We start from the raw sequence: 72089 nt of genomic DNA, 5'->3' as shown, positions 1-72089 counted from the left end.
TTCTTTTTCCTTATTCTTTAAGCTAAAAGGTACGTAACAAAATGCAAAGTTTTTACGTTACCAACTTTTCTAATGTCATTGTCACGCACAAAGAACAGAGGGACAATAAGGTCTCTTTATTAGTAAATGATTAGTCACTAATAAAATCATTAGTGTTGTGGTAATTGCATGATTATGGCAGACATAGAATCTGGTCTCTATGTACTACTAAAAATTGTGTAGACAGTTAGACAAAGTAAGCTTATTGAAATCATTAATTACCGTGAGGCAGAATGAACTTGCATAATGATATTTACTCAAAAGCCTGCCGACACAAAATTAGTACAGTGTACTAAAATGCTTCCTAGCAACCAGCTGTATGTTACTCCAGAAATTTGCAAATTTTTCTACGTAGTACTTTTTATTACATTTACATCACAATTTCTCATCAAGTACTTCGATGCTTGTTTGGTTAATTATATTTGTTGTACATGTTACACTATATGAAAACTACCATAATTATTCCTAAATGATGGAAATTCATATGTTGAAGAGCCATAATTATTTGTGGATAAAAATGTAATCATAAATTTCTACGAATTATATTTTTAACATGTTTTTATTATTTATAGTTTTCAAATAACCTCTTACATCAATTGAAAGATCACTTTAATGTAAAGAGTATCGCAAATTTTTATGTTTGTATAATAATATGGTGAGATATGGGGAGAGGGAAAATGAAGGGACTAACCATCCCTCCAACTCATAGATCCTCGTTGGTATAATAATAAATATAATCACAAAGATACCACCCTACAAAATATTTGACTAGTTAGGCCCTAATCCTTTGGACTTATTTATTAAAATTCGATCAATTTAATATACCTTTATTATTATTTAATTCACTGCAGTTCTATTCAGCTCCATTATGTCCAATAAGTCTATTTAATTAAGTTTTACTCTATTATATTTTGTTCAATTTAACAGAGTGCATTTAAACCTTTATTCATTATGTTATTTAATGGAAAATTACAAAAAGGAGGGTAATAATAAGGTGGCCTGGGAATTCTATGGCTTAACGACTTGGATTACATGATCGTTCGCGCATCCAATGGGCCAATGGCTCCTTTAAAACCCTAAATTATTCTCCAAGAATAATCTTATTAGTTTGTCATAAACACAAAATCTAAAACTAGGAACATAATCAAGTCGTGCCACACAAACTCGTAAAACCACAATACAAGTATGCAAGAAATAGAAAAACGCAAGCTATGAAGTTGCATGCAGCTCTATCTGCACGTAAACTCAAATGCTGCCAGATCTTCCCAAGCTATTTCTCTACTACTATGTTTGTAGTGTTCGGACGTACACCCATACCGATGTCATGCGCGCTAACGAGTCATACCAACAAATGGAATAATTGCCAAAAAAAAAAAAAAAAAAAAAAAAAAAAAAGGATAGCAAAAGGGGGAGAAAAAAATTGGTACAGTTTAGAAGAAATGAGATTCTCCCTCTTTTAACTAAGTGCTTCATTAGCATTTTTTGCACTATTCACTTTATTAAGTTTAACTATGTTAATGTTTGTAATTTTTATACGTGAGAAAATTTTGGATCTTCTAGTTATTTGTTGAAATCGTCTCAACGAATAGATTGTTAATTTTCAATTATTATAATTATACTTATAAATAGTTAAAGATACAATATGTATCCAAGAATAATGGAACACTTAGGCCTTGTTTAATTTTTTTGAGCTTCTGGACAAGCAGAGCAGAGCAGATTTCAGTTGAGTAAAGAAAATCAGAGCAGGTGTCAGCAGAGCAGAGCAAAGCAGAGCAAATTGAGTCAACAGAGCAGAGCAAATTTCATCAGTTAGAGCAGAGCAGCTCAAAAGAACAAGACATTACTGTCTCCGTTTAATAATAATCGCAACTATTTCCTTTTATATCTGTTTTATAATAATAATTGCAATACTTTCTTATTTGGTAAGGACTCACTCTTATTTTATTAATTATCTCTCCTATTAAACTCATTTTCACAAATATTTTATTATTTCTCTCTCATACCAACTCCACTTATATTACTTTTATTATTATTTCTCTCATACTAACTATACTTTTTATTATAAAAAGTTTGTCCACTTGCATTATTTTATTAAAGCCTACAAGCCTACCTTATATTTTTCTTAAATTATGTATACTCTCTTCTGTTGCGATTATTATGAAATGAAATGAGAAATCTTTTCACTAAATGACAAAGTATCAAATGGAATTTAGGTTATTGGGGTTGATGATAACTTGGTCAAAAAAAGACATTTATGACTTATGATAAAGCAATTGACTTGTAAATGTAATAGTTCAGTGTTATACTAATTCAGAAAGACTTTAAACTTTAAAATTATTTAGGGGGGAAAGTAGTGAATCTTAAGATACAGTAAAAGAAGAGAGGAAACAATAAAGACAAAAGTAAATCTTTGGGAAAGAAGCGAGCATATATATTGACGAGGTAGACTAGTCAGTGCCTTGATTGCCTTTAAACACCAAGAAAGAGGTGGATTCTCCTACATAAGTTAAAAGTTGTGGTGCCTATTTTATTTCATTCATGCTTTAAAAGGTTCATTTTGAGGTACCTATGCTACTATGTTCCAACACGTCAACGACAATTCTAGTTATTGGTTTTTCAACTTTTGACCATTTTATATACAAAAATTACGGTATTTGGTATTTGATTAATTTATTGGAGGCAATACAAAATATAGGGCTAACTATATTTTGCAACCTATAAAGTACAAACGCTAGTATTATTAGGTCTTGTTCTTTTGAGCTTCTCGATAAGCAGAGCAGGTGTCAACAGAACAGAACATAGTAGCTTAAAATAGCAAAATCTTACTGTATTTATTTAAGATTTTATTTTGAAAAATCCTTGATACGGAGAAGAAATCATGTATGTAATAGCGCTTTATAGTATTATTTCACTATTTCCTTGATCATTACTCCGTAGGAAGCACCCCTCATAAGGAAAACTCCTAAATTTTACGTACCCTATATTATACGAAGTACCTACACTTTCTTCCAATACGAAGTAGTCACATATCTTGCTTAATCTTAGCTTTAATGTGGTTTTTACAAAAATCTTGGATGGCCACAATGTTCCTCAAAAGGTGAACGAAATGTTCAATAATACAATGGTTGTTCATCCAACTAATGTACAAGTAGTAATATCGGGCTTTACGAAAATTAATGTTCGGATAATAATCTTCTAATATATAATCTTATTTAAATACTGCGTAACATGTAATGCTGTCATGCATTTTAAAACCAATAATGTGTAGATTATTAAGAAATATACTATATACTTTTTACCGTATATGGTTAAATCTAGGTATTGCAAAAGGTTGGTTTGATTTTTTTTGGTTGATGTAACGTAGCCCACAGGACAAAGAATGCAAGAAAATTCAACAGATTACTCTTGTTCATGAATACATGGTTGTTAGTTAATCAACTCAACAACCTTAAACCTCCGAGAATCTCGCTCCTATGATTACGCTGAGTGCAAGAAAAATCTAACAAAATCTTTATTAGAATTAGAAAAATTTAATTAAAGATCAAATCACTAGTTAATGTGTAAGCACTACTTAACAAAGATGATTAGCTGACTAGCATAAGAACGAGTGCATACAGCTGTGAAATCGTTAATAACAGTAGAATATAAATTATAAATACAACATGATTAGAAGGAGGGACAATAAATATGGTTGGTAGTTACTAGTTAGCCTAAGGGCTAAGGTACTAACGTTACATGAGTTTGTCTATTGATTAATAGATGGAAGTGTCAGTTTCTTAATCTTTACTTGCATGATTAAATATATTCTTAAACTAAATCATCATATCTAATTATCTATTAAGTTATTAAACTTAATCATTGCCATAATGGCTAATAAAGAGGACAATATAATAGGCCTTGTTTTGTATGGAGTAGTAACTTGGTTTTTTTTTTTTTTTTTTTTTTTTTTTTTTATAAAATTGGTCTCAACACTCTGAATTATACATTGGGTGCACCCAACACCTCGAACTTTGAATAGTAGCAAAAACACCACCAACTATTGATTGAGGTGCAACGTGTGTTATTAAGATTCAAGGTTCATTATTATCATGATTTTTTAAGATGATGGTCTCCAAACTGTTTGATTTTCTTCGTATGTTTTCATTCACACCTAATATCAAGCCACCTTTAGGTGGTACTGGAAAACACGTGTTTGGGGGATGAAATTATGTGTCTATGATAACTATGGATATTATAAACATGTTTGCTGGTTTCATACTAAATTACACATAAAAGTCATTTTTATTTCCATAATCTACCAATTCAAATAGGCCTTAAGTTTGGCGAATTATAATAATTGATGGCTATGGATATTTAAGACTTATTTTCATACTAATTTACACTTAAAATTTATTTTTATTTCCACAATCTATTACGGAGTATCAACTAAGTTCATCGAGTTTGTAATAAACGAGGGTAGGGTTTTTTTTTTTTTTTTTTTTTTCTTCTTCTTCTTGAAAGTAAAAGGAATTAATGGGGGTAGATTGAGAGTTGTGAAATCAGAATAATAATATGAGTCAAATTCCGTTAGTTCAATTAAATTCATCACCAAAGAAGAAAGTGCATTAATTTCTTCCTCAGGTTTTAGTCGTATTATGCGGCTACATTCTCACACAGGCAGAAAATACGGCTACGAAATTATACTTGTCAGATACAAGTATATTACTCTACGGTGGCTTCAGTCAACGATATCAACAGAATTAAAAACAATAGTAAATGTTCCAGATTAACTTGTACGGAGTACTAATTTATTAAACTAAAACAATAGTAAATGTTCCAACAATACTATTGTAAGTTAAGCTAAAACAATAGTAAATGTTCCAACAATACTATTGTAAGTTAAGCTAAAATAAATAGTTCTCGTACTTTAGTTGTAATTTGAATTTAGGTAACTCTTATTAAAATTTATATTTTATACTTATTTTAATCTAACTACTTAACTAAATTTATTAAACCTGAAATTAATGAAAATAAAGTGAATTGAACGAATTCTTATTTTATTTTTATTTATTTATTTATTTTTTGAATAAACCCTTGTTAGTATTATGTCCGGCTTTAATTCTAATATATTATCGACTTAAAACCAATTAATTAATTAATTTCATGTCACAGACAAATTTGAATGATACAACAATATAAATGATACATTAAATGTAGGGAACGAAAGCAGTGAACCGATGGTTGAAGCTCAAGATCTATTTATATACTCCATCATACCCCCTCATGAGAGTCTTTTAGGCTGAAGTACGAATGCAGATATGTTGAAAGACCAACTCAACTAAAAACTTAAGTTTATTGATGGTTGAAGTTGGTTTATATACTCTATTAATTACATATAATAATTTGCTCCGTATAAATTCGACGACTAACATGTGTAATGTTATACTAGTCAAGTTAGGAAAATTAATAATAACATTTGAAAAATGTACCGACTACCGTAACACAATAATTTTGATATACGTGTTTATACGGATACCAAAGTACACAAAATATAAAATGTTGCACGTACTCCGTAGAGTATTAAATAAGAAACGTATAGTAGAGACGAAGGTAGAGAGCATAAAGGAAAGAGACGAAAGGCGGGAAAAAGGTAAAGAAGAGCAAATGGTCGTTAGCCCCTGCCTCTGCATGTGCGCTTGGCAGTTTTTATTTTGGATCCTTATACACCCAACCACATCTCTTCTCATTCTACCCTGCTACTGCTCTTCTAAACCACAAACCCGCTTCATTTCTCAGTCTTTTTTTTTATTTATTTTATTTTATTTTTGTAAAAATTTTGGGAGGAGGAGATTGAACTTTGAAAATGAACTTCATTAAACAAGAAATGATTAAACATGAAATGAAAAGGAACTTAAAAATATATACTACTCCTTTCGTTTCATAATGATGTTCTTATTTACGTAAATCAATGTACGTTTTATCCATCTTTAACCGCAAATATTTTTAATCTTACACTAGGGGATTATAAAAGTTAGATATTAATAATCTACTCATCAAAACGAATAAAAGTAGATTTCACATGACTATATTTGTTCTTATAGATTGAGAAAAATTTAGAAGATCCTCTCTTATTTTTTAAAAGTCAAAAATTCCAAACAAGAACATCATTGTGGAACGGAGGAAGTACCTCAGTTTCATATTATTTGTAACAAAGGATTTGACACAGATTTTTAGGCAAAATTTGTTTGTAAGTGTTAAATAAAGGGAGAAAGATAGAAATGTATGTGATGTGAGAGAGATAAAGAGAAATGAAAATTTATAATGGAAATAAAACATTTGTTGCACATAATGTGTAACATCCATTTGTAATAAATGTTGTACAGTACATATTATGAAACAGAGGTAGTAGCTAAACTTGGGTGGATATGTGCATGTCTTTATTTATGCAAACGTTCAATCTGTATACCAATAACTTTGAGCTTCACATTAAGCTTGATTCGAAAAAGGAGAGAAACTTTTAAGCTCATAATAAATGAATTGGTAATAAAGAGCGTGAGTTGTTTTATCACCTTGTTTTCATGTGTTTCAACTAAATTATATTCATTACAATTAATTATGGCTATCCAAGTTCAATAATGTATAAAAATCAAACTTGGGATATAAAGATCTCAATTTTTACCCAAAACCAACTCAGCTTTAATATAATCAACATAATCTTATGCCAACATTTAATAGATAATAACCAAAATCAAGAGGGAGGCCAAAGCCCATACACCCTAACCCCCCTTGGTTCCGCCCCTGTAATATATCATCTTTCATCCACTATTTATGGCGGAGTAACACATTTTATTTTGCGCATCACTAATGAATATCGATACTTCCAATACTTTAACAAAATTCAATAATCTCCAGCAGAGCATACTAAAGTGTACGCTAGATTATTAGTGTTCTAGAGAGTGAGAATGTTGCCTTTGCTAGATATATGTCTTGCATAATTTGATTATGATGATAGATAGATGTCTTATTGAATAAAGCAAAGTCGGGTAAAAAAAAAAGGAATTAAAGTAGAAAATTCGTAGAAATAAAAAGTGAGAATAGAGAAAGTACGACAATGATTATTAATGTTACTAATTTTAAAATTCAAGACAAAAACAGATGTATATCGATATTATAATGCTTTTGGTGTGATAAATTCACATTTTTTAATGATTTAATTAATATAGAACAACATAGAGAAAATTGTTTTTTATAATAAGGCGGTTGGGGAGGGGGACTCCCTGCTTCATGAGCAAACATAAGTGTTATGGAGAAATAGACATATTTGCATGAATACGAATCAAACGATATCAAGGTATAATCAGTGGCGGATCCAGGATTTGAGTAATAGGTTGTCCCATCATCGTCTATTGACCGTATATAATATTAAAAAATAGTCAAAGCTTGTATGATTAGCAAAAAAAATACATAAAAAAAGCAAGTTACTTGACACGTGTCTGCATGTGAATGGTCTATTTTTTTCTAAAAAAATTAATTAAACAATTCCCCACCCAGCCCAACACCACTTCCCAGCCCAGCCCCAACAACCACCCCCTCCTCCTACACCACCACCAAAACCACCCTCCTGCATGTGAATGGTCAGCAAGAAACCCTTGAAGAGCACTAGCCCTTGAGTATATCGAACTAGGATCTCCTTTCCAGATAATTTTAACCATAGCTAACTATGTCAAGTGCCGCACCGGCCTCCGCCCACCCAAAACCAGCAGCGAAAACAATGCATCTTCACATTTTCTTTGCCATAACATAAATACATAATAGGTTCCTAATTCAATCCATATCAAGCCCATTCATAGTTTAAGCAAGAATTCCCAATCAAAACTTAATAATTCTCTAAAACAATCCAAATGCCAGTATAATTTGCAACTAGAATTCTCAAAATTCAACTTAAACAACCTAAAAATAATTAAATTGATTGCAATACAAACTTAAACATGCAGAAATTCCATGATTTTGAACAATTAGCAGCAACATAGATCTAATCAAGTAGAAAAAAGATAAAAAGGAGAAAAAAAATTAAGAAATGGAACCTTAGGTTCGTCATTAATGGCGGAAATGAGATCGGAGAGAAGATCAAAACAGAGAAGAAGATCGGGAAATTTGTGAGCAGCAGAAGCGACAATGGATTGTAATTGAGCAACATACATCAAAGTATTGATTTTCCACAAAGTATGAGCCACAGATTGACATTGACGGACGAACCATATATTGGCGACGGTGAGAAAATGGAGTGACGGAGTACGGAGCTTAAACTGGCCGGTGAACGGTGACGGTGCTACGGGCCTGCGGGTGGGGTCTGGGGATTTCGATTTAGGGGAGTTAGAGACTTAGGGTTTTACAATTTGGGGGAAATGTTCTGAATCCCAAGTTTTAATTTCTAAATGTTGAAAATTGGGTGTGAGGTTATAAAGCAAAAAAAAGAAAAAAAATGTCAGTAATGGGGTTTGAACCCACATCTCGCGTGTGATGGGTGGTAAAAAAACCACTAGGCTGCAAGCTGAACTTCTTGACATTTAGTGTTTAATTTTTTTATAAAATAATAGGTTGTCCTGTGACACACTATGACTACACGTGGGTCCGCCCCTGGGTATAATAACAAGGAAATCTTCACGTAGCCCTACTTAATAACTCTATTGATTAGTTGGTTGTATTCTTGTATGAACTTACAATTTATGGATTATAATGAGAGTTTATTTAGAAGTGTTTGGGACTTGGGAGATAGTACTATTGATGTGTTTTGCACTTGTGCCTTAGCTTTATTACTGTGTACTTTATGTACTTCTAAACATTTCTATTGAGAATTCGAGATTCAATTAATAACCCATATGAACATCTTAAACTGGTGATTATTGGTTTAAAATCATATTTTTTATTTTGTTTACTTTCTGGATAATAGCTATTTAAAAATTTAAGTTTTATTGCTGTATTAAATTACAACGCTCTATAAAATTTTGTAATAGTTTTATGCGGAAATGTTTCACTATTGTGCTGATAGCCTAATGTTATTATGGTACTTTTAAAAGTCTACCTCTATAACTCGTACCAAACTAAATACTTTAAAGTGATGGTTGAATTCTCAAATTAATTTTATGATCTATGCTTGTATGAAACCTCTCTACATGAAAGCCCTTTGGCCTTGCTTAAGTGTGTAGACAAGATCAGTGTCTTGTCAGGCAATGACTCATTATATTACAGAATATGAAAAAATCAACTTAACCAAAAAATTAATCTAATAGTTGGAGACTTGGAGTATACTTGTATTTAAATTTAAGAATATTTATAACTATACTTCTATCTATACCCTATAATAAAAAATGAGAATGTCAATTCATTATTTAATATGAAAATGATAAATTATTTTATCACTTTATTTATTTATTTTTATCGATCATCTTTCTTTGAGTTTCAATTTTAAGTAGCAATTATTAATTGATTTGCAACTCATGTCATGAATGAGTATTTTTTGACACTCAAATTAAATTGAGATATCTTTGGTAAAAATAAAAGGAACCATAAATGACATTATGACAATGCTCATCATATTAAATAGTGATATACTATACCTAACTAGAAAAATTTATTTCTAAAGTAAGAATACAACGACTTTACTAAACAGTAATTAATTAAATAACCAATGTTTTTCTTCAAGTAGAGCACAGTTCCCCTATTTTTGGACCCAACAAATCTCCATTACTTTGTCAGTAATAGTATGAGAGAAAAGTGAGAGAAACTCTTCTCTGTGACTATGCCTAGCTTAGCAGTCCCTACACCCCTCTCTTCCTAAACCCTCTATTTATTCCCCTCTTTTTTCCTCAACTCAACTCAATTCAATTCCCCTTCTTTCTCTCTCCTCTAAACCCTCCATTTCTCCCTCTTCAACATGTAATTTTCTCCTCTCTTTCTCTCTCTCAAAATTATAAAATTTAGTGTTATAAACAAGAAATTATGCTTACATTTTGGCTTGAATTTTGCAGGAAAATGGCATTTGGTACTATTTTCTTAGTGGGGTTGCTCTTATTTTTCTCAATTGCTGATGCTTATCGTGGCGGAGGTGGTTGGATTAACGCTCATGCCACTTTTTACGGTGGCGGTGACGCTTCCGGCACCATGGGTATGATTCTTTCCACCCATAGCTTCATACAAGCCAAGAAGCGCACGCAATGCATACATTAATTAATTTATTAAATGTGTTGCTACAAATATATTTAATGCGACTTTATGTTATACTTGTATAATTTTTAATATATGATTAATTAATTTATTTAGGTGGAGCGTGTGGGTATGGAAATTTATACAGTCAAGGGTATGGAACTAATACAGCAGCACTAAGCACAGCATTATTCAACAATGGATTAGCGTGTGGTTCGTGTTACCAAATTATGTGTGTTAATGACCCTAAATGGTGTCTAAGAGGCTCAATTACCGTTACTGCTACTAATTTCTGCCCTCCTGGTGGATGGTGTGACCCTCCTAATCACCACTTTGATCTCTCTCAGCCTATTTTCCAACACATTGCTCAATATCGAGCCGGTATCGTCCCTGTTGCGTATCGCAGGTATATATTTCTTAATTGTCACGTTAATAGTATAATTTGAGTTGGTAAGCGAACATATTTTAAGTCATTGTTGGTCAAGTTGGGTTATGATGTGTATTCCATATAGTGTGAACTAAAAATCTAAAAGGAGGTTGCCTATTTTAGAAAACTTGAACAAATTGGGTTGAGATTTTTGTATACGTATTTGTTTATAATAAAAAAATTAATAAAAGTGGTGAGAAAGTTTAGTTAGTTAGGAAGTTGTTTGAAAAGTTGTATGTTGCGATTTACTCTTTTGGTCTATTCAAATAAAAAAAGAAAAGTATAATCGTGAAAGAAAATGGTCCTACATTTTTTAAGAGTCACATGGAACTACATTACTTTTTCTTTGTTACCTACGTCTAAAGGTATAATTTCAACCGTAGATAAAGACATAAAAATTATGGATTTATATCTTAAAAATTGGTTTTATATTGAATCACTTTTTTTTTTGTAAAAAAAAAATCTTCTTAAAGGGATAAAGAGATGGCGTTAGAAAAAAGTACCACTTATATTTATTGCCCTTATTTGACAAAATTGCACATTTTAACATCAACAAAGAAAAACATTAAAGGCTAGCGCAATTGTTGCAACGTGTCACGTCTATTGTATAGTGCACATTCAAAAGTCGAGAATACTAAAAAAAAAATGTGTACTCAGGTGTATATAAGAATTAAACTGTGCGCTAATTTTGCGTGTGTTGTTTTGTATAGGGTGCCTTGCCGGAGAAGGGGAGGTATAAGGTTCACAATCAACGGGCACTCGTACTTCAACTTGGTGTTAGTAACCAATGTCGGTGGTGCCGGGGATGTACATGCAGTTGCAATTAAAGGGTCAAGAACACGTTGGCAACCAATGTCAAGAAATTGGGGGCAGAATTGGCAAAGCAACAATTATCTCAACGGGCAGGCTCTCTCATTCAAGGTCACCACCAGTGATGGTCGTAGTGTTGTTTCCTTTAACGTTGCCCCTCCTAATTGGTCTTTCGGGCAGACCTATTCGGGTGCCCAATTCCGCTGAGGGCCGAAAATTTTACGTAAAATGACATTTATGTCCTTTTGCGTGTGGTCTTGATTGAACCTTAAGTATATATACGGACTACGGAGTACTTTTTATATAGTTTTAATTAGGGTTTATTTACTAAGGTCAGTATTTTAATTTTAACTGACCTAAATATTTTCTACAGTACTTTTTTTAATGGGGTTAAAATGGGAAATTGAAGCTTATTTTATGAGGCTTCTTTCTTAAACTACCCCTGTTTTTTTAGGGTACCCCTTTATTTTGAGAGTGACTTTTGTAACTGTTAAGATTTGTGGAATATTTCCTCCACAGGCTGTGGTGGATTTTTACCGCCCGCCTTCTAGTATTTTGTCTTTTTTTTCTTCTTCTAAGTAAGAAGTAGGGTTTATTGTCCTTTGAAAATTGATGTGTGTATGAAGTGTGATTATTGGAGTTCTAAATGTTATTTATGCGATTGTTGGACTCTATAAGTGTAAATTTAAGCTATTTTCAGTTCTAATGAGAATTGTGTTACTACGACCTGTATAACAAATTAAACTTTGTTTTATTATTGCCTTGAATTTTCTCTTGTTTCATTGTTGTCAACAAACATAGAGCGTGTCATATATAAAAGAATCGTGTGATTACCGTATTTTTTCCCGGTATTGAATTATTGATGTCATCGTTGTTTGTATCTACTGAGATTGTTACATTACTCAAAATCCGCATTTGATTTTCATGTACTTGTATATTTTTAGCTCATGCTGTGACACCCTATGAAGTAATGATATTATTTTCCTATACTGTATGAGACTTTTGTTTGATACAAATATGGGTACTTAAAAATGTTAGTTGGTACAATTTACAATAATTGTAGATGTTCTCTTCAGCTAATTCTTTCGGTTAGTTTAGTCTAAAGATATTAAGATAGGTCTTCTTGTAAAAAAAAAAATATTAAAATAGGTCTTCTTGTAAAAAAAAAAATAATAATAAAATATTAAGATAGGTCTACTGCAGTTCAAGCAATAGACCACATAAATTAAGTCAAAGCCCGCCAGCCCACACAAACGTAGCAAACCATTCCTCCAATGTTTGTTGTTTTAAGAGCTTTGATATCAAATTTGTCACTTGTACAAGCCTGCCAGCTTACAAAGCCACTTCCCAAAAAAAAACTGTTTATTTTGTTCATCATTCTACTTTGGATGGTGAGTGAGTTTGAATTAAGTTGGTTGAAATCGGATTGTATCGTTTCGATCATACAAAATTGTAAAATATGTGTTCTAAAAAAGTTACTAAATAACCAGATTTAAGCAATGAGAATGATAATAGCATATAGTGTTGCTATTCTTGCTAACATAAAAGTACACGCACATAGTTCAAATAGGTAGTACACAAAAAGGTCATAAATTTTCATTGTTTGAGTGGGTTGTTATATTTTTTGGCTTTGAAATTAGGTTGATAGCTTTTGTGGTTCATTTTATTAAAAAAAAAAAAAAAAAAAAGAGCTTGTCCCAATTTCTCAAGATGAGCAAATACGTAAATAATGGCAAATTTTTAATATTTTATTATTTTTTCTTGCTGAGTCATCTTCTTTCTTCTCCTTCCATTTTCATCCTTTCTTCTTCAACCTTTCAAATCATCCATGGAAGATGAACCCCATCACCATAACCAACTCCATTCTCGACACCACCAATACCACAACAAACCCCAACCACAACATCACCATGAATTTAACGAAAAACCCTAAGAAAAATATATAAATTAAGGGTATGGTTAACCTCAAATGGTAGGATTTTGCCATTGTTTGAAATTGTTCCCTCCATTGTTGAAGAAATATTCGATATCCATTGTTAAAAACTGCTCAAAGTTCATTGTTGAGGAGAGAGAAGTTGAGAGCAGTGGGTATTTTTTTTTTTTTTACCAAAAAGACCAAAATGCTCTTTTGAAAAACATATAATATTTCTCATGTTGAGAAACTTGTATTTTAGGATTGTATGTTTCTAACCGATTCCATATGATTATGTACTATCTTATTACAATTATATGGAATTCTTTTGTATTATCGTATGATAGATGTGTAATTGCTATGATTTTGTGATTTTATTACTAGTACTAATTTACGATTTTAGTGACTCCGTGATTTTATCTTTAATCTGAATTGGGGGTTGTAGAATTGTGTGACCCTACAATTTGGGTTTCGATTTTAACTTTGATTACATGTAATGGTGTATTAGAATTTATTTAGAAATTTTAAAATATATGTACGACAAGTCATAATAAATTACCATTTAAATTATTATACAAAGTATAAACTTTATGAGATTTAGTCTTAGTATTGTTGGTAAAGTATTTAAGGTGGACATCAATCTCAATCAGAATTTGACTTATATTATAAGCTGGAATACCTAAGATTTGTGTTAGTGTACGGAGTATTACGTAAAAACATTAGCCTCTAATCAGTGTGTTTGTCTCTAAAGAAAACTCTTTTCTTTATCATATCATATTATATCATCACTAATAAAAAAAGCTGGTCTCGCAGCCAGACCACGAGACAGCGACACTTGACATTCTATTTTTTTGCCAAGTGTTGCGCCATGTAAGAAATAAATATGTATTAATGTGATACATATGAAGCTAAGTAACCGATTTTTGGATAGATTTTTTAAGATAAAATTGTTGTATAAAGTTTTGTTAACGATAGAATTCTAATATTTCATATATACAAAATTAATCATAACTTTTAATAAAATATTGTATAACTCAATTCTATTTCCATAATCAAATTCGTTTTAAAAATTTCTTTAAAATAAAATCTATTTATAATATATTTAATCACAAACTTTTATACGTACCTGGTCAAACCGTGTCACCAACTATTACAGGATCAGAGTTACTTCGTTAGTACTATAGAGGTTACTTGGTCAATATTATAGTGGTTACTCAATCTTTATTATAGACAGGGGTTACTTAGTCAGTGTTAGAAGTTACTCAGTTAGTATTATAGGGGTTACTCGGTCAGTTTTATAGGGGTTACTTTGTCCGGCCAAATGGTGTGGTTAGCCGCACACAAAATGAATTGTTATTTAATTTATTTAAAAAAATATTAGAGAATCTGTAAAATAAGTTTTAATCAGTAAAAATAATTTTAGTTTGGTAAAAATACTTTCAGTTCAGTGAAAATAATTGAAGTTCAATAAAAATACTTTCAAGTCAATAACAACATAAATATTTATTTACAAACAAAACTACACAAGTTTACTCCATATGATATTGTTTGTCTAAATATCCTACATTATCAGAACTAATTATTTGACTGTATTGAACATTCAAGTAAAAATATTATCTTAAAATTTTATCAACCATCTGGGCATCGCCTGGGCACAAAACTAACCACTAATATATAAAGTCGGTCTCGCAGCCACGCCACGAGACATCGACACTTGACATTCCAGTTTTTTGCCAAGTGTCGAGTCACGTAGACGACAAATAGGTATTATTGTGACACATATAATGCTAAGTAAGTGATTTTTGGATAGATTTTTTAACACATATGACACGGGTCAAACCGTGTCACCAACTATTACAAGAGTTACTTCTTTAGTGTTATAGGAGTTACTTAGTCAGTGTTATAATGGTTACTCAATTAGTATTATAGATAGAGGTTACTTAGTTAGTGTTAGAGGTTACTCAGTTAGTATTACAAGGGTTACTCGGTTAGTTTTATAGGAGTTACTTTGGTAAAAATGATCCCGACTTTCGCCGGTTCGCTCTAAATAAACCAACTTTGGATTATCATATATAGCTAATATATAAAGCTAAACTTTGAGCCAAGCCACGAGACAGCGACACTTGGCGTTTTACTTTTCGCCAAGTGTCGCGCCATGTAGGCGCAATTAATGATTAGTAGGACGTGTAGGATTAATTTAAATGTTTTAATTTTTTATTTTTTTTTTTATTTTTTGTAGAATAGGATAAAAAGTTGGATAGATTTAGATAGATATTGTAGGATAGAAAAGTTGGATAGATTTTGTAGGATAAAAAAATCATTTTACAATTTTATTTTCAATAAAATTGGATAGAATTTTAAGATAAAACTTTTGATTTAGAATACTATTTTCAATAAAATATCGATATTTTATATTATAAACGGTGGATTAGAGGTATATAGTGGTACAATTGTACCTTCATTCTCCTCCCCTATGAAAAATCAAATAGACTTGTTATTACATACAAGTATAACCGATGATTAGGGGATTTTGCTCCCACCAATCGGAATGCGCCACGTGGACCAATCAGGTCCTGCCAAGTGTCCCCCAGTTGGAACAGTCAGGGCTTCTCACGTGGCACGCGCTTATTCGTCCACCTTGGACCTGTTATGTCAAGACATGTGGCATACTCCATGCCTAATGGAGAAACCGGCCACCCAGGCCCAACTTCCGAGGGAAGCCCAATCGGCCCTAGGTTTACCTAAACCTAGGATGGGCACGTTTTCCAAGGTTATAAATACCTCCCTTAATCCTCATTAAGGGAGAGAACAGAAACATTACGGAAAAAACACATTAATTACACACAGTAATAACCGGCTGATCTCGCTAACAAAGCAGATTACCTACATTAAACACTCTCACCTAGAGAGACCAAATCACTTTAATTTCCGCATTAATTACTCCTTAATCAGGTACTAACTTGACCGTTGGAGGCGGAGCTCACAGGAGTCTCCGTTATTTTGCAGGTACAGGCGTCCGGTTCCAGTCTCGGAATTGTAACTCTCCCGCATGACATCAGAAAACCCCGAAACATTTGGCGCCGTCTGTGGGGAGAGTACTTCTGAGATGGCATCCAAGTCTGTACCGACTCCTGAAGAGAGGCGTCCCCTAGAAGACCCTCAAGTTCAGTCGGACCATGATACCGAAAGTGAATTTGAAGTTGAAGCTCATACAGCTTCAGACGGGACCCTAAGGGCCCGACGTACCCGTCATACCGAAAGGAGGGAACGGGAGCATCTTCAAACAGGAAGCGAGCCAGCAGGCGCACCGCCTGTTCGGCAACAGCCGACTGATGGGTCTGCTCCCATCACAAGGAACGAACTCATGGCCTTCATGAGGGACTTCAAGGGAGAGATTCAAGAGTTGATCAACAAGAAGCCGCCTGCTCCAGTCAAGGAGCAGTCGGCCAAGAAACCCTCCACTTCACTGAAGAGGAAGCCAGTTCAAGGGCGAGAGGCGACTCCTCATCCTAAATCTTGGAAGCGGGAGCCACCTGCCCTTGATTTCACAAAATTCCATTTTCCTACAGGAAATAGGAAACCTGATCGTCATATTCAGGCGGACGGGTTGAAGCAGACATTCACAGACGCTCGGCTACTGCTAGAGCAGAAGAAGAGTGACCGATTGTCAGAGTCGGCCTCTACTTCAAACTTTCAAGACAGTCTGCGAAATGCCTCGATGAGGCATACTCAGTCGTATCATGAGAGTCAGTCAGGCGGCACCTCCCGTCAGTCCGGCTTTCATAGCGACCAGGCGGTACCAAACTTACCATTTGTGCCGCAACAACAGTATTTTTTGCAACCACCTCCGTTTGGTGGACCTGCAGCAAAAAACGTCCAACCTATGGACTGGCAGCTACGGTTGCTTAGACTTGGTGAACAGCCGTCGGCCTTCTCCAAGGAAATTACTGAAGCCGCTCAGCCGGCCAAAGTGAAAAATGTACTAGTAGGCGCCTATGACGGCACTACTAACCCAGAAGACCATCTGATGGCATTCACCAACCTTATGTACCTTCAAGGGTTGGATGATCCCACTTGGTGCAAGTGTTTCCCAGCGACTCTCAAAGGAATCGCACAGCAATGGTTCGGCAACCTGCCGACTGGTTTTGTAAATAGCTTCAGGACGCTTGCTTACTTATTTGCCTCCAACTTCGCCATGAACATCCCTGCGAAGAAAACGACCCTTGATTTGGGAACAATTCAGCAGGGCGAGAAGGAGGGGCTTCGTTCTTACATCAGGCGGTTTAACCTGATGAGAATACAGATTCAAGGGTTATCGGATGAGGTAGCTTATACTGACTTTTTCAGAGGTCTCAAAGACGGGTCTACCTTCAAATTTGATTTGGTTCGAAAAAGGGTGGCGACTCTTCAAGAGGCCTTGATTGAAGCAGAAGCCTATATACATGCGACTGATCTTTGTACGATAAAACAGTCGGACGGGAAAAGGTTCGACAAAAGAGAAGGACGACAAAAACAGTCGTCAAACAAAGATGAGAAAAGAAAAGAGGTCTGGGCGGCTGATTCCTCTAAACAGCCGGCCCAGAAAAAGAAAAAAGAATTCAAACCATACTCCCCAAAGTATGCGTTTAACAAGGATAACCAGTTTATCCTAAAAGAAATCAAGGGACGGATCTCAATTGAGAAGCCGGTCCCCATGAAGGGTTCTGCAAACAACCGGAACCAAGATAAATTCTGTGCTTATCATGATGATGTTGGTCATCACACCAATGACTGCATCAGTCTCATGCGGTACCTAGACCGCCTGGCTGAGCAAGGTGATCTTGACACTTATGTCAAGAAATCCGCGGGGAACACTTCCTCAAAAAAGCAGTCGGCCAAAAAGAATCAGCAGGCCGACAGCTCTGATACAGATGATGCAGTCGTCTACACCATTGCAGGCGGCTTCTCAGGAGGCGGCCCCACTATTAGGGGCAACAAAGACAATATCAGGCGGTTAGATGTAAATTCCGTTCACCAAGAACGGCTGTCCAAATATTCATTTCCTGAGATTGTCATCACTGAAGAAGATCTAGGAGGGGTAAGGGGGCCGCATGACGACCCTCTCGTTATTGAATGTAAAGTGGCCAACCAGAGAGTTGGCCGAATCCTCATAGATACCGGAAGCTCCTCAGATCTCATCAGTAGCAAATGTCTGTCGAAACTAAAATATCAGACTGATTGCATACATCCGGCCTCCCACCCTTTAGTAGGGTTTGGAGGAGGAGTCGTCCACCCACTGGGACGAGTAGATTTACCCATCCGCCTGGGTGAAAAAGGGGAAGGACGACACATGGTAGTCCGGTTCCTGGTAGTAGAGGAACTCTCGGCCTACAACATGATTCTGGGTCGACCTACCCTGAATAATTCCAAGGCTGTTATAATCCCATATCTTATGTTGCTCAAGTTTGAGAGGGATAATGGAACAGTCGGCTCCCTAAGGGGAGATCAGAGGATGGCCCGAGAGTGCTATCTCTCGGATGTCAAGCCCACTGTTATGGCTACTGGGTCAAGCGGTGAAAAAGCAGACCTTGACAAGGAGAGTGCGCCTGTTCAAGAAGCAGACGGCAAAAAGAGAAAGGCATCTCAGACAGGGGCCGCAAGAAAAGAAAGAAAATAGAAATCATTGGCAGAGGAGCGGCCGGATGAGTTCCGCCCTCAGCCGGCAGGTGAGCATGCGGACCTGATCTTAGACGACTCACGTCCTGACCGAACAGTCAAAGTTGGGACGACTGCTCTGAGAAACCTTGGTGACAACTTTCACAAACTATTGAAAGAATACAAGGACATCTTTGCATTCGAAGTCCATGAAATGCCAGGCATTAGTCCTGATCTGGCGGTACATAAACTGGTCGTGGATCCGAAAAAGAAGCCGGTACGGCAAAAGAAGCGGAACCATGGCGAAGAAAGAAGTCAGGCGGCAGCCGCCGAAGTTAAAAAATTACTTGATGCAGGGTTCATTCGGCAATGTTACTTCCCAGACTGGGTTGCAAATGTGGTGCTTGTTTAAAAGCCGAATGGCACCTGGCGAATGTGTGTAGACTACACAGACTTAAACAAGGCGTGCCCCAAAGACAGTTACCCTCTGCCTAAAATTGATAACCTGGTCGACTCAACACCCGGCCATGCTTTGATGAGCTTTATGGACGCCTATTTTGGTTTCCATCAAATTCCTTTATGGAAGAAAGATCAGGAGAAGACGACCTTCGTCACTGATCAGGGGTTATACTGTTACACGGTCATGCCGTTTGGTCTTAAGAATGCCCCGGCTACCTTCCAGCGAATGATAAACACTGTGTTCTTTGATCAGATTGGGAGAAACGTCGAGGCATACATTGATGATATGATTGTCAAGACTAAACTTCAGAAAGATCATCTGTCGGACCTCCGAGAAACTTTCGCCACACTCAGGCGGCACCATGTCATGCTCAATCCCAAGAAATGTGTATTTGGAGTTGAGTCTGGGAAATTTCTCGTATTCCTTATCAATCAGAGAGGAATAGAGGCGAACCCTGAGAAGGTGCAGGCGGTCATTGACATGCAGTCGCCTCGTACCGTCCGAGAGGTTCAGAAGTTAACAGGTTGTCTGGCGGCCTTGGGAAAATTTCTAAGCCGATCAGGCGACAAATGCCTATACTTTTTCCAGGCAATTAAGAAAAAGGCAAGGTTTGAATGGGGGCCGGATGCTGAGGCCGCCTTCCAGAAATTAAAAGTTCACTTGCATTCCTTGCCGAGGCTGGTCAGCCCTTTGCCCAAAGAGGTACTCTACGTGTACCTGGCCGTCTCTGATCATGCGTTAAGCGCTGTTCTCCTTGCTGAAAGAGACGGCTGTCAGCTCCCGGTCTACTTTGTAAGTCACGTACTGAAAAATGCCGAGTTGAGGTATCCCCTAGTGGAGAAATTTGGTCTTGCACTCTTCATGGCTGTTAAAAAATTGAAGCCCTACTTTTTGGCACATGCAGTCGTCGTGTATACAGACCAACCTATCAAGCGGCCACTTACCATCATGGAGTCGTCAGGCCGAATGATCAAATGGGCCATAGAAATACAGAGCCTCGAAGTTACATTCGAGCTTAGAAAAGCAGTGAAGGGGCAAGCCTTTGCTGATTTTATTGTAGAGATGACTCGTCCTCCTGACTCTCAAATTCCAGACCAAGTCTGGAAGGTATATGTGGACGGAAGCTCTACTTCAAATGGTTGTGGAGCAGGCGTCATATGTCAGTCGCCAGAGGGCGACAGGTACGAGTATGCTCTACGCTTCAGTTTTCAGGCTTCAAACAATGAGGCAGAATATGAAGCTTTACTAGCCGGGATCCGCATGTGCAAGGCGGCAGGGGCAAGAAAAATAGACGCTTGTTCCGATTCACAATTGATAGTGAGTCAGTACAATGGCGAATACGAAGCAACCCATCCGGCCATGATCAAGTATTTACAGGCGGTCCGAGAAGCAGTCGGCTCCCTTGAGGATTTCCATCTGATCCAAGTGCCGAGATCAGAAAACAACCAGGCGGATGCACTGTCAAAATTAGCATCATCCGCCTCCTCTGATACTCCTCGAACTGTTTTTTGGGAAGTAATGGAGAAGAGAAGCATCGAGGAAAACCCTATTGGAATCCTAGACAGAAGCTCAACCTGGATGGATTCAATCAGGGCATATCTGACAAACGGTACACTACCGGATGATACTCAACAGGCGGCAGCACTGAAAAAACGAGCCACCTGTTTTGAAATGATAAAGGGAGAACTTCACAAAAAGGGGTACCTTCAACCCTTCTTAAAGTGTGTTACTCCAGAAAAGGGACGAGAGATACTAGACGATCTTCACTCTGGTTACTGTGCTTCTCATATAGGCGGTAGGACGCTTGCTCAAAGGGCAAGGCGGCAGGGCTACTTTTGGCCTACTTTGGAAGCAGATGCAATGGAGATGGTGAAAAAATGTGACAAGTGCCAAAGGTTTGGCAAACTAATTCACCGTCCGGCTACTGACCTCACTACCATTCACAGCCCACTACCGTTTGCTAAGTGGGGCATGGACATTCTGGGTCCATATACGCCTGCTACAGGCGGAAGGAGGTACATACTTGTTGTCGTCGACTACTTCACTAAATGGGTAGAGGCGGAGGCTGTAAAGGGAATCAAGACGAAAGATGTAATTTCATTCATTTGGAAAAATGTCATCACTCGGTTCGGGGTTCCCATGTCTATGGTTTTTGATAATGGTCCCCAATTTGAGACGCCTGTTCTCAAAAGCTGGTTGGGTGACCAAGGAATTGCAAACTACTTTGCATCTGTCGGCCGTCCACAAGCAAACGGCCAGGTAGAAGCCTTTAATAAAATCATCTCAGACGGTCTCAAGAGAAAGATTGAACGAGCAGGCGGTCTATGGGCGGATGAACTACCACATGTTCTCTGGGCCATTAGGACGAATGAAAAAGGGGCGACTAGAGAAACTCCATTCCTCCTAACTTACGGTGCGGAAGCTGTTCTTCCAATAGAACACTACGAGCCGACTCTTCGAGTAATGCTATATGACGAAGAGGCAAATTGGGAAGCCATGCGCCTGGCATTAGACTCACTTACTGAAAAGAGGGGCAATGCTGTCTTGCGCCATGAGATCTATCGCCTGAGAATGACTAGATCATACAACAAAAAAGTACACAGGCGTCCACTCAAAGCAGGGGACTTTGTACTTAGAAAAATGGAAGCAGTTGGTAGGGCTAATGAGTCTGGCAAACTAACTCCCAACTGGGAAGGACCCTACCGAATCTATGAGGAAGTCAGGGACGGTACCTACCGTCTGGAAACACCAGACGGACAACCGTTGCCTCGAACTTGGAATGTAGATAATCTTAAGAAATATTTCTTTTGAATGATGTAAATAGTCAAGAGCTACTTAATAAAAGTGCACTTAGTATTCAAATTTGTACTAAGAGGGACACGCCAACTAACAAATAGTCGGCTACTCTCCATGTTTAATTTTACTTACGAGGGGCATGCCGTCTGTACCTTTACAGTCGGCTACTCTCCATTGAGTTTTTCACTCTATCTTCAGAGGGGCATGCCGTCTGTACCTTTACAGTCGGCTACTCTCCATTGAGTATTTCACTCACAATAGGGGCATGTCGTCTGGGCATATAGTCGGCTACTCTCCATAAGAAGATGGCCGACTGGTTCCAAACACATAGCCACCCCCCTAATACTTAGCTAAAAAGATTAGGGCCTGGCCGACCCTGTGCCTAACAGGCGGCTACCCTCCTTTTACTTAGCACCTACGTTCACCAAGAACTTACCAAGGCCACAGGCCGAATGATCAGACCAGGCGCCAAGCCAACTGATCAAATCTACAAAACTAATACGACCTGTCCCAACATCATAGCAGGCGTCCGACGGCATCCCTCCGGATGAAATTCGTCGCAGAGAGCAGCTCCCTTTTGGGTGGAACATTGTTCTATAAACTAATTACACGGCACCTATACGACTGTCCCCAAGGGCAACCACGTAGCCGTTTTTGAGACAAGGATAACTCTATCACTAACCAAACCAGTGGTAGCAGTTGACATCTGAGTCAGATGACCGCCTGTATTACTTGGGATAAATGCAGGGGGTACCTATTGAGTTAATAGCCAACAAACATTGGCGAATCAAGGGGTCTAGCCGGCCTACGCCGCCTGGTACCTCTACTTCTCAAGCAAAAGTGACGGCGACTGAGTAACTCCAACGTTAACTCATAGTCACTCCCTCAAATTTGGTATGGAACCTAAAAGGTTTGAGTAGACCGCCTGTTTTTTGGCAAACAGGGGCACTCAAACCCCTATTCCTACTAGGTAACCTATTGAGTCAATAGCCAACAAACATTGGCGAATCAAGGGGATCAGCCGGCCTCCGCCGCCTGGAACCTCTACTACTCAATCAAGTGTGACGGAGACTAAGTAACTCCTATGTTAACTTATAGTCACTCCCTCAAACTTAGTATGGAGCCTAAAAGGTATGAGTCGTCCGCTTGTTTTTATCAAACAGGGGCTCTCAACCACTACTCCTGCTAAGTTAACAAATTACGAGTTAAAAGCCAACAAATATTGAATAGAGGGAAACAACCGGTACTGGCCGCTTGTTATCTCAACTACTCAGTTCCTTGGCGACTGGGTAACACTCATGTTTACTTGGTCAGACCACTTTCCTACTTGGTTAAATTTACAAAAGACAGGACCGCCTGCCTAAAAAGGATCCAGTCTTTAAAATAGTTCGAATACCGATTGGATAAATGGCCAACTGATCGTCTATCCTGGAAACAGACAACCAGTCGTCCAGGGGCATAGGCGGCGTGACTAACTTTCCGTACCTGTCTGCAACTATCGGCCATGTAAAACAGTCGGTCTAGTGAACAATTGGATATTGGAATATTCAATACTTAGACAAATTTGAGGCAAAACAAAAATTCATTAAAAATAAGCCGGTCATTAAAGACCAGCAAAATATTCAAAGCCCCGGCCCCCTGGCCGGGTAAATACAAAGCAAACGACACGCAGGCCGTGGAAAGAATACATAAAGCTTAAGAAGGGGGCAGTTCAGTATTAGCAGCTGCCGCCTGGTCAGCACTCTTCTTGCTGGACTAGGCTTCAGCTGCATCCTTTTTTGATGCCTTACCCCCAAGCGGCACAAGCGCCACTACCGGCTCCTCCTCCTCCAACGCTTCCCCCAACGCCTCTTCTTCAGCAGCCGCCAGGATCTCTTGATTATATGTATCCGAACACTGGCGGTACGTTCTTTCCTAAGAGGCAAAGTCGGCACTGGGGAAGAGGCGGCCCCAGGTCATGCGCTGGATTTGAGCGGAGTCTTCCATCATCTCCCGGACCAGCTCTTTCTTCTCTTGCTCGGCCTTTTCCGAGAGCTCTTGGGTAAGACTCTTCTCCTGGGTCACCAGGCGTTCCTTTACGCTGGCCAAGGATTTCTCCATGGCTTCGTAAGAGTACATTTTCAGGCGAAGAGGTTTCAGCTCGGCCTTGAGATTTGTGATGGTCGCCTCCAGCTCGTCATTCTTCTTCTGGGCCGCCTCTAACTGTGCCCGAACAGCGGCGGTAGCCTGCGCCTGATAATAAAGAATATCAATGGTCAGAACTTCATTTTGGGCAATTTAAAACATTGCCTTATCACAGTCAGAGGCGGCCATAGCTTTTGCAGCCTTTACCTCTTTGTTCTTCCGATCAAGCGGCTTGCGAAGGCCGTTAACTCGGAGCAGGGCCTAAGTACAAAAAAACAGGCGTCAGTTTCCAAACAAAAAATAAAACAGGCGTCCAGAAATTCAAATACTCAAAAATATGCTAAGTATACCTCAGCAAGGACCCCTGCAATCCCGTCAAGGTCAAGGGTGCCGACACCCCTGACCGCCTCCCTTTCGGCTGGAGGAACTACCCTGATCATAGACTTGGCCATCTCTACCAAGTCAGGCTCCTGGGGGCCGGCTGCATCAAGCATAAACAAACGGATTAGACTTAGTAAAAAAGGGAGCAAGTCTAAAATTTACAAGGACAACTTCATACCTCTAGGCGGCCCAGTTGGAGTTTTAGAAGAAGTGGCCGGCTGTTTCTCAGCCGCCACCTGTTTCCTGGCAGAACCAGGAGAGTTCCCAACAGTCGTCTTTCGGGCCTTGGGGTCCGGCTGTTGGGAAGATGAAGCTCTTGGAGCACCCGTCTAAAACAGAAGAAAAAAGTCAGTATATGCATAAACACTCCAAAAAGAGGGTGAAAGGTTCGGAGCTCGCCAAGGGTGCCCCCTTTTTGGGGGAGTCGGTTGAAGCTTGTTGCATAATAGAGGCCCGCAACATGGCCGCCGCAGTCTTGGAGGCGGTGATTTTGCTCATGGCGTCAGCTGCAAAAACAAACAGCAAAGTTAATAAAAGATAAACAACAAATGTATGGAACAACAGAGTATTCGACAGGCCGACTACTTCTTGAACACCGACTGCTGAGGCAGCAGGCGGCCAAAAAGTACTCGTCATAGAGCCACTTGAAGCTCGGGACGCAGTGCAGGGGTACTTGCTCTCGTACCCCTAAAGTAGAGTCGACCCTCGACTCTATTTTAAAGAGTCCTTTATCAAGGATCTCTTTCTTAGCCTTGGGGGGAACAGGCGGCATGCTACGACCGCCTGCAAGAAGGGGCGGATCCCTGTTCCACCTATTGAAGCGCTTGTTCAGCTCAATGTCTGAACTCTCAATGATGAGGAAGGTGCTCCGCCAGTCCTTCCACTTGTTTGCTTTACCTCTTGTCATGAGGTAGCCCCTGTGGCTTGTCAATTGATACCAGCTGGTACCGCCTGTCTTAGGGGTCCGGCTGAGATAGTTCATATGGGCGAAAGCCTCGAAGCTCGGCTCCACCCCGTGCAGTTCGCACCCGGCCACATAGCCGAGTACGTTGACCCAGGAGTTTGGGGCTAACTGCCATAACCCCAACTCATACCCATCCAAAATCCGCTGAACAGCCGGATGTAATGGGAAGCGAAGCCCTGCCTTGATGGCCGCCTCGTAGCAGCCAAAGCAGGCGCTATCATAACTGGAACCAGCCGGCCAGACGACTGTGTCTTCTGGATCCGGCACAAACACTAGAAAATCGGGGCCCATGGTGTGGTTTGCAATAAAGCTCTCCACTTTCTCTTGCATGGCTGTGATTCGGCCCCGAGGTACCGTGCAGTAGTAGGGGGTATTTAGCTCTCGGTAAGAGGCGGATGGTTCCGCCCAATTGTCCCCCTTCTCAACTGCGTGAGAAAGTCTCGCCTCTTGCAGGCGGCTGTTTTTCTCTTCTGTACCCAAAGAAGCATGGCCAGAAGAGCTTGACTCGGAATCGTCCTCCGATGAGTCTGAAGAGGACGACTCCTCCCCTCTCCCGGAGGGGCCCGCCTCCTCTCTTTGAAAAGGAGCAGATTTGTTATTGTTAAATGGGAAGGGGTCACTATGACTCCCCCCACAGAATTGCCGGCATCCAGGCCGCCTTGTTTCACTTCCACATCTGGCGCCTGGTCAGATGTTTCACTAAGCGGCACCCTGTGGGAGGAGCCGTTTGAATTTGAGATCCTAGCTGTCTTTTTCGTTCTGGCCATCCTGCTCTGCATAGACACAGATACAGTCGGACTTTGTATAAAGGGCAAAGATGGGTCCGGAAAAGGGCAGGCGGCACTCCTAGTCCTAGATTCAGCCGTCCCCGGTGACCGGCTGATCACTAACCTAGGTCGTGTCGTGTGCTTCCGTGGTGCCATTTCAGAAAATAAAAAGAAATTTAAGATTAAGAGAACTGAGTTACCTGAACGAGTGACGGTTGATGAAGTTCTGGAAATCCTGTGCAGTCGGCTTGTCAGAACAGGCGGTAGGCAGAAAAGGTCCAAAATGTCAGAGCAAGTTCAGGGGTCCGAATGTTCTCAAAAAGTTAGTGTGAAAATGACTCAAGACAACTCTCCCTTATATAGGCGAAGTGAGAAGGCGAAGGGTCACTTTCAGAATTCAAAATTTGGGCGGGAAAATCTCTCGTCCTTTCGCCGACTGACATTTGTAGCAGGCCGTCGCCTGTTACAGTGCGACACCTGTCACAAGTAACACGTGACCAATCACGTGCCACCTGTGAGGGGCAAATGATTAGGGGATTTTGCTCCCACCAATCGGAATGCGCCACGTGGACCAATCAGGTCCTGCCAAGTGTCCCCCAGTTGGAATAGTCAGGGCTTCCCACGTGGCACGCGCTTATTCGTCCACCTTGGACCTGTTATGTCAAGACATGTGGCATACTCCATGCCTAATGGAGAAACCGGCCACCCAGGCCCAACTTCCGAGGGAAGCCCAATCGGCCCTAGGTTTACCTAAACCTAGGATGGGCACGTTTTCCAAGGTTATAAATACCTCCCTTAATCCTCATTAAGGGAGAGAACAGAAACATTACGGAAAAAACACATTAATTACACACAGTAATAACCGGCTGATCTCGCTAACAAAGCAGACTATCTACATTAAACACTCTCACCTAGAGAGACCAAATCACTTTAATTTCCGCATTAATTACTCCTTAATCAGGTACTAACTTGACCGTTGGAGGCGGAGCTCACAGGAGTCTCCGTTATTTTGCAGGTACAGGCGTCCGGTTCCAGTCTCGGAATTGTAACTCTCCCGCAGGACATCAGAAAACCCCGAAACAACCGATATAACTAGTCTTTATGAAAATAGGTGTAACTCCCAACTTATCCTAGGAATTTCATCCAACAATATGAAAATAGGTGTAACTCCAAACTGATTTCTCCTAATTGCTGTAACCATGCTACTTGCATCACTTAACCACCTATATTTATATCTTTATGAGCGTTAGTACTATATTTTTTATTTTACAAATATAATTATCAGGCGGTTATTAATCCATGAGTAAAAAAATTCAAAAAAAAAAAACATATATATTAGATAAAAAATTTTATTTTAAAATTCAATGAACAACCCCAGACGTCGCATGGGCACAAAACTAGTCACTAATAAATAAAGCTGGTCTCGCAGCCAGACCACGAGACATCGACACTTGGCATTCTAGTTTTTCGCCAAATGCCGCGCCACGTAGGCGACAAATAGGTAATCTTATGACACATATGATGCTAAGTAAGCAAAGATTGGATAGATTTTCAAAGATAAAAATGCTATAGAGTGTTTTATTATCGCTAAACTTCTAATATTTCATATATACAAAATTAATCATAACTTTTGATAAATATTTTATAACTCGGTACTAATTCCATCACAAAATTTGTTTTAAAAAGTTCTTTAAAATAAGATCCATTTATAATATATTTAATTATTTACAAAAATAATAGATAATTAATGAAAATAAGTTTTAATAGGAAAAATAATTTTAGTTTTGGTGAAAATAATTTTAGTTCAGTAAAAATAATCTCAATTCAATAAAATATAATTTCAGTTCAATATGTCTAAATACCCTGCATTATTAAAAGGGATTATATGATTGTATTTAACATTCAATCCAAAAAGGGTATTGTAAACTTTTATCAATCATCTGGGTATCGTCCGGGCACAAAACTAGTCATTAATAAAGTGACTTATTATATTTCATATATTATTGAAAATATGGTCAAATAAAATAAGCATTTTCAAACAACAACGATTGTAAACTTGTAGCTAAAAACTTGCTTACAATTTTCTAAAGTTAGTAGCTACTAGTTTGACCATTGAAGCTAAAATATAAAATAAGCTTGGTTAGAAAAAAATTGCCAAAAGATGGAGAATTGGTAGCCTATTGGGCTCATTTAAATAACTAGCTATGGAGAGTAGCTAACCATTAAGGTACAAACTAGTTATTAAAGAGAATTAACTTGAATTAAGAGGAATTGATTTAACAAATGAAGATCGATGTTCAAAGTGAATATTGACAAATTATATCTAAAAATGGTGCAAGTACTTTAAAAATTTCTCAAAACCCTCATTGTGATGTTGACTGTTGTTCTTAATTAGCATTCAATATTAACAGCACATTTCGACACCAATGCTTATGTTTGTCTCAAAAGATGTAAAACCCTTGCTCTACACAACCTTTTATTTTTGTGTATGTCCCCTAGTTTGTTTAATTATTTAATTCTACCAAACATTTCCTAGTTGTATAGGATTATCACCACACCACCTAAGTTTATATGAGGCGGTGACTGATGAGGCCCCATATTTAATTATGGGAGGGAGGTTGAAAGTAGCTACCTCATCCGATTTGAGATTAACTTATCATTCTTTGAAGTTTCACAAATTTAAGTTGCAAAATCAATACAATGAAAATAGATAATTGGTACAACCATAGCATATGATATAATCATGTAATGAGTCAATTGCAGAAATTGTAAGTGCAAATTAAAATTAATTATAGCTAATTGACAAATTTTTTTTTATCGTTCATTATTATGAAATTAATGTTAATGTAACTTATGTAAGAACTACGAAATGTGTTGTATACAAAGTTACAAACCTTATGCATATATCATCGGTTATAACTTAGGTTACAAAATTACTCCATATAAGTTATCACATGAGACGGCTTAAGTTTATCTTACAATTTTTACTGTGAGTACTAATTTTATCTAGTCTTATACATAACGTGTTAAGTCATACAGTGATACAGCTAGTACTATGCCTGATGTTGTCGGTGTCACAATAGATTGATAGTAATTGCATTTGTTTTTCCATGCCCACAATTCTCAACTGTATCCACCGCATTGTTCTTTACCTTTCTTTCTCTCCGTAATTCTCTCGAATAATACTAGCCAAAATTTTCAGGGTAAATTGAGCTTTGTTTCTAGCTAGGAACTTTTTTGTTCATTTATTTTTAATGAAATTTGGCTTATGTAGTTTGTTACGGAGTATTAATTTACACAGAATGTGAAAATGACGATAGTTTTATGGTTGCAAGCTTGCAACTTGCAAATGGTTATATTTTTTTTTGGAAGAAAGAAGACAGATTTGGGGTTATGCTCTTATGGAATGAGAGTAGTGTAGTCTCTTTCAATATCTCAATCTCATTGCCAAGAATCCTAAGTTATGTTAAAAACAGTAGTTTTGATTCATACTTGAAACATTTTAAGATGTATCTAGAAATTTAAATCAATGAGTATGAAAGGTTTGGTTATTACATAATAACTGAAAAGTTGGATTTTTTTTGGACAATCAGCTAAAGGTTGGATTATTAAAACTATTTTTTTTAAACAGTAAATTGCGACGCTGTAATCACTGTCTATTTGTTAATATGGAGTATAACATTGTTTAACTTATTTAGCACCCTTATTAAATACTTCATATAGTATTTCTTTTCATACTATATAATTGCAACAATTTATATTGCTTTCCCTCTTATATAAATTGCAATACTTTTAAAAATGAAAATAACCAACCAATTTACACTATGTATTCCTTAATGTTCAAAAAATGCATAAGGTACCCATGTTGTGATAAATAAACAATGCAGCTGAATTGTTATTTTTAAGGCATAAAACAATCACCAAGCTAAGGGTATATTTCTTAAGTTGTACGGAAAATGTTGATCTTGAGCCTAATTTTTTTTTTTCTTTTTGAATAGGTAAGAAAAATTTAATATTATGAAACCCTTCTTACGAGGATAATTCTTTTTTCTTGAGCCTTATTTTACCTGCACACAAATACTGTAATTTAAGCATCTAAGCTTGGGGGTGTTCGAGAATACCCGCTCCAATTCCTAAATTAAGTTACTTGAGACTTGAGGGTATGCTTTTTTTTTTTTTTTTTAAGAAAAACTTGAGGGTAAGTTAATGAACGTTTTCGTTACCTTGGGATTTGCACTTCGCTTGCTAATTATAGCAGTAAAAATGTAAATATATGTTGCGGATGATGCATTTTGGGCCTATTGAGCTGTTGGACCTGCGGGCCGCCTTCCTGGGCTCACATAGAAGTGAGCTGGGCTGATGGAGCATTGGAATTGAACATTAGCATTTGAACCAAAGGGCGTCTTTCCTCCAACTCCAAATTCAGAAATTGAAGATCAAATCAGATTTTTGAGAGGAAAGGATTTTGGGCATATTCAAAACTTCCATCAATAACAAACTCAGTTACGAGTACTTGCTAGGTAAATAATCTTTTATCTTATAGTTGTATTATGTCATTGTTTAACTTTATGAGTTCAAAATTTAGGTAATTTGATTTTGAAATTCAAGGGGTTTATTTGGCAGTAATTCTGTAGAAATTGCAACATTGAGGTTTATTTGGCATTAATTTTGTAGAAATTAAAGTTTGAGGTTTAATAGAAAAACCTGTAAAGTGAATGCCTTGCTTAATTATATTGATTTTTGGGTTTGAAGCAATTGTTTGAATTTGATTCATTTCCAATGAAAAAGAATTAGGCTTTTGTAAGCTGTATGTGAAAAATATATATTTTATAGAAATGAAGAACATAGAATGATAGAAACATAATTATACTAGATTTCCAAGTATGGGGATTTCCTAGTTCGAGCCGGGAATGAACATTCTTTTGTTTATATCTATTTAATCTTGGACTTCAACCATCAACTTAAGCTTTTGGTTGAGTTGGCTCTCTAGCAATATCAATTTCTGATTATTGAATTGCGAATGTTGTATAGTGAGTCACAAATGTTGTATGTTGAAACTGTCATCGATTATCCGTGTTTATAGAGTTTTGTGATATATTGGTTTCAATGACAACATTTGTGATTCAACCTTTGTGATCAAATATACAATTGCAATATTGAAAATGATATAAACAGAAACGTTTGTACCAAGTATGAACCTGGATAAACTCAGTATAAGTGTGTACCTACCTAAGGGATACAACTACAAGTGATTTAGCATTGAATAAAGGAGGAATTTCTTCTGAATTTCACTTAGGTTGTCGGTCACTGGTTTGATGAGTTGGATTCCGAAGTACCCACCTAATAGATACAACTACAAGTGATTTAGCATTGAATAAAGGAGGAATTTCTTCTGAATTTCACTTCGGTTGTCGGTCACTGGTTTGATGAGTTGGATTCCGAAGTACCCACCTAATAGATACAAGTGAACTAGAATGAATCAAGTATAAATGTTCACTGCAATTTTCTTAGATTGTTGGTCACTAGGATCGATGAATTTTTGGAAACTCCATAGAAGCAGCTAATAAAACCTGTGTAAATCCTCGTCAACTGGTTAGATATTAATGCGTAGCCAAAATGTTGCAATCTGGCAGAACCTTGTTATTGCACTTGACTTTTGGCCTAGAGAGTAGAGATCACTTATGCTAAATTGTCTTAGTTTCTTTGCTAATTAATTCCAAACGCTGTTCCTGCAAGAGAAGCTTGTTTCATGAAAGAATGACTGAATGAGCTCTCCTTTTTGATGAGCTGAATAAATATGCATTGTAAGGGAAAAAAATGAACTTCATAAATACACGGTAAATTAGGACATGGACTCTGTTTGCAGCCAAAATATCTGATGTAGCAAATCTGTTAAATGCAGTTATCTAATCTTCTTCCTTTCATTAGCTTCTTGACTGTTTAGAGGTGATGGTGCCTGCAGTTAGATCTCTTGGAGCCATGCCAATGCCAACAGTGAGATCCATGCTGGCCTATTGTCAATATTTGCTCTTAAATGCAATTTCGATCACAGAAATGATCATTACAAAGAACAATTATTAACTGCTACTGCCTTGTATTATTGTGCTACACCCTCAAATGGAAAACAAATGGTTATCTTGTACATAGGGCATGCAATTTCATTCATATATTTATTTATTTGTTGCAAAGAGTTGAATGTGTTATTTCAACTAGAGTTGCCATGTATTTACATGCACAAATGAAGGTCAAAGAGGTGACTTTGACGTGTTTCTTTCAGATGATGCTGGCAACAGGCTTTCTTGTTGCTCCTTGTACTATCACATCACAAACGAAAGATGCTTGGAAACAAAGATCACCAATAAAGAAACATTGTTCTCAGCTTATTTCCTATTGTTCTTCTGAATTTTGTCACTCACCAAATGCTTCTTTCTCTTCTCATGTCAACAACCATGGCAGAGTGCCCTCATGTCATCGATTTGTCATGGCCTGTGTTTCTTCTTCATCCGGTTCTACTTCATCCATGACTACCAGGTTATATGTTAGTGGTTAGTGCTTGCTCTTCTCTTGTAGTCTCTGGATTGCTACATGCACAAACCTCTTTTAAATTTGTTTGTTACTTTACTTGGAATTGCGTTTCATGCTTCATCAAGTGGCTTCGAATTGTGTTATTTGCTGTCTTATTTCAATTTTTGGAGTTTTGAAAGGACTTTTCTTCTGAATGTTTTCATCAGTTAAATTAGATACATACACTAGTGTTTTAGGTACAATTTTGTCTGTATTTTAGTTTGTTGCAAAATTTTTAAGTTGGCACTAGAGGATGAGACATAGGTTTGTTGATGATATCAAGGAATTTAGGATACTATTTGTTAACTAGCAGGAGTCAAAAGCAACTTTCTTTTTGCCAAGCAGAAAGGAAAATCAATTTCCAGACTAGCAGTAGATTAGAAATATCAAATATCTGCAAATTTTGACAGCCACGCAAAGAAAATGGTTTTTTTGTTTTTTTCCCTCTCCTTTCATTTTTATTATCTGAATTGAGCCAAATTACGCACTGGCAACAATCGTGAGAACTAGGGGCAGCTTGGTCCTCAAACTAACTTCATTAGTATGAGGACCAAGGAAATGAATCTGTCTGGTAAATAATTTGCGATGTTGGGGTTGAGTAACAACCATGGCATGATACTGATCAATCAAAGAGATGGAAAATTGGCGGATCGCACATGAGCCAACTTGATATTGAACCATGATGTATATTGGTTCTTTGTATTGTGATAACAACTTGTTGTCCTGGTTAATATTTCTAGCTATTAATAATATAATTTGTGGGCTGATTGTCGTAAACTCGTAATCCCCCCCCCCTCCCTCTGTTCTTCTATAGCAAACAATATCAAAGCATACTGGTGGCCTAATATATGCTGCTGCGTGCAGGTCTCTCATTTCGCACTACTCATGAAAGTTTGCGAAATGCTTTCCAAAAGTTTGGCCAACTAGTGGAAGGTGACTAATCATACAAATGTTCATAAACCTTTTGGCATATGCATCAACCAGCAATTTTGCATTTAGTTTTATTTATTCCATTGGATTCTGAAGTCTTATATCCCTGAATTTACTGCAGTTAACCTAGTAATGGATAAAATCGCCAATAGACCAAGGGGCTTTGCTTTCCTCCGTTATGAAACTGAAGAGGAGTCTATGAATGCCATAGAAGGAATGCATGGAAAGGTATGTACTCCTGTAAAAACCTTTTCAATGCTATTAGGAGAACAATTCTCAGTTCATGGGTTTGAATGTGGGATGTGTACTGTTCTATATCTTTTGATGGTTTCTTACCTGAAGATTTTATGGTTATATTCTTTTTGTCATAGAAGCCAGTGAGAACCTGGTAGGACTTCTTAGGGTCATATTTTCCTATTCAACTATAAGTTTGGTGATGGTATGAAAGGACAGCAGTGTGCTGTCTATGCTGTTTCTGCCAGTATCATAAAACTTGAGCCCGTTTGCGGCATGGCTTTCTCTTGTAGCGGCTGAAAGATCATTCCCTTCAATCTGATTGTGGCTATTACCCATATTACAAAAACTATTGACCACACTGTTTCAGTTTTCTTTTTGTTTGCAACTAAACATGGATACTCCTTTCAACCACTTAGAACTAGCCTACAAGCAACTGGGAGCTCTTACCCTTGTCATCTATTTTGTTGCTAGTCTTGCTGCAGAACAATGTTGTCATTAGAATCTTTTTGATTCATGCTTATCTGAGCAGCTGTGCTCTCTTGCTGCCCCTGTAGAAACTTTTTAATCTCAATAGTCAATTCTAGCCTGACATGCCAATATGCCATATTCTCATCCCAATTGTAGACATATTTCCATAAATGATCTTTGTTAGATGCAGTTGCTGATTACCCAATTAAAAAGGATTCCTTCTCAACCAGCTTTGGGGGCCAACATGTATTTGGCTTCAGCTGATGAAGGTGCCTCTCTTTGTTGTTTCTTAGAACCTCATTAGATTACTTATGTTCCCAAGTAGAATACTGAGCTGATGTACACTTTTGGTTTCTACAGAACTAACCCAATTAATGCCATAGTAGCTTATAAATCTCTTTTTCTTTGACTTGATACCTTAAAGATAGAACTAGATCCTCTTCACAGCCAAAAATGTGGATCACTAGGGTTACTCATGTATCAACTCTTGTATCCCAAGAGCATACGGTAGGCTTACGTTGAGTTAGGCAGAGTGGGTGAACCAATCCTTGTATATGTTGGCAGTAATATTCTTTGCTCCGTATATTGACTTTATATGAACACAAGGTACGCGAGTTATTTTAGTGAGCTATATTCTCTGCCACAGAGGATCTTGTGCAATCTTCAATTTACCTAGAAAAAAAGTTCAAGATATCAAGTTGAAGAACATATATATCCCTGTGTCTGCTAGGCTACAGAAATCTTGACTGCTTGTTCTAAAGATGATTGAAAGAGCACATCACCATACAATTTTTGCTGCTTGTTGCAATCATATTATTATTTTAATGGTGTTTTATATGGGTATTTCTGTTTGGGAATGTATACATATCGTGTGTGTAATCTTTGTTGTTATATAATCTAGGATGATTTAACTTCCAAAGTCATTTAGTCAAATAGAGGCCTAATGTATGTTTTGTCGGTTGTTTAAATTGGAAATTATTGACGAATTGCTGATTTTATAACTTGTTTTTTTTTTTTTTTTTTTTTGATTGTCAATTTGTCAGGTTATCCCAAATTTGTTGTTTAGCCAAATGGCCCAAATCCATACGTCTTCAAAATATAGTTCCTGTTATTTCACTATATTGGTCCTTTAGGCTAAAATGCAACTTAAAGCTTGGAATGTTATATGTGTAGTTGTTACCTTCATATAGCCTGCTGTTTCTTACAGTTTTGACTTTTGAGTGATGACACACATGCCTTCGATTTTCTTGTAGTTTTACCAAATAATTGCATTTTTTTTTTATTAGAATAGCATTTTAGCATTTTGGTGACCCCTTTATTGATTATTGCGTGTGGCACACAGTCACATAGCACAACATCTATTAAGTTTCGGGTCTTCAACTACATACATGTGTTTGTTTCCTTTCAAAGAATAAGTGCAGCAAAAGCATAGCTAACTTGTTATGGCTGTTAGCACTTAGCCGGTTATCTTCTTTTTATTTGATCCTGTGCTTCATAGTTGTAAATACATCATACAATGTGGTTGAAAATGGAACTAATATAATTTATTTTGCTAGTTTTATTTCTTGCTTTCACTTAAGTAGACAAACCTAGCCTCAGTGTCTTCTTCTGTTTTCGAGGCACATATGAACAATTAATGTTTTTTTTTTATATTATTAACTGTTTCTGCTATCAGTTTCTTGATGGCAGGGTAATATTTGTAGAAGTAGCAAAACCCAGGTCTGAAACTGGCAAGAATCAGCAGAATACAAGAGAATCACGCTGACATACAGCTACTGAGAATGGAATTAGAGCTAGCAATGTAAATTCTGCTTTCATAGTGTACATGGAGATCAAGATGTCTGCAGTCTTGTTGCGGAATGGAGAGGTAGTTTCAACAATTCTATATGGTATCTGGCCTTTTTATATTGAATAATTCTGTAGGGTAGACCAAGACCTTTTATGCATATTTTGGAAAAAACTAGAGTAAAAGTGTTTTTTTTTAAGTAAAATAACTTTCCCTTTCCCCTCCAACTGAATCTTCTCCAAAAAATGGAATACTACCATCGATCTAAATCATGTTCCAGTTATTTGTATTGTAGTTGAACTGAACTGAAAATTTAGGTCATATCTTAGAATTTGTGACTAAAATCTTGCTATAATGTGTTGTATCTTGATGTGGTTCTTTTCCTATGGCAGATTCATAATGCATCAAGTCAAGTAAGGTTTTTAAGCGTCACTCATTGTGTCTACTTGAAGAGGTTTGTTGATTGCTATTCTAGTATGGCAGATGCCATGGATGAATTTATAACTATTGTCAATAATGGATGCCCAAAAATTTAAGGTTTGTATTCATGATTGTACTCAATCTACAACTGAAAACTTATTGCATCTATTCAGAAGTTTGTGCCTATGCCTAGGTAGACCTGCCTTTGATGACAAAAAGCAACAAAGCCACCAGCCTAACACCATATCTTAATGATTCATACCTTGTAAACTTGATTGTGGCTGCTCATAAGCACCTGTTTGTTATAGATAGTCGCAAATGACAATGATGCGTGTGTGATTCAATTCTTAGATTTTTGGAGTAGTACAAACATGAGTCACACTCTCAGGGATCTTGCTTGCAGCTTGTTAGGGGTACAATGACTTAAAAGCTGTTCAACTTTTTTTGGCTCTCCAATGGCCAGTTAGTAGCTATGCATTTAACTCTTTATCACATGGTTATTTTCCAATGCTGTTGCTCTAATATAAGTCCGCCTATGAGAGCCATTTGGTATTCACCGCCGGTGAGTGTCACTTTGTGGCATTCACTGCCGGTCTCAAGCCCCGATAAAGGAGGAGAGCTGTGGTATGTCTGTGGCATTCACTTAGTCACATCTTATGGACATGAATCAAAATTTGGATATCGTTGTTGTTGCACTTGCTCTAATATGGGTTAATGCCACAAAAGCCCGGAGCATATCTAAGCTTGCAGTAAGAGTTAAATGCCCAAATAAAAGCTAGCAATTGGCAAGGACAAAAATGAGTAGCTTGCAATATGTTGTAGTTTAAACAAGCTATTGGAAAGGAACACAAGCATCACTTAGTGTGTATGACTTGTGTACTGCAAAGTTCATATCTACAAACCAAGTAGCACTTTGTTTAGTGATAAGGACTGTGAGAATAAGGTAAATTGGGAAGTAGGACAATATTTATACGAGTTAAATTTTAGGACAACGTTTAACAAAATGATGGCTACATACATGATACAAATGCTTTTATCCCCAATCGAGTCACACCCTAAATGACTTTTCAGTATCCTGTGTTTGAGAGCTAGCGGCTGCTAGCGTTCTCTAGTCAGCTTCATTGAAACTATCTTTATGGACAAATTAACAATTAGACTACAAATAAAAAAGGATGTAGAAAGGTACACTATGGAATCTTTTAGTAAACAATTTGATATGGTACAAAAAATTCAACAAGGCTCCAAAAAAAAAAAAAAAAAAAAGAGAGAAAAATATGATTTGTTCTTGTAAGCTGAATCAAATTGACTAATTGGTGATAAGTCTAACAACTCCATTATATAAACCTGAAACTGAAACATAGTAGTCTTCTACTACAAACAGAAAATGGAGTCATCAAGCGAGACAGTAGACAAGTATCGTTCTTTCATGTATGGAGAAGGTGAGAAGAACACCACATGGGTGTTTGGAGCTCCTCCTAATTTCGATGTCCGTCGACAAATTCTTTGAAGAAGGCAGGACTAAGGTAACTTTCTTTCATTTACGTAGTATGGAGTATATGTTATTATATCCGTCGAACTCTTATTATTCTGCTTTATAGCAAGTCGCTACCAAGTAGTACTCGCAGTTAGGATTGCTAGTCCACAATCACGAGTGTGGGGATTCCCTTATCCTTGAAAAAGTGATAGCAAAAATTATTCATATGTTGACTCGGATTTGATCTAAAACCCGACCCATTTCAAATAGAGCTAATTAACATGAAATGTTTCTAACCCCAGAAACCCAATCCAACTCTTGAAAAACCGGAAAAAAGATGAGTGAAGATTTTGAAACACCAATCATATGAATGTAGTTATGTAGTACTAGAAATAATTCAACCCGGGAAATTAGACCACTAATGTCTAGAGGCAACTAATCAATAGAACAAATAATAAGAAAACGTTCTAGATTGAGGTAGTGTAACTAATACAATAAATAAGTCTAAAAAAATGAATAATTAAACAACTATTTCTATCATGACAATTTATTTATATAGTTATTAATTTATTTAATACTACGTACTTAGTATATAATGGTAGTGGTTTTGGTATGCTGAATGATGCTTGCGATTGAACTTGATTATCCATTTAAATTAAACTTTATGGGTGTTGTCCAATGAACCTAACACATGACTAGCTACCCCTAGTATCAAGTAAATTGAGACGAATGAAATATTAAATAGTCAATGATTACATATTTGAAATAACAAACCTCATGTGTGCGCGTATGCATTTAAAAATTTTTGTACTCCCAAGTTGGTGTGTATCTTATGTTAAGTCTTTGGTGATTGCAAGATATGGCCGGCTGGTTCACTCGAAGAGAAAGTGCAAAATCTTGTGAAGACAATGGAAATGGAACTCTTCCATAAGGTCAATCCCCAAGACCATAAATCCTTGGATGCTTCCAAATATACATTTAGCGTTAATGGTATCACATTTCTACTTCACTTCTCGCCTTATATAATTCTTTTAATTGAAATCATTTAGTTAGAATACAACATATAATCTCAATATTATAGACTAAAAGAAAAAAACAAAGTATTAAGGTTCTTTTACAAATAAATTAAATGTTACTTTCTGTTCTTTTTGTTTGTTTGTTACATTAGAATATTACTTGAAAAACTAAAAACTTTGATCATTGTATTCACATGTATTTTGTTAGTTTTTTATTAATGTTTATTTTTGAAATATCAACTTTTATACATAATTAAAAATAATAATGCCCAAATATGTGCATTGAAAAACTAGTTCGCACCATAATGATTGGTGCATGGTGTGCAACTAAAGAGGAAGCTCAATCACCTTACATAGATATTCTAAGTTTTGCCTTTTATGGTTTGTTTGACGAGCAATAATATTCTATGGTCTTCAACTACAATGAAAGGAAGGAAGCCGCTAACATTGAAGGAATTAGGCGAAATGGGTGGAGGATATAATGGGTTTCTACAAACTTCATTACCAGAGGAGTTACGCTTGTATGACCCAACAAAGGAGACAAGAGAATCAGCTCACCATCTCTTCAGAACTACATTCCCTCGAGGGTTCGCCTTTGAGATCCTCCAAGTCTACTCGGGTCCACCGGTGATTGCTTATAAGTTTAGGCATTGGGCTTACATGGAAGGTCCTTTCAAAGGCCACCCTCCTACTGGAGAACTAGTTGAGTTATTTGGGTGTGCTATTTTTGAGGTAAAATATGACATCTTACTATGTTAGGCTACTAAGGTCGGACCAACCTAAATCATCCTGGTCTTTCATAATTTGGCATGTTTTGTGTTTGTAAATAGGTGGATGAGCAGATGAGGATAATCAAAGTTGAGTTCTTTTATGATCGCGGTGAGCTGCTTAGTGCTCTTACGAAGGGTACAAAAGTGGAAGATTCTGCTGCTGATATGAAGATGGGTTGCCCTTTCTTAAGTAAAACAGGTTAAAAAAAAATTGATGCAGCTGAATAAAATCAAGACAGGAATATGTCAGTGACAAAATAAAACCCTTTTATAGGGTTATTTTCTTTGTTATTTCTTTGTACAATAATTGAAAAAGCAGCAAAAGATGCATTTCTGCTACTATGTTAACAACTTATTTCAATCAGTGTTGTATTTTCCATTCTTACTGATGTTTTAGTTTGAAAAAGAACTTTGTTAAGCAAAAGTCAACAGTAAGTCAGTTACATTAATCTTTACAATAACAGCAAAAAATATACATAAAACAATAACAATGAATTTTAAGTGCTAGTGGACAATTAGTTGGTCCAATGTTCAAGCAAGCAGATCTGGATTCTCTGTCTAACATGTTCTGTTTTTAGTGCAAATTTGCTGTCAACAAATATATAAATAAAAACTGATAGTTGAACAAAGAATTCAAGCATTTTATACAATGTCTGCAAAAAAAAACTGAACAAGAAAATTTGAAAGTGCTTCCAGATGAGATCATAGTTGAGATATTCTCATGGCTACCTGCTAAATCCGTTGGTCGATTTCGATGTGCATCAAAGCCATGGAGATCTCTTCTTACCCAACCCCAGTTCATCGAATCCCACTTGACTCGAACCAAACGTCTCCCTAGAGAAGAAGAATCACTCATCCTTGTTTCCCATGATTCTCATTGCCTGTATTCTATCCAGTTTAATAATTCCCACCTTTTTGACGAATTGACCTCCGTTTTAGCTACAAAGCTTACTTTTGATGGTCACCATTTCTCTTCCTCATGTTTACACCTAGCTTCTTGTGATGGGTTGACCATAGTTAAAGACGAGGAAGAAAAGTTTTTGCTGATAAATCCAACTACTAGGGAGATTAAGGTATTACCAAGCTCGCCTTATGCTCCTAATCCTCTTACTTGTGGACTTGGGTATGACTCGGTTAATGATGATTATAAGGTAGTTATGATTTCTCATAGTGGCACTGATGCTCAGATGCTTGTTAGTGTTTATTCTGCTAGAAATGGTACTTGGAAGAGCGTCGAAAATTCTCCATTCGATCATAGTGAATCTAAGTACACTTCTGTGGTTTCTGTTGATGGATATATCAATTGGGTAGCTTTTAGGCCTTCAGATGATATGTATGCTATTGCAGCATTTGATTTGGAGAAAGAGATCTTTCAGGAAGTGCCACTTTCTAGTTTGGTTGATGATGACAAGTCTGTGTTAGACGATTCTGAAGAATTTTCAGATACTGATAGTGAGGAGTTTGAGTTCGATCAGCTGGCCAAACTCGGAGGATGTCTCTGTGCTTATCCTTCAAGTATTTCGGACACATGTCATGAGATATTTGTTGCGATGATGAAAGAATATGGTGTCAAGGAATCTTGGACTAAAATCTTTATAAGTGACTTTGATGCTGAGATTACACCTCTGTGTTTGTTGGGAAAGAAACAAATGGTGCTGGTGCTGGATGAGCAGACAACTGGTGAGACATTGGTGATGTACGATTTGGAAGAACGAACTGTCAAGGATATTGTAGTTCATGGCATTCCGGATAGATTTGGTGTTGGAGGGAGCTTCATGGAAAGCCTTGTCTCGCCTCATTGCAGTAACTAAGCTGTAGGAGAATGTTAGGCTATAATTCCTACAGAGCACATGGCAGCTAAGTAATATGTTTTTCTTGTTTGATTGTCGGATTTCTTATTGCCTAGTTTCTTTGAAAAAGTCACACTACTATTTACATTTTCTTAAGAGTTTTATATTATCTAAAGTATTTCTCTGGTACTCTAATGTAACTGTGAAAATTCTGTGGTGTTAAATAATGTATGTGCCAAAGTATAGACAGGAATGCAGTCATGCTAGTAATAAATATATCATGACATGTAAAAGTTGGGCAGGCCATAACAAGTCCTCTTTAGGTGATTTGTAAGAATGTCAATGTGAAAATAACTCATACTTCGTATTTATTTGATCGTTTGATGCTCTGGTGTCGTATCGTACCTCTTGTGCAGTTGTGCTGCACATTTGAGGATTCAAGTTGCAGTTTCAGTTTCTTCTGATAGAAACTCCAGGGAATAAATATTACTGTTTACTAAGAAGATCGATAATTTTTAAAGATCAAGCAAATAAATGAATGCAATTAATTAGTACATTTAGATAAGAAACAGTCCTTGATATCGCCCGGTTACTGTCAGGGCAGCCTTGAGCTGAGTGTAGAATCTTGATATGGCATCCGAACAAGGGGTAGTCAAGAAGACGAGGACAGTGTTTGAGTATGCATCATTCATTAACAACATAAATAAAGATGAAAAGATCAAACATTGGTACAAGTTCTGGCAGTAGCTTGATTGCATTTATTTAGCCTTGGCTAGTGAAAGTATGCAGCTGTGTACCATGTGCGTTGCTAAATTCAAGCAATAATGAAACCGAGCCATCCACCAATGAAAGTATGGAAAGCCATCCAACAATTTACTTGAATACATAATTACATACAAAATGCAACTATTTAAAACAATTCAGTTACAAATAGAGCATGGTTTCTAAAAATATCTCAGTCAGTGTATACAAATTAAAATTCATTCATACCAAACCATACTAATATATCTTATTTATGTGTATTTATCATATTAAGATGTGTTTAACTTGAAAAAATATATAATTTTAAATAATACAAAGCAGTGAACAAATACGATTAAAGTATAGTCAAATCAGAATACCGAATACAAATGTATATCAAATTGGAAATATTTAGACTAGACATTAGAATATGACCAAATATTAATCCATCAGGTACACATTGATGCTTTTAAATACAATATGTATTTTTGTGTGTGTATATACTTGCTAATCAAAAAAATAAAAATTGACATTGAATTCTAGCATTATACAAAACAAGCTAAAAGGTACACACATGTACATACTATGCGTGTACACAGTCATGTGTATTTGGAGTTGTGAAACTAATAATACAACTAAAATATTTACTAAAAGCATGAGAAAGAAAGAATAACAAAAAAAACTATAAATGAGCAAATTTAGAAGGAGTTTATGTGGAAGAAATGGAGCTTTTAGTATGATAGGTAATTTTTTTTAAAAAATTATTTTTTAGTTTTTAATTTTAGACAAGAGAGATAATTTTGCAAACTGAAAAGGACATTTTGGAAAAAAAAAATTTATCATCTAAAAAGCCATTTCTCTTTATATATTACCTCCGTTAAATATAATTTGCAACTTTAGAATATTTCAATACTATAAATTTCTGGAAAAAATTAAACGAAGAAGAAGAATTGAAGATGTTTCCAGAAGAGATAGCAGAAATAATGTCATGGTTACCTGCAAAATCCATTGGTCGATTTCGATGCGCATCAAAGTTATGGAGATCTCTTCTATCCCAACCCCAATCCATCAAAACCCATCTAAATCGAACCAAACATCGCCCAATTGCAGAAGAATCACTCATCCTTTTTTTCCCCAGAATCTGGCTCCCTCTATTCTACCCAGTTGAATAATGCCCACCACCTGTTCGACGAAATGACCCTTTTTGCTAAAAAAACTCACTTTTGATGATCATCGTTTTTCTTTCTTTTATTTTCGATTGATTTCTTGTGATTAGAGGTGTCAAAACCACACTCGACCCGATCCGAAAAATATCCGATTCAGATTTTGACTCGCGTGGATACAATAATTTGGTATGACTCAACTTTAAAAATTGACTTGACCCGACCCGAGCACATCAGACCCGATCCGAATATTTGAATTGACACCTCTACTTGTGATGGGTTGATCTTAGTTTGTGATGACGACTACAAATTGCTGCTAATTAATCCAACTACAAAGGGAGATTTAAGGAAATGCCGAGTTTGAGCTTGCCTTTTGATCTTAAACCTCTTTCTTTTGGATTGGTTATGATTCAGTTAATGATGATTATAAGGTAGTTATGACAGTGAGGAGTCTGAATCAGATGATTCTGAAATTTCTGATTGTGATAACACTGATGAAGAGTTTATGTTTGATGACCTTGTCGAACTTGGAGGGTGTCTTTGTGCTTTTCCTTTATGTATTTCCGATACATGTCATAAGTTATTTGTTGCAATGATGAACGAATATAGTGTCAAGGAATCATGGACTAAAATCCCAATCTATTACTCTGATTCGGAGATTAGGCCTCTGTGTTTGTTGGGGAAGGAGCAAATGGTGATGATGATTTGTAGGAGAACTAATGAGGTATTGGTAGTGTACAATATGAAAGAGGGGACTTTAAAGGATATAGTAGTTCATGGGATTCGTGTTGGGTTTGAGAAGTGCAGAGAACGGTTCAAGAAGGCTAAGGGGGTGCATAGCTTAGGGTTTTAAGCTATGGGCTATTGCTTGGTGTTAAGCAATGGTGAATGGCAAAGGGCTGAATTAAAATGGGCATATCTCATGATCTATAAGTGATATTGAGATGATTCAAGTTGGAGGTGATAGCTCGTCTCAAGATCTTTCCCACGACTGGTCATAAGCTCGATTTGGTCAAGAATCGAGAGAGTTATGGCCGTTTTACGAAGAGCTGTCTGCGCAGTGCGGAAGTTCGACCGAACTTTGAAACAGTTTGGTCGAACCATTTGAAGAAATTGAGCTGCTGGTACTGACTGCCTTGTTCGACCGAACATTTGGCACGTTCGACCGAACCACCCTTAGTTCGGTCGAACAGGAAGTAGGTTCGGTCGAATATCGTGTGTGTCCCTGTTTTCTACGGTTTTGCGACTTAAGCGATGTGGCTTATTCAAGACCGTAGGATTGTTTTATTTTGCCTAGCACTATATATATTCATGTTTTGTCATTGTAAGAGAGTAAGGAGGATGAAGGGAAAGATGTAGAGAGAGAGCGCCTCAATGTAAACCCAAACACTTAGGGTTTGAGTGTTTGAGAGGGTGAGTTGGGGTGGAGCTTTCATGGTGATTGAAAGCTTGTAAACTACATTAATCTACATCAAATTGTTACTCCATAATGGATTGGTTGGTTTTTCTCCCGGTTTTTGGGTTTCCCACGGTAAATTCTCCTTGTCTCGTTTACTACTTGTTTTTCCGTCTTCGTTGTTGTTAATTATCGTTAATCGCAAACTAGCTAGCACATTCGGTTAATCCTTTCAATTCCTGGTAAAATCGGTGTTGGAGAGAGCTACATTGAGAGCCTTGTCTCACCTCATTGCAGTAACGAAGCTGTGAGAGAAGGTTAGGTTGTTTACTACGGAGCACATGGCAGTTAAGTAGTATATACCTCTTGCTTAAGTTGTATTACAGTGTATTTCCTACATGATTGTGGAAGCTCTTGTTGCCATTTCTTATAGACGAAGTCCTCCCATATCATAAGAATTTTGTGATGTTATGTTTATGCATGTATAACACTAATTTCCTTGCTCATGGGAACCTTGCTATGAGTTTCACGTCAGTTAAGTATTTCTCGTGTACTCTTAGGTGTGGACATATGGTGCTAATGTTATATTTTTTCCAAATAGAAATTAAGGAGATTTATCAACTGAGTTAACACTTGCTGTTCAGAACTATAGTGAAGGACCAATCTATTTCATCTTGGATGCATGGGTGAATGTATTCCCACATCATTTATTTCTAAACTTAATTAAACAGAGATTCCAATGTGGTTTACTGCTTTACTCGGTTTAATATAGGTGGATGAACAGATGAGGATCATCAAAGTTGAGTTTTTTTTCGATTGTGGTGAACTGCTTGCACCTGTTATGAAGGGTTTGAAATTAGAAAGTTCTTCCGGTGACATGCATGAGGGCTGCCAAGTTTTAGGAAACACAATTTATGAAAGTTGATGCCTGAATGAAATAATGAAATTTGGACTCATAATTTCTTAGCATCCATCACTCCATCAGTTTACTACTAGCCTACTAGGAAGTAGTATCAAGTAGGAAATGCCAAATGTATTTGTTTATATTATGCAAACAGCAATTCTTTACACTATACTTTCAATTCTTTATGTAGTGATTACATCAGTCTTAAAGATTATAATATAGAGTTGGCTATTCATCCATTCCTATAAACTATGATGCAAATTTATTTATCTAATACAGAAGTGCTCGAGGTGCAAATCACTTCAGCAACATTCACTTATACTGGGGCATACAGGCGCCCATGGTAGAGTTATAGGTATATAGTAAATAAGTAGGATCAGAAAGAATGTCAACTACTCAAGTATTATGGTTTGGAGTATTGTCAAATAGTAGGTGATTGGAATCTCCGGTCATTCTCTCGTACATAGATGGCATTGCAGGAGCAGGAACAATTGATTTCTGCCACCAAAATGAAAAATGATACAGTAATTAGAAGAGCAGGAAGATGGTGTTAAAATGAAAAATCTCTCTGACTGAAGGTGGAAAACAATATCAGGGAGAAGATGGAAAATACCTGGTAGTTGGAAAGGTCTCCAAATCCAAAATCAGCAGGAGTATCTGATAGAAAATTATTGCTGGTGTCAAGGCACGGGAAGGTTTGCTGATAGTTTTTACCAGCATCATAAACAAGAGTGTTTTGTCGTTGGTCCAAACCTAGCACAGCCTGAAGATTGCTACTATCACCTGGCATATTGAGGCCATACGGAAGATATGAATACATCCCGCCAAATTGAAGCCCCTGAAATGCATCCTGACCAATATTATCTATCCCACTTAGTTGTCCGGGGCTGTTTGCCTCCGACTTACTACTTGTGCTTGGACAACCAAAATAGCTGCCAGAAGTAGAACCAGTGCAGCTCTCTATATCCCTGGCAATGCAAATATATTGGAAATTGGATTATTATCAATCAATATCTCACAAATACAAGTAACTGGTTCTAAATTGACAGTAAAATTTGTGCATGTTGTAGACTTGTAGACCTATACAACAAGGCATGCATTGATTATCCAAAATTAATATCTGGATTTTTTGACTCAAAAGCTGTAAACAAAAAAATGTGAGTTTCTTGGTGAAAATTATTCAGACTATGGCTGACCTTTGGGTAGGTAACTTTGGCTCCTGAGTTAGTGCCATATGCTGAAAACTATCACTCGGGGTCCATAATAAGGGCTGAAGCTGTTGTCCACTATTTGCTTGAAAGGGTAGCTGCATGCTCTCTTTTAACTGCGAAACAATAGATAACAAGCACTTACTGTGACTTTTTCAATATGGTGGAGAGATTGAGGGGAGAGAAGGAAAAGTAAAGCTCCCAAAAACTTTTTCTCTAGGTGTATGGAAAGCATTACCTCATTCTCCAGGGCCAAACGACGCCTCTTTTGAAAAATTTCCTGGAATTTTTTCGAGTATTAACTACTTAATCTAGAGTTTGTGAAGGAATAGAGATACAGAAGTTGAAGAAATGACTATTGAATGCTTCTGGTTGTTTACATAATGAACATTGTTTCTTAATATAATTTGTTTGGTTCATTTTTAAACAGAACCTACTTAACACAGTCAGCATGACATTATTAACTCTTAAATGATAGACAGACTAGACACACATCTTGCTGGACATTACACAACTCGACTAGCATAACCTCAAGACCAAACCTGTTGTGACACCAATAAAACATGTACACGACACTTCTTAAATATGCAAAATATTTTTATCTACTGTACACACTAAAATTATACTCATACAACAACCATAGATTAACACATTTGTAATTTAGATATATCACTTTAAAGGAAACTGCTATCACTCTGTTTCAGTTCACCTTGTCTTAAAAAATTAAGTTACAGTTAAACATAGATTAATAATAATGTTGTGCATGTAGTTGTTTGATGTGCAATATCAGTACATGGATTTTCAGATCAAACAAGCTAGTCCTGCCTGAAATTGGGGACGAAGAAGGGAAAGCACCATTATCTTTTTTTATCTAACATGTAGGATTACCTTTTCCCTTTGAATTTGGCCAAGTGACTTCTCAAGTGAATCTTCCATTTGCATCAGAAGTCCAAAATCACTGACACAATCAGGGTTCGTCCAATACCTAAAGGCAATTTCATAAAAAATACTCTGAACAATATACAATCAGAAGTTGTGAGGGGGGGAGATGCAGAAGAGGACAGAATGTGAACATGATCAACTAGCTATATACACCCAGAAGCAGCGCGAGGAGGTTTGAAATATTACCATAGTCTTTCATGAATCTCTGCTAATCTTGTTTGTAGTCTAGACGCTTGGTCAGTCACATCCTGTTGAAAACAATTTTCTAAAGAACCGACCCTGGTTCAAATATTAAAGCGTGTGCAGATCAATCATAGATAAATCATTGAGTACCTGGGTTCCATGCATACCTTAATTGTTGGTTTACTGGTGAAGGAAAAGAAAACACGTAGAAATTAGAAAGGCGAAAAGGGAAAGTATGCATATATTACAACAATTCCAGAATAGGAAAACAAGAAAAATCGGATTGTCAAGTTGCATGATACCATAATATACCTTGAATCAAGAAAATCTTCTATATTTACATCATGTTCTGACTTCTTCCTGTATGCTTTCTTCAGGGCCTAGACTTTCAAAGACGAAACATAAAGCTCTTAAGCAGGCAAAGCTAGCAGCTGTAGAATAACACTAAGAAAATAGACAATTGAAGCATATTGGATGACAGGCTTACTTCAAGACCTTCCAGCTTTCTGTTTCAGTTCAGAGGACAAGGAAAGATAGCTAGGTTAGTATGTAACTTACTTAATTATCAATTTGACAAACGTTTAATTTATACCTTTTTGTCCTCTCCTGTGGAGGTAACTGATTAAGCCTTGCAATAACCTCCTCGATGCTGCTACATAAGAAATTGTGTGCTCAGAAACCATGTAATTACAATCTAAAATCAGCTCCATAACAAAGTTTATTAACAGTGATTTTATTATGTCAGTCTGAACACTAGCAGTTGTTTAACGGATAGATTTAATCTGAGAAACCTCAGACTAACAGTGTAAAGATTTATGAGAAACAAGTTTCTTTTGCTTCAAAGAAGCAGCACAATGATTGTAGCATCAATGCAAAACAAGAAATGTATGTCAAAGCACACAACCAGTTCTTTTTCTAAGGAATAGACGATCCCACCTATGAAGTACGACTAAAAAATGAAGGTCATTAGGTTACTAAATTGTCATAAGTTAAAAGATCAATAAAACCTCAACTGTAAAGTTCTCTGTTACAAGCTTAATGCACACAAAGGTGCTCCGAAGCTCATAATTCCCTCGTTATTTAAAGTTCTTAACACTTCTATTCAACGATTATAAGAATACACAATTATGTTTGCTTAGTCAAAAAGCATCTATCAAGTGGATTGAGTGACAGGACTTTCTGCATAAACCAGAAACACCAAACACAGGTTGATCATATTTGGTCAATAATTCTCACATAAGAAAGAAGGCAACAAGCAAACCTAGTATGTGATTACAATAACTAATGACTGTTAAAATGCATACACCAAAAATGACATAAACTGTAAGTACCTGTGCTTTCCACAACATAAACTAGGTTTGCCACCCGGTGAGAACATGACAAGGGCAAGGTCTATATCACACAATATAGACAGCTCTTGAGCCTTTTTCAGGATTCCATGTTTCCGTTTTGAATAAGTGGCTTGACGACTGCTAGCATTCTCTAATTTTTTTATATCCAGCTTAACCTTTCCCATCCTGCATCATTTACCATGATTCAGATCAACCAGTGAACATCTTAGTTTCTGCCCTGAAGTTAAAATGCATAAACTCAGCCATCCATTAACTAAGAAAGCTGCTATACATCAACATTTCATAAGACTTAATCAACAGTTCCCATTAACTAACTATGTTTCTGAATGCACCACAACATGAGCAAATCAAGAAAGACATGAACACAATAACATTATCCCAATGCCCCTAACAGCGATCCTGTTCTGATATATGAAGCCTTATCCCTCCGATAGTAGAGAGGCTAGTAACCGTAAATGAAATTAACACAGTCAAGGGTCGAACAGAGTTGAGGATTTGTCTTGCTAGCAATAACCACATTGTAAGTGGGAAAGGCCACCTTGTCAAAAGATTATGATGGGAACAGCCTTCAAGAATAGGTGAGTTCTATAACTAAATGTTATTTCATATGTATGTGCTTCGTACCAGTATCTAACATTTACCTTAACCTTGTCAACCTAAAAGCCTTAAGGCCACATTGTCTAAGTCATAAGATGATAATGAAAACATACTCATTGTCAAGTCTTGAAATGATGAAAACAACCTTAAAAGGTCGAGTTCTATATCTAGCTAGCTAAATGATACCAATCTAACATCTACCTTAACCTTGTCAACCTATAAACCGGAAGGCCACATTGTCGAGTCATGAGATGATATAATATTCAGCCCTTTAAAAAGGCAAGTTTTAAATGTTACCAATCTAAGTATCTAACATCTAACTTAACCTTGTCAACCTATAAACTGGAAGGCCACATTGTCGAGTCATAAGATGATATAGTAAGAACAACCCTTTTAAAAGGCGAGTTCTAAATGTTACCAATCGTTAATCTACCTTAACCTTGTCAACTAATATTGTTGAGTAATGAGATGACTTATAAAATTCTCGAATTCTAAAGGTCACCTTGCAACTTGACCTTTGATATTATATAATCATCATTCAAATTTAAACCCAATTTACACTTCAATTTTGCCATGAAAACGTTGATTTTTTTTATTTTTATTTTTTCCTTTTTATAAACTAACGCTTCCATTTATATCCATCCTTGATGTATTCATCCTAATCCAAACAACAAATTTTGATACCCTTTTTCAAACAAACTATAATGTCAAAATACACAATAAATAATTATATGTATACCCATAATAACTCAAGTAATCATTCAATAATAATTAAATTAAAATAAAAAAATTATTTCATAGGATAAGGTAGCAAGTCTAACAACCCATCAAATGCACAAAAAATTAAAATTGGCGGATGATTATAAAAAAAATTAAAAGAATACCCAGAAAAGGAAATACGAGATTGAGTGTAACAAAACGAAATCCAAAAATCTGGGATGAGAGACAAGCACACTGTTAAACGGAAAAAAGGATATAAATTTGTTAGCGAGTAAATACGATTATTTAGAAACGGAAAGAGTAATTTATTAAAGATAAAGCGGGTTTAAAAAGAGTGAGTAAAAGATGGGGGAGGGTTAAGCTACAAAATCGGGTCATCCAGAAAAAACGGCAGAAACGGGATCATACTTTCTCTCTTCATTGAACCCACTCTTCCACCTCTCATTTTCCAACAAAAAGCTGGATTCTTGTAAATTTTAAATTAGATAGATAACAAAGAAAAGGATAACTAATGATGTTACATGATTTGGAAGGCTATGAATCCTATGATTAAAGTTAAAAAATAAAAAATAAAAAATAAATCGAATCTAATCATATCATATCCATATATCACTAATAAGTAAAGTCAGTCTCGCGGTCAGGTCACGAGACAACAACACTTGGCATTTTAGTTTTTCGCCAAGTGTCGCGTTACGTAGGAGATAAATAGGTATTATTGTAACACATATGATGCTAAGTAAGAGATTTTTGTATAAATTTTTTAAGATAAAATTATTGTATAGAGTTTTATTATCGATAGAATTCTAATATTTCATATATACAAAATTAATCATAACTTTTAATAAATATCTTATAACTATATTCTATTTCCATCATCAAATTTGTTTTAAAAAGTTCTTTAAAATAAGATCATTTTATAATATATCTGATAACAAACTTTTATACGTAGCTGACCAAATCGTGTCACCAACTATTACAAGAGTTACTTCGTTAGTGCTATAGGGGTTACTTGATCAGTGTTATAATAGTTACTCAATCAGTGTTATAGATAGGGGTTACTTAGTCAGTGTTAGAGGTTACTCAGTTAGTATTACATGGGTTACTCGGTCAGTTTTATACGGTTACTTCGTCCGACTAGATGGTGTGGCTAGCTGCATACAAAATGCACTGTTATTTAATTTATTTTAAAAAATATTAGAGAATCAGTAAAAATAAGTTTTAACTAGTAAAATTCATTTTCAATAAAAATAATTTAAGTTTAATAAAAATAATTTCAAGTAAATAATAACATAGATATCTATCTACAAACAAAACTACAAAAAGTATTATTATATAAATATAAACCATATGATATAGTATGTCTAAATATCCTATATTATCAGAACGAATTATTTGACCGTATTTAACATTCAAGTGTAAACGTTATCTTAAAATTTTATCAATCATCTGGGCATCGTCCAGACACAAAACTAGTCACTAATAAATAAAGTCGGTCTCGCAGCCAAGCCACGGGATAACGACACTTGGCATTCCAGTTTTTCGCCAAGTGTCGCGCCATGTAGGCGACAAATATGTATTATTGTGATTAGATTAGATATCATGTTATTAGATTGATAGATTCGATAAAATAATTTATAATTCTTTTGAAAAAAATTTATCTTTTTTTAATGATAAAACATATCTAGATCATAGGTTGACATCATATCCATTTGACAATAGAATTTACTTATATCAACACATTATATATTATAATTAATATAAATATCCAATTTACAATAGAGTTTTACTCTTATACGAATAACCACATAATTATAATTATAAATATAGTTATATGATCCATTTGACAATAGAATTTTACTTATATCAACACATCATATATTATAATTAATATAAATATCCAATTAACAATAGAGTTTTACTCTTATACGAATAACCACATAATTATAATTATAAATATGGCTATATATCATATAAGTGTAACTTTAACCTTAAACCGTCTTACAATAACTTAATAAAAGTCCGCCTAAAATTAGTGTATAGAATTATGTACCACCAATTAAAAATGTATTTTCTTAATAAAATTTCATTATTTCAATAGCAACTCTACAACTAAATTCAAGTACTTTAGAAGTGGATAAATATAATAATTATGGGATATCGAATGGATAATAGGAAATTTATCAAATAATTTTATATCAGGGAAGCACAAAATACAATTATTTTTTTATCAACTAACCATTAAACGAAATTTTTATAGCACATAGTTAGCCCATCGGCTTATAGAGTGTAAATTTTTATCAACTAACCATTAAAACAAATTTTTATAGTGTAAATTTTCACAGGGGTTTGGCTTATAGAGGATAGTGGATATAGTTGGCCCATCGGCTATAGTAAGAAATAGATGTGGCACATGATCATTGTTTGGGATTAAAGGACCGTTATTGTTTAAAATCTACGTAGGCAACAAATAAATATTATTGTGACACATATGATGATAAGCAAATAAATGTTTGATAAATTTTTTAAGATAAAATTATTTTATAGAGTTTTATTATCGATATTTTTCTAATATTAAATATACAAAATTAGTCATAACTTTTAATAAATATATCATATAACTCAGTTTTATTTCTATCATAAAATTCATTTAAAAAAGTTCTTCAAAATAAGATCCATTTATAATATATTTAATCACACACATTGATATGTAGCTAGCCACATCGTGTGACCAACTATTTTGAGGGTTACTTCGTTAGTGCTATAAGGGTTAGTTACTTGATCAATGTTATAAGAGTTACTCAATTAGTGTTATAGAGGTTACTCAATCAGTGTTATAGGAGTTACTCAATCAATGTTAGGGGTTACTCGATTAGTATTATAGGGATTACTCGGTTATTTTTATAGGGGTTACTTTATCCGGCCACATAGTGTGGCTAGTCGCATACAAAGCGCGTTGATATTTAATTTATTTAGAAGAAATCATAGAGAATTAGTAGAAATAAGTTTTAATAAGTTATTAAAAATAGTTTTAGTTTGGTAAAAATAATTTTAGTTCAGGGAAAATAATTTAAGTTCAATATAAGTAATTTCAAGTCTATAATAACATAGATATCTATTTACAAACAAAACTACAAAAATACACTATTATATAAATATAAGTGATACGATATTGTATGTCTAAATATTCTACATTATCAAAACAAATTATATGACCGTATTTAACATTCAAGTCAAAAAGTTTATTCTAAACTTTCATCAACCATCTGTGCATCGCTCGGGCACAAAACTAGTAACTAATATATAAAGCTAAACTTTTAGTCACGCCATGAGACAGTGACACTTGACGTTTCAACTTTTCGCCAAGTGTTGCGCCACGTAGGCTATAATTATGTAAGATAAAAAAATTAGTTTAGAGTTTTATTTTCAATAAAATAAGGATAGGTTTATAGGATAAAATTATTGATTTAAAGTTTTATTTTCGATAAAATAACAATATTTTAGAACTTTCAATAAATGTATTTTTAGCCCATAAGTTTCCTAAATTATGAGATTAGTAAGTAAATGAAAAAATTTCCTCAATACAAAATAAAAAAATGGTATAAGTTAGTGATAAGGGTTTGTGTTACTATACTTCAGACAATTAGTAGTTGTAGTACAATCTAATATATCATATCACTAATATATAAAGCCGGTCTCGTAGCCAAGCCATGAGACAGTGACACTTGGCATTTCAATTTTTCGCCAAGTGTCGCGCCACGTAGGCGAAAAATAGGTATTATTGTGACACATATGATACTAAGTAAGCGATTTTCGGATAGATTTTTAAGATAAAATTGTTGTATAGAGTTTTATTATCGATAGAAATCTAATATTTCATATATACAAAATTAATCATAACTTTTAATGAATATCCTATAACTATGTTCTATTTCCATCATCAAATTCGTTTTAAAAAGTTCTTTAAAATAAGGTCCATTTATAATATATATTTAATCACAAACTTTTATACATAGCTGGCCAAATCGTGTCATCAACTATTACAAAAGTTACTTTGTTAGTGCTATAGGGTTACTTGGTCAGGTTATAGTGGTTACTCAATCAGTGTTATAGATAGGGGTTACTTAGTCAATGTTAGAGGTTACTCAGTTAATATTACGGGGTTAGTCGATCAGTTTTATAGCTGCATACAAAATGCGTTGTAATTTAACTTATTTAAGAAAATATTAAAGAATCAATAAAAATAAGTTTTAATCGGTAAAAAATAATTTTAGTTTGGTTAAAATACTTTCAGTTCAGTGAAAATAATTTAAGTTCAATAAATATAATTTTAAGTTAATAATAACATAAAAGTACACTATTGTATAAATATAAGCCATATGATATCGTATGTTTAAATATCCTACATTATCATAACGAATTTTCTTGACCGTATTTAACATAAAATATTATCTTACAATTATATCAACCTGGGCATCGCCCGGAAACAAAACTATCATATCATATCACTAATAAATAAAGTCGGTCGCGCAGCCAGCCCACGAGACAACGACACTTGATATTCCAGTTTTTCGCCAAGTGTTGAGCCATGTTGGCGACAAATAAATATTACTTGTGATCAGATTAGATGCCACGTTAGATTAGATTGGATAGATATGTTTAGGACAAAAAAAAGTATACATAAAATAATTTATAATTCTTCTGAAAAAAATTTATCTTTTTATTGGCAATAGAATTTTACTTATAACAACACACCACATATTATAATTAATATGAATATAATTAACAATAGAATTTTACTCCTATACGAATAACCACATAATTATAATTATAAATATGGCCATGTATCACAATTTTATTTTTTTTACTGTACCATTGATTTACCATTAAAGCTTTTAAATCGGGTATTTTTCATATTTGGTTATGATATTTTTGTATATGTTTGTGATTTTGTTGATGAAATTAATGAAATAAAAAACTACTAAAGTTAGGACACAACAGAAACTATACTATACAAGGGAATCTTGAAGTGAATTCAGATTAATTTTAGCAAAATCTTAGAATTTTACAAATTTTACAAAGCCTCCGTAACCCATTTACCCGCCATAAACACAACAAGTATTAAGCCTATTTCCGAAGGAAAATATCCCTCGGAAAATAGGCAATTTCCGTCGGAAATCGTCATTTCCCACGGAATTCCGCCGAAAATAGCCTGTCGGAAAACCATTCGTCGGAAAAAAGGCCGTTTCCGACGGAATTCCGACGGAAATGACCATTCCGATGGAATTTCCGACGGAACAGTGGCGTCGGAGAATGGTGGCTGGGGGGGGTGGAAAAGTCCGTCGGAGATGCCCGACGGAATGGAGATTCCGTCGGAAATTTCCTCTTTTCCGACGGAAATTATCCGCCGGAAAACTCCCTATTTTCCAACGGAATATTCTGCCGGAAAAGGGGAAATTTTCCGACGGAATTAATCCGCCGGAAATGGGGGTAGTTTCCGACGGAACAATTCCGTCGGAAATGTGGGGATTTCCGGCGGATTTATTTTTCGTCGGAAATCCCAACATTTCCGACGAAATTGTTCCGTCGGAAAGTTCTATTTTTTTTTTATTTTTTTTATTTTTTTGCTTCTATTTCGTCTCTGTATATTAACCTGTTCTTCGCTACTGCAATCTGTTTAAAACATAATAACATTTCATTTGAAAATAAAGCAATTAATAAAAATTAATAATTGTAATTATTACAATCAGTTTTGTTAAATAACCTACATTGTATCTCAAATTATGTACAATACGTGAAAAGAAACAAAAAGCTACATGACGGGAAAAGAAGCCGAGCCTCCCCCACAACCGGGGTCGTCGTCCCAAGGGTCTCGCGGCTGCGGCGGCATCGGCGTGGAACATGTAAATGGAGTGTTGAGTCCGGTCATGCGACTCAACATCTCGTCCATCATTTCTTTGTTCCTCCGCTCAAGTTCCGCCATCTTAGCCTGTACCTGAGCCTGTACCTAGGCCTGTACCTGGGCCTCCATTTGGGCCTGCTGGGCCTGTACCTGGGCCTCCATTTGAGCTTTCACCCGAGCCTCGATCTCAGCCACAACAGATGACGACGGGTGGTACTGCTGAGAGGACCTAGAGACTCGGGAGGATTGATAGTACAACTCAGCACCTCGACCAAGACCCCTTACTCGGCCTTTCTTGTTACGCCCGCCTACTGCATCCCAGTACAGTTCATCCTGGCTTTTGGAAGACTCCTGACTGCTTGCTTCCTCAACCAGTTTATGATATGTTTCCTACAGAAAATTGACGAGATATATTAAGAAATAATGATGTTTCAAGAGAAATGGGCCCAACAAGGGGCCAAAACGGTTCTACCTTGCCTACTTGTCACATTTCTTATCAAACTAACCTATAACTTGCACTAACATACCAATATAGCCTAGTTACAAGTGTTCATGCATTGAAAACGAACCTTAGAAGCATTTCACTAAGTTTTGGGACGATATTCATGATTTTCGAGGAAAAAGGGGCCAAAAAGGCTTCTACCTTGCCTATTTTCACATTTCTTATCAAACTAACCTATAACTTGCACTAACATACCAATATAGCCTAGTTACAAGTGTTCATGCATTGAAAACGAACCTTAGAAGCATTTCACTAAGTTTTGGGAAAATATTCGTGATTTTCGAGGGAAAAGGGGCCAAAAAGGCTTCTACCTTGCCTATTTTTCACATTTCTTAACAAACTAACCTATAACTTGCACTAACATACCAATATTGCCTAGATACAAGTGTTCATGCATTGAAAATGAACCTTAGAAGCATTTCACTAAGTTTTGGGACGATATTCGTGATTTTCGAGGGAAAAGGGGCTAAAAAGGCTTCTACCTTGCCTATTTTTCACATTTCTTATCAAACTAACCTATAACTTGCACTAACATACCAATATTCCTAGTTACAAGTGTTCATGCATTAAAAACGAACCTTAGAAGCATTTCACTAAGTTTTGGGACGATATTCGTGATTTTCGAGGGAAAAGGGGCCAAAAAGGCTTCTACCTTGCCTATTTTTCACATTTCTTATCAAACTAACCTATAACCTGCACTAACATACCAATATAGCCTAGTTACAAGTGTTCATGCATTGAAAACGAACCTTAGAAGCATTTTACTAAGTTTTGGGACGCTATTCGTGATTTTCGAGGGAAAAGGGACCAAAAAGGCTTCTACCTTGCCTATTTTTCACATTTCTTATCAAACTAACCTATAACTTGCACTAACATACCAATATAGCCTAGCTACAAGTGTTCATGCATTGAAAATGAACCTTAGAAGCATTTCACTAAGTTTTGGGATAATGTTCGTGATTTTACCAACATAGCCTAGTTACTTAATTTAAATTTTAGCGACATTAAATTAATGAATTTATTACCGCAATCTCCTTGGACTTTTTGTTTGCCGGAACCTTTCCTTTTCCCGGCACATCCTTGAAGTGCGTTTTCAGGAATAGATCAGCAGCGGATGACAGCCTCCCTTGGTTTTCCGTCGCCTTTGCACATAAATACAAATAAATCACATTAATTTGTAAACTTAATTACTGCAAAACATAAAACATCAAATCTCATATACTGACCATCCGTTTTGCATGCTGTACGACTGATACGGAACCCTGGAAGTGGGTTACCTCCACTTCATTCTCCATGGAACAACCTCTTCGGTTCAGCTTTAACTGTGTGGACCGCTTCTTGTACGTGTCATCAGAGTCAGGAATCTCCATCATCTTCTTGTGCACTTCCTCTGACACCCAATACGGTCTCGCACCTTTCATCTTCTTCGTGACAGTGTAAAACATGTCACGAAGGCGGGTACCGGCCCGAGCTTTAAATGCCGATTGTACCTGACTGTCCAGCTCCGATGACCACGTAAAATTTTGCTGCATAATCAAAACTCGTAAAACGTAACAACAAAATATTTGGGGATTTAAAATAATACTATTTGTACTGGTACATACCCTGAACAAGTTCCACCAATGACTTTTCGTGGCCTCGTCAACCTCTCCATAGTTCCTCCAAGGCGCCGTATAGTGCCCCTAGATCGAACCAGAGACGGCTTTCTTCACTATTTGGTCATCAAACCTGTTTCAGAACAACAAGAAGGCCGTCGGTAGCTTTTGATAATTAGAAATGTGAATCACGAAATGCATATAACAGCTGATGTAATATTCTTACCAGAGCGTGCCCGGGTCTAGGCGTGGCACTACATCCCCTCGTGCGTGCTCCGACTGCCCTGAGCTCCAGGGCTGTGACAGATCCTCATGCTGAGTAAGCAAATCTGGTACCTGAGTGTCACCCAGACCCTGAGCAGTCTCAGAGTCATCCTCAGCGGTCTCGGGGGCCTGCTGACTGTCTGACACATGGCACGAGGGGTAAGGCTGAGATCTTCGTGTCCTCCTCCCCGAGCTATCTCCCTTTCTTCCTTCGGCCATGCTTCCCTACAAAGCAATTCAAGGATCGAACATACAGACATAAATAGGTTAACAGTTACATTCCTCATATCAATCAATACAACTATTCATTACAATCATTTATTATAATCAGTAATATTTTTCATTACAATCACCAAAGCTACTCATTACTATCACTACTGCTACAATGATCACTACTGTTATCATCGGTACTATCATAAAAAACAACAATGTCTTCCTCATCCTCTTCACTGCCCTCTTCGTTGTCACTTGAACCGACGCTTGATTCGTCTTCAGAAGCAGACACAATATCATCGTCCTCACCCTCGGAGACAACAAATGCATGACCATCGTCCCCGTAGTCTGGGATATCATTCGGTGGGCAGAGTGTACTACATTCCCGTGTTTTTGTTCCTTGCAAGAACTCCGGGTCCACAGGAGCATCCACAACGGACCTTTCCTGCGTTTTAAACACAGCCCACCATTGAAACCGATCCCGTTTGAGGCTCGGATATGGTGCATAATATACCTGACCAACTTGATAAGACAGCACGAATGGGTCATATTTGGGGAATTTCTTAGTGTGATTCACCTCAACAAGCTTGTATTGTTCATGTATGTTCATACCCTTACCACAATCCATCCAACTACACTTAAACAAGATGGTCTTGTATTCACGGATCGCACCAGTGTAGACAACTTCAATAATGTCTTGTAACATGCCAAAATACTCTCCTCCATCTTGACTGGACACACACACACACCGTAATTGATCGTGCCCTTATGCCTGCCGTAGTCTTGCGTATGGAAATTGAAACCGCTAACAAATATTCGGCTCCAAGTGCGAACTTTCTTGAACGGACCCATAGCCAAAGCTTGCAACACATCAGATCCTGGTTTCTCTTCAATTACCTATTAGCGGTAAGATAAATTAAAATACGTCATATTTGGATTATTAAAATTGAGCTGGATTGTACATATAAAAGTCCATAATTATCCCTATATTTGAGATTGATCTGACCTTGTCCCTAAACCAATTAGGGAACTGTGTTTTGAATGTCTCCCATGCAACTTCTCTGCGCAAGGTAGGACGGGTGCTAAGAATATGGTCCTCAAACTTCCTGCTACGACAGCCAGAACTTGTTAATGACCGTGAAACTCAGTACACGTGATCATATGATGGAAACAATTTAGTTACTGTGAATTACCTTTTATATTCACCTAATATGCCACTGTTTGATAAAACAAATAAGTGTGCACGTTGAAATTCCTTTTCATCTAACCACCTCAATTTTCCCTCAGTTGACACACGACCGGTGTCCTCCGAAAACAGTTATGGGATGTCATTGGTGTCGAGGGAGGTGTCAACATCAGCATTCACATTCCGACCCAGATCTCGGTTTTTTGTGTCAACTGACAGCTGGAAGTAATTTGAGCAGAAATTTGATATCTCCTCAGTTAGGTAAGCGCTGCATATCGAACCTTCAACACGAGCCTTGTTGCCAATTTTCCGTTTTATATGGTTCAGGAACCTGAAATTAAAGTATATTATGATTTTAAACGGTGAATTTATGACTGCTCAAAAACTAAATCAAGGGTTCATTACCTTTCGAATGGATACATCCATCGATACTGCACGGGTCCAGCTAACTTTGACTCGTACGGTAAGTGAATGGGTAAATGCTCCATGAAGTTGAAGAATGCAGGCGGAAAAATCTTCTCCAGTTTGCAAAGGATCTCGGCAATGTTCTTTTTCCAGCCGTTCCATGTCACTGACTGTGACTGTGTAGCAACACAAGTCTCTAAAGAATTGGCTGAACTCTGTAATTGCATTCCTGACATGAACAGGAAGCAATTCTCTCAATGCGACAGGTAATAACCTCTCCATGAACACGTGACAATCATGACTTTTCATTCCGTGTATTCTACACGCCTGCAGATCCACACATCTGCTCAAATTGGAGGCGTAACCGTCAGGGAATCGCAGGTCACGAACCCACTCACACAATACCTTCCTCTGACCCTTATCGAGGCAGAATGGGGCCTTTGGCATGACCTCATTCCCTCTGTCATCAGCCTGTAGATGAAGTTGCGGTCGCCTACAATATTTGGCAATGTCTTTTCTGGCCGAAGGTGTGTCAGAAGTTTGTCTTCTCACATCCATTACAGTGTGAAAGATTTTATCAAAGAAGTTTTTTTCAATGTGCATGACATCTAAGTTGTTACGAATCAGCAAATGCTTCCAATACGGAAGCTCCCACAGGCAACTTTGCTTGAACCACCCTTTCTTTTCCTTTTTCAACTCTTGCAGTGATTCGGGCCCATCCGTGGCCCTCGAAAGGTCTTTCACACACTCCCAAAGTTCCGCCCTTGACATGATGTGCGGCGGTGCGCCTTTTTCAACTCTGTTTCTGCAAAATGTTGTTTTACTTTTTCGGAAAGGATGATCTGCAGGAAGAAATTGACGATGACTATCAAACCACGAAACTTTTCCGCCATGCTGCAACCAAAATGCCTTGCTTTTTTCCATGCAGTACGGGCAAGCCTTCTTACCAGCCGTGGACCATCCAGACAACATACCATATGCAGGGTAGTCACTAATGGTTCATAGGATGGTTGATCTCAAATTGAAATTTTGCTTCTTTGATATATCATAAGTACTTGCGCCAACTTCCCACAACTGTTTCAGCTCTTGTATCAGTGGTTGCATGTACACATCTAAATTTCCCTTTGGGGTTTTTGGGACCAGGGACTATCAGCGACAAGAACATGAACTGCCTTTTCATACACAGTGAGGGAGGCAAATTGTATGGGGTCAAAATCACGGGCTAACAAGAGTACTGACCCCCGAACTTACCATGAGGAGAAAAACCATCTGTACACAGCCCTAATCGAACATTCCGTGGATCCGAGGCAAACTCTGGGAAGCAGGTATCAAGCTGTCTCCAAGCTTCAGTGTCACTAGGGTGTGCCATCGTGCCTTTGACACGAGGATTATTTGCATGCCAACTCATTTCCTCTGAAATGTTCTTCGTTGCAAACATCCTTTGCAACCTAGATGTGATCGGGAAATAAAATAGCGCATTCTTTGGAACCAAGCTGCCTTTGAAAGTTCTTTTGTATCGATCACTGCCACACACTCTACATGTAGGAAGCTCAGCATCCTCTTTCCAAAACAACATACATCCCTTGGGGCATGCATGAATTTTTTCATGCGGCAGCTCCAACCCCTTAACAACCTTCTTAACATCGTAGAATGTCTCACCCAACCGGTTGTTGCCAAGGATCGCTTCTGTCAACAATGAAACGAACCCATCAACACACCTGTGCGGCAAATTGTACTCACACTTTAAGCTAGTAATTCTTGCCGCCACCTCCAAAACCGACATCGAACTCCCTTCATACAATGGATGTTCAGACGCCTTCAACAAATCAAGAAAACGCTTTGCTTCAGCGTTAGGCTCCTCCTCTTCAGTACCCGATCGATCATAATTATGACCAATAGCATCCATAACCATATCACGATATTAATTTGATTGGCCTTCTACCGAGGATTCAGGTAACCCTTCCCCTTGACACAACCACTCCCAATAACGAGGAGTGAATCCCTTGCTGTACAAATGAATTCTTACTGTGTCCGGATCCTGAAAATGTCTGTTATTGCATTTAACACAAGGACACCTATATTCATTCTTTGCAGTCTCACGATGATCTTCGCAAAACTGTATGAATTCCTCTACCCCTTTCAAGAACTCAGGCTTAATAGAACGCCCATCCAATCTATCATACATCCAGCTCCGCTCTCTTCGTGTATATATTCATTTCACACATATTTAGAAGATTGAAATACTAAACTAACATATATACATTATACTAAACTAAACTAACATACATACATTATACTAAACTAAACTAACATACATACATTATACTAAACTAAACTAACATACATTATACATACTAAACTAAACTAAACTAACATACATACATTATACTAAACTAAACTAACATACATTATACTAAACTAAACTAAACTAATTAACATACATTATACTAAACTTAACGAAACTAAACTAACATACATACATTATAACAAACTAAACTAACATATATTATACTAAACTAAACGAAAATAAACTAACATACATAAATTATACCAAACTAAACTAACATATATTATACTAAAGCAAACTATACTAAACTAACATACATACATTATACCAAACTAAACTAACATACATTATACTAAACTAAACTAAACTAACATGCATTATACTAAACTAATAACATACGTTATAATAATACAAACTAAACTATTAACATACATTATACTAATATAAATTCAACTAAACTAAACTAAACTAACATACATTATACTTAACTAATATACATTATACTAAACTAACATATACATTATACTAAATTAAACTAAACTAAACTAAACTAAACTAACATATACATTATATTAATAAACTAAACTAATTAAACTAACATAAAAACATAATTAACATATCAATAACCAACATACATTATGTTAAATATTAAACTAATTAAACTAACATAAAAACATAATTAACATATCAATAATCAACCTACATTATATTAACAATTAAACTAATAAACTAACATAAATATTACATTAACATTAACATTAACATTACATATTAAAAGTTAAACTAATAAATTAACATAAACATAAACTTTAACATAAAAAAAACTAACCGGATTTTTTGGTTGTGGGTTGAAGGTGGTGGAGCTTGAAAAATAATGAATCTTAAGGAAGAAAGAAGCTTGAAAAATGGAGCTTGGAGCTGCTTCAATGGAGGAAGGTGAAGGCGTGAAGAACAAAGGTGGAGGAAGGTGAAGGCGTGAAAAATTTGGGAAAATCGAAATGAAATTAGGCAATTCTGGTTTTTAGTGCCGAAAACTTTCCGACGGAAATTTCCGTCGCAATTCCGTCGAAAATTCCATCGGAAAATGGTATCCTATGCGTAGAACAATTTTCCGACGGAAATTTCCGTCGGAAAAGGGTATCCCAGGTTCAACCCTTTTCCGAGGGAAAAGTCTGTCGGAAAAGGATATCCCAGGTTCAACCTTTTTCCGACGGAAATTTCCGTCGAAATTCCGTCGGGAAAGGTTTTCTCCGACGGACTCTTTCCCTCGGAAATTTTACGACGGATAATTCCGTCGGAAATGGCATAATTCCGTCGAAAATGCTCCAGTTTTCCGACGGAACCTTTTCCCTCGGAAAATATGCCTTTTTGCGACGGAATATTTCCGACGGACGTATTTTCCGTCGGAAATAAGCTTAATTCTTGTAGTGAAATTACAAATGGTCCAATAATATAATCTATTGATTTTACGTGTAGGAAAAATAATTGCTTTTAATTTTTTATTTATTTTATTATTCTTTTACCGACGCACTCTTCTTTTCACAAAATTATACTTCCTCTATTATTTTAGTGTCCCATTGAAATTTAGCACATATGTCGACATAGAGCTTTGAAACAATATCTTAAATATATATATATATATATATATATATATATATATATATATATATATATATATATATATATATATATATATATATATATATATATAATTCAAAATCATTGGTCAAAGTAGACCAAGTGAATATAGTGCAACTTACAAAAATAAAAAATAATAATAAACGATCAAAAAAAATAATAGGTAGTGTTTATACTCTTTTTTTTTTTATCTAACATTTGAAATAAAATATAAATACTAATTATTATTATTATTATTATTATTATTATTATTATTATTATTGTTATAATTATATGATACAAAGCATGCCTACAATTAAGTACACTCTTTACATGGGTATCTGAGGCAACGCCTGGGGCACGTACTAGTATATATATATAAAGGGGAGTTTTTTCCCCAAGTTTTTAGAGAGCCACATATGATTTAATTTTATTAGCACGCCATGTAGGATTATAAATTTAAGTGGTAGCCAATTAAATAAGAGATTATTAATTCTTTTAAAATTAAATAATTCAAATGTCATGTAAGCAAAATTGACGAATGAGATTTTTAAGTTTAAATTAGTTAAATATAAGATATTATTTTTTGATATTAGAAAATTTATCTAAATATATAAAAAATTTTGGCACATAAATAAAATAATTGTTTTAAAAAGTTCAAACAAACCGTGCATCGCCACGTAGGATTTTAATTTTTAAAAAATTATTAGAGCGTCGTATAGGATTAATATTTTTAAAATGCTACAGTAGGAATATGCCATGTAAGATTTTTTTTTTTAAAAGCGTAGGATTATAATAATAAATAAAATTCATTTTTTATCTATATATGAAAAACAAAACTAATAATTCATTTTATATTAACGAATTCAAGTAGTAAACAAGCGAATATCACAAAGTTTATCAAACAAACCATGCATCGCACGGTCTTCCTCTATCCTTAATTTTCTTAGTGTGCCATGTAATATTTTATAATGTCTTTTCCAACTAAACACGATTTTTAGAGAGCCACATAGAATTTAATTTTCTTAGCGCGCCATGTAGGATTATAAATTTTAGTGGTAGCCAATTAAATAAGAGATTATTAATTTCTTTTAGAATTAAATAGTTCAAATGCCACGTAAGAAAAATTGGCGAATGAGATTTTTAAGTTAAAATTAATTAAATATAAAATATTTTCTTTTGATATTAGGAATTTTATCTAAATATATAACAAATTTTAACACATAAATACAATAAAAAAATTATTTTTAAAAAATTATTAGAGCGCCATGTAGGATTAGTGTTTTTAGAGCATTACCTATAGAATTATGCCACGTAAAATTGTTATTTTTAAGTGCCACGTAAGATTAAAATTAAAAATTTAAATTTATTATAAAAATAAAATATTGTCTTCTTAAATTGAAAACAATTTATTTTATTCCGGTATTAAATATGGTAGTATTTTTAGAGCGTTACATATAGGATTATGCCATGTAGGATTGTTATTTTAAAGCACCATGTAAGATTAAAATAAAAAATTTAAATTTATTATAACAATAAAATACTATATTTTAAATTGGAAATTTTATCTAGAATAAAACAATTTATTTTATTTCGCATATATAAAAAAAATACAATTAAAATTTTAAAAAAATGAAATTCACGTTCAATTGATATTTAAAAAAAATTGGATTAGATAAAAAATAATGAAAATATGACAAGTGATTATAGTAGAATATTTTATAAAAAATATACTAATAAAAAAATAAAATCACGTTTAATTAAAAAAATATCAGTTTTCTCTAAAAATAAGTTTTAAATTAAATACAAAAAATAAGAAAAAATCATTGAAATTAAAAATAAATCCTTTCTCGTTTTCTAGCAAAAAAAAAATGTTTATCATTTATTCGTCTTAAAGATTAAGTTCTACGTTAACAAAATAAAATTGGTGAATGAAATTTAAAGTTTTAATTAATAAATATAAAATATTATCTTTTGATATTAGGAATTTCATCTAAATATATAACGAATGAGAGAAAATTCACAATTTATTTTAAAATAAATAAAATAAAAATATTAAATGATAATATGATATACTACGTACAATGAATAAATAAAGTGACAAATTTTATCACAAACATAGGAAAAAAAATATAGGGTTAGGTTCCGGCGAGAAGTATGCTTAAGGTGAGAAGTGTGAAAAACCCATGTACGTTGTAAATACACTGGAGATACAATGATGGCATACTACAGACACATTAGAAATACATTAAAAATATATCAATTCCCTTTCCTTTTAAAAATGGATCAGGGCAATTAAATGTAGTTAACCTTTTTTCTAAATCAAAGTGTTTTGAGGTTTTTGGAGTCCCTCGGGAGAGTTACAATTCCAAGAATGCGAGTCGTTCGTCTACACCTGCAAAACCACGGAAACTCCAGTTGGGGGGAGTTCCGCTTCCGACGGTCAAGTTAGAACGTTTCCGGATGTATAAAAGGGCAGAATGTAAAGGTTTTTCTCTCTGATTCAGTGAGAATTCTGCAATTAATATTGCTCGGGTTTGTGTGTATATTTATGAATGTGTAATAAATGAGGATTTTCCTCTATTTATAGTGGAAGAGGATCAGTTCCCCTTTTAGGGTTAAAGTGCCACGTGTCAGTATAGAATTGGATCCCTTAGGACCTCTCGGAGGCAGACACGTGTCAGCATGCTATAGGGCCACGTGGACAGGGTGTTTTTACCCTAAACATTTTCCCCTCACAGGTGTGACGTGGCTTGCCACGTGGCACCTGTGACAGGCGTCACGCTCTAAGGAGGTGACGCTTCGCCTCTCTATCTCTCTTTGCTTTTTTTTTTTTAATTTGAACATGAATTTGAAATAGGAAGGTGACGGTTCGCCTTTTGGGTTCTCCTTTAAATAGAAACCCTCCCCCTCATTTTCAACACTTTGCAAATTTTTCAAATAACTTTCTAAGAGAAAAGCTCTGATACCGGCTGCTCTTATTTGCAAAAACTTCCCCTTTTTCACTCATCCGGCTTCCTTCTAAGTGTTCTTTGATCAAAGCTCTTAGATACCGCCTGACCATAGCCAAATTTCTTCCTTTTATTCTCAAGATACCCATAGCCGGTCACAAACAACTGGGGCATCTTCAAACAACTTCCCTTCAAACCGTCTAAGAACCCTTTTATTTTCCCTAGCTTCCAATACACCCACAGTCGGTTACAACCGTCTTGAGAAACACCTTGGTCTTTAGTGAGGTTCATTTGCTCTTCAAAGAGGTACATCCGGGATACCGTCTCTGCCCCTTGCAACTTTTTTGTGCTTTTTCTGGTTGTATAGCTTGATAAAGAATAATGGACTCACCCAACACATACACGACACGGCCTAGGACAGTTGTCAGCCGATCACCGGACACGGCTGAGTCTAGGACTGGGGATGCCGTCTGGGGGTGTTTGGACCACCCCTACTCTTCTGCGAATCCGACCGTCTCTGTTCATGTGCAGGACAGAATGGCTCGGACGAGACGGACGGTTGTAGACCCAAAATACCAGTCAGACGGCTCAGCAGAAGTTCAGGCTAACTATGTACCTTATGACCAGCCGAGCGTACCTAGCACCCCCGGGGATGACATCTTGGACGAATCAGAGAGTACAGGCGGTGAAGCGACCGTCCAGCAATCAGACTCCACTAAGTCAACGATAGAACTTGATGCCCCTCAAGAGGATGAGGAGGCATATATGGCCCTCTATTAAAAATCCAACAGAGGCACATATGACCGCTAGGGATGTGGTCACTTTAAACGCCACCCTTCCGACATTTTCGGAAAAGCGCCTGGTGGGGGCCGGATGAGAGATTGTGGTTCCGCCTGTTGAGGCAACCGTCGTCTGGGAAGACGACCTTGACCATGCCAACGATTATTTTGGCTACTATGAGCGGCGTTCAAAGCCGGCCTTTGGTTCCCCCACCATAAAACAATAAAGGCCATTCTAAGGGGTTACGACCTTGCCGTCTGGCAGCTAACACCCAACTCTTGGGTGAATATACTAGGATACATAGCCGCCTGCGAGATGCAACACATAACGCCTAGCTAGGAGGCGTTTGCACATATGCACTACCTTAGCCGTGCCCCAGGCGGCTGAAATGCGTGGTATACCTTGACCACGCACCCGAAATTTATGATGACGCTTCACAAGCCGTCTAAGTGGAGCAGCTGGAAGAACAAGTTTTACATGGTTTCTTCCCCCTCGCTACAACTAAAACACCGGCTGCGTCGCTACAACACACACCCGACTCTCCTTGGAAAGAAGTGTGCCCTTCCTAAAGTACAGGAGGAGGCTTGGGATCAAATCATGGAGACGGGTCTCTTCAAAAAGACCTCCTTGCCTTTGGATGATGGGACAAAAGTCATTTTCCCCAAAAACTAGGTCCCTCATCTGGACTGGCTTAAGGACGAGGCGTTTCTTTCCGCCTGTGGCCTAAGCACAATGTTCAGCAGACGTATGTTGATGGTTAACCGGCACTTTATGCCGTCTGTATCATGATTGAATGAGTTATGATTTTTTTTATCTTTCTTCCTTGCAAAGAAAGGATTAGAAATGGTGCCTCTCGAAAAGACACCGGCTAAGTCTGCTGCAGAGATCCGGAAGGATCAACTGGAGAAAAATAGGGCCCAACTGGCGGCCACAAATGATGGGGTAAGCGCCGGCTGAGCTCTTTTACCTTTTGTATTGTTTGAAGCTTATTTTTTATATTGACCGATTGTGCTGTTTTCCTTTATAGACGGGGAGCAAGAATGTTCCTCGTTCATTAAGACAAATGCTGAAGAGACCGAGAAAGGAGCCCTCCCAGCCTACTTCCAAAACAAGAAGGGTTCCGGCTGCCCCTGCCTCTACCGGAAGGCCGCCTACGCCTGAGAGGCCTACTTCAGTAGGTAAAAGCATGAAAGATCTTGGCGTAGGCTCGGGGCCGGCTGAGGTTAGGACGAGGGAGCGAGAAGTTCCCTCAAGCCGGGTGCTTACTGTTGCATCCGGCTCCAATGCGGCTGGGGGTGGAGTTACCTCTCATCCTGAAAATCAAGGTACTACTCTCACCTTTAATCCCCCCTGGCCGCTTGGGCCTATGCGAGTCAAGTCTCAAGCTACCCAATCAGGGGATTTTCGGGCAGCTGACAGAATATAGGCGTCGCATATGCTCAGTACTTAACCGATAAATCTATTGATGCAGATGCCTCTTCTCATTGGTCGGATCTCCAAAATTACACCAAGAGAATGCTGAGGACCCTTACCCGCTCCGAGAAGGAGGTGGTGTCGGGTATGAACCAGGTTAACATAGACCGCATCAACTCACTATTCGCTGAGGTAATTCACCGGTTGGGGTGCTTTTGTACCACTTTATTCTTTTGCCGGTTGTTGCGTAATTGAAAACTAACCCCTTTCCGGTTGACTTTGCAGGTGATGTTGAGGGTAGACAGAATAAAGTTCCCCTTGCGGAAAAAGCAAGAGGAGGTAAGGGTAGCCCATAGCAGGGCAACCGAACTTATTGATGTTACCCAATATAACAACCTAATGTATGAAATATAAACTAAAAGCCGGGAGATGAAACAGGAGGAGCTAATCAAGGAGCTCACGGCTGCTGCTGATACGGCCAACAAGAAGGCAGCCGACTTTGAACTCCAAGTCAAAAGCCTCCAAGCTGATGTCAAGGCATTGGGGGATGCTGACAAGGAGAACACTAAGCTGCGGGCTGAGGTCAACCGGCTGAAGAATGAGTTGGCCGAGACCCAAGCGGACCACAAGGAAAAGCTGGCGGCTGAGCAAGACAGGCTGGTTACCGAGAATGAGTGCGACTGTGAAGAGCGCATGAAGATGGCCTGGTCTATGATCCATCCGGATACCGACTTGGCTTGGTTTGACCTGCAATACAGATACGCCACTGAGGTGTTTGATGCCCAGGAGGAGCATGCGGAAGTTCAAATGCCTGGTAGGGCTAACGAAGCCCAAGTCAGCAAACTGATGAGGCTCCTCCTTCCGACCAGGGCCAGCCGTCGCAGCATCAGCAACAGCAGCAGCAGTAGCTAAATTTGTTTCCTTCTCCTTTACTTCTTCCGGTCTGCGAGCCGTGTAGTTTACTTGTATCTCCTTCACCCGGACAAAGGTTCGGCTAACAATGTGTTATTAATATATTGTGCCGACTGAGTCGATTTTGCCTTTGATATTATTTGCTTTAATTTTTTGCAATTTTTGCCCCTACAAGTCTTTTTCTTTTTGCAATTTGATTCGTTACTCGCAGTACGCCGGATGCATTGGCTCTGCCTGCCCCTGGATGGTTGCTTGCTTAATATTATTCAACTCTAGGCAAGGAGCCGTCCATACAAGCATCCGGACAAATAGATAGGCGGTCATTGACCGTATTAAAAAAGTAGAATTATTCTAAGTTGGATTAGCAGACGGTGCCGGCTAGGGCCAACCTAGATTATTCTTTTAACCGGATACGGATTACCCTTTGGGTATCCGTCATTGCCATTTGCTGGTATGCAGGCAGCCATTTGCCGAACGTATGTATCATAACCAAGTTATGGATCAAATGCTAAGGTTTTGACCTTGCTTAATTTGAGTTTGTAACCGGCTGCAGTGTTTTTGTGCAAAGACCGGTTACCTTCGACCAAGATTTTAGTGACCATCTGTGTTGCTTTAGAGCAATGACCGGTTGTATCTTGGTTTCAATTAATCATTCAAGCAGCCGCGAGTTATCTTTAACCTAGACAGTCGGTTAAAGCCGCTTGAGTTATGATTTGTAGAATAATGTACCACCCAAATGGGAGATGTTCTCTTCGACGAATTTACCCAAATGGGCGTCGTCGGTTGCCTGCTCAGCTGGAGCAGGCTGTTTATGATATATATGGTCATTGGCCTTATGAATAGCTAAACTTGATACTTAGCCTACGTCTAATCAGTTTGAAGCAGACGGTTGCCCGGTTGTGCATTGC

At 36.8% G+C, this 72089-nt stretch overlaps 5 protein-coding genes across 5 annotated transcripts; 3 read left to right on the top strand and 2 right to left on the bottom strand.

Moving 5' to 3' along the window:
* The first annotated feature begins 9844 nt into the window (after positions 1–9844).
* LOC110712774 (expansin-A10-like) lies at positions 9845–12215 on the top strand. The gene is made up of 4 exons (XM_021891235.1): positions 9845–9954; positions 10047–10183; positions 10339–10627; positions 11359–12215. Coding segments are annotated over exons 1-4 (735 nt in total). The 5' UTR covers positions 9845–9952; the 3' UTR covers positions 11666–12215.
* Positions 12216–36463: 24248 nt separating this feature from the next.
* On the top strand, positions 36464–40570 carry LOC110712771 (pathogen-related protein-like). Its single transcript, XM_021891222.1, is given in 6 exon segments — positions 36464–36562; positions 36874–38390; positions 38392–38424; positions 39233–39365; positions 39822–40123; positions 40222–40570. Coding segments are annotated over 5 exon segments (717 nt in total). The 5' UTR covers positions 36464–36562; positions 36874–38285; the 3' UTR covers positions 40366–40570.
* Positions 40405–42320, top strand: LOC110714501 (F-box/kelch-repeat protein At3g06240-like). The gene is made up of 2 exons (XM_021893034.1): positions 40405–40410; positions 40782–42320. The coding sequence occupies exons 1-2, from the start codon at positions 40405–40407 to the stop codon at positions 41970–41972; spliced, it is 1197 nt and encodes a 398-aa protein (XP_021748726.1). The 3' UTR covers positions 41973–42320.
* Positions 42321–46379: 4059 nt separating this feature from the next.
* LOC110707427 (agamous-like MADS-box protein AGL30) lies at positions 46380–50004 on the bottom strand. Its single transcript, XM_021885451.1, has 11 exons — positions 49820–50004; positions 49081–49140; positions 48976–48994; positions 48801–48868; positions 48656–48671; positions 48492–48553; positions 48252–48348; positions 47602–47643; positions 47352–47479; positions 46770–47123; positions 46380–46660 (listed from the first exon to the last, which is right to left on the bottom strand). Exons 1-11 carry the CDS (start codon positions 50002–50004, stop codon positions 46552–46554), a joined length of 1140 nt encoding a protein of 379 aa, XP_021741143.1. The 3' UTR covers positions 46380–46551.
* Positions 50005–59775: 9771 nt separating this feature from the next.
* Positions 59776–63133, bottom strand: LOC110714491. The gene is made up of 5 exons (XM_021893023.1): positions 62473–63133; positions 62277–62367; positions 61222–62212; positions 60403–60527; positions 59776–60361 (listed from the first exon to the last, which is right to left on the bottom strand). The coding sequence occupies exons 1-5, from the start codon at positions 63131–63133 to the stop codon at positions 59776–59778; spliced, it is 2454 nt and encodes an 817-aa protein (XP_021748715.1).
* Positions 63134–72089: the final 8956 nt, after the last annotated feature.

The sequence above is a fragment of the Chenopodium quinoa genome, unplaced genomic scaffold (assembly GCF_001683475.1).
Source record: "Chenopodium quinoa cultivar QQ74 unplaced genomic scaffold, ASM168347v1, whole genome shotgun sequence".
Lineage (NCBI taxonomy): Eukaryota > Viridiplantae > Streptophyta > Magnoliopsida > Caryophyllales > Amaranthaceae > Chenopodium > Chenopodium quinoa.
Note: the sequence above shows the minus strand (reverse complement) of the source record. Positions and strands in the feature narration are given on the sequence as shown.

What these genes read in the sequence shown, in the direction of transcription:
- LOC110712774 (XM_021891235.1), top strand. An exon ending in TGACGCTTCCGGCACCATGG is followed by an intron (nt 10,184 to 10,338) that starts GTATGATTCTTT and finishes TAATTTATTTAG; the next exon opens with GTGGAGCGTGTGGGTATGGA. An exon ending in GTCCCTGTTGCGTATCGCAG is followed by an intron (nt 10,628 to 11,358) that starts GTATATATTTCT and finishes TGTTTTGTATAG; the next exon opens with GGTGCCTTGCCGGAGAAGGG.
- LOC110707427 (XM_021885451.1), bottom strand. Translation starts at nt 50,004, where the DNA reads ATGGGAAAGGTTAAGCTGGATATAAAAAAATTAGAGAATGCTAGCAGT. An exon ending in TTATGTTGTGGAAAGCACAG is followed by an intron (nt 49,141 to 49,819) that starts GTACTTACAGTT and finishes TTTCTTATGTAG; the next exon opens with CAGCATCGAGGAGGTTATTG. An exon ending in GAGATTCATGAAAGACTATG is followed by an intron (nt 48,349 to 48,491) that starts GTAATATTTCAA and finishes AATTGCCTTTAG; the next exon opens with GTATTGGACGAACCCTGATT.
- LOC110714491 (XM_021893023.1), bottom strand. Translation starts at nt 63,133, where the DNA reads ATGGTTATGGATGCTATTGGTCATAATTATGATCGATCGGGTACTGAA. An exon ending in AGATGGTTTTTCTCCTCATG is followed by an intron (nt 62,368 to 62,472) that starts GTAAGTTCGGGG and finishes TGTCGCTGATAG; the next exon opens with TCCCTGGTCCCAAAAACCCC. An exon ending in GTTGTGGGAAGTTGGCGCAA is followed by an intron (nt 62,213 to 62,276) that starts GTACTTATGATA and finishes ATGAACCATTAG; the next exon opens with TGACTACCCTGCATATGGTA.